Genomic DNA, 72,089 nt, shown 5'->3' with positions numbered 1-72,089 from the left:
CACGAAAGGTAATGTGGCCACCACATGACGCTGCTCCAGCTCACTGCTCTCCTGAGTGTGGAGCTAAAAGACGAGTGCAGACAGAACATAGCCATTTGCCTGGTGTCTTCCCATGTGCGCTCCCAATCACTGAAAACTACTCTGTCAAAGAACTTTTATCTCCACCTTCAAGAGCAATTTCTGACCATACGTCATAGGGTTATTTTTGCTCCTTATCCTCACGGGGATCGCTTTCTGGTATTGTACTCACGTAGGAAACTTGCCTTGTTTGAGAAAAAAAATTGAAGTTGGATTTGAGTGTTGCTTATGTGTACGAATATTGTGTTATTATGTTCGTATAAGAAGAAAAATGCCTACCAGGCTTGTTGAAATTCGACAGCGGCAGCACTGGTGCTTACCGACGATGCGCTTTGTCGTTTGCGTTGGTTCGGATCTACATCTACATCTACATCTACATTGATACTCCGCAAGCCACCCAACGGTGTGTGGCGGAGGGCACTTTACGTGCCACTGTCATTACCTCCCTTTCCTGTTCCAGTCGCGTATGGTTCGCGGGAAGAACGACTGTCTGAAAGCCTCCGTGCGCGCTCTAATCTCTCTAATTTTACATTCGTGATCTCCTCGGGAGGTATAAGTAGGGGGAAGCAATATATTCGATACCTCATCCAGAAACGCACCCTCTCGAAACCTGGACAGCAAGCTACACCGCGATGCAGAGCGCCTCTCTTGCAGAGTCTGCCACTTGAGTTTATTAAACATCTCCGTAACGCTATCACGGTTACCAAATAACCCGGTGACGAAACGCGCCGCTCTTCTTTGGATCTTTTCTATCTCCTCCGTCAACCCGACCTGGTACGGATCCCACACTGATGAGCATTACTCAAGTATAGGTCGAACGAGTGTTTTGTAAGCCACCTCCTTTGTTGATGGACTACATTTTCTAAGCACTCTCCCAATGAATCTCAACCTGGTACCCGCCTTACCAACAATTAATTTTATATGATCATTCCACTTCAAATCGTTCCGTACGCATACTCCCAGATATTTTACAGAAGTAACTGCTACCAGTGTTTGTTCCGCTATCATATAATCATACAATAAAGGATCCTTCTTTCTATGTACTCGCAATACATTACATTTGTCTATGTTAAGGGTCAGTTGCCACTCCCTGCACCAAGTGCCTATCCGCTGCAGATCTTCCTGTATTTCGCTACAATTTGCTAATGCAGCAACTTCTCTGTATACTACAGCATCATCCGCGAAAAGCCGCATGGAACTTCCGACACTATCTACTAAGTCATTTATATATATTGTGAAAAGCAATGGTCCCATAACACTCCCCTGTGGCACGCCAGAGGTTACTTTAACGTCTGTAGACGTCTCTCCATTGATAACAACATGCTGTGTTCTGTTTGCTAAAAACTCTTCAATCCAGCCACACAGCTGGTCTGATATTCCGTACGCTCTTACTTTGTTTATCAGGCGACAGTGCGGAACTGTATCGAACGCCTTCCGGAAGTCAAGAAAAATAGCATCTACCTGGGAGCCTGTATCTAATATTTTCTGGGTCTCATGAACAAATAAGGCGAGTTGGGTCTCACACGATCGCTGTTTCCGGAATCCATGTTGATTCCTACATAGTAGATTCTGGGTTTACAGAAATGACATGATACGCGAGCAAAAAACATGTTCTAAAATTCTACAAGAGATCGACGTAAGAGATATAGGTCTATAGTTTTGCGCATCTGCTTGACGACCCTTCTTGAAGACTGGGACTATCTGTGCTCTTTTCCAATCATTTGGAACCCTCCGTTCCTCTAGAGACTTGCGGTACACGGCTGTTAGAAGGGGGGCAAGTTCTTTCGCGTACTCTGTGTAGAATCGAATTGGTATCCCGTCAGGTCCAGTGGACTTTCCTCTATTGAGTGATTCCAGTTGCTTTTCTATTCCTTGGACACTTATTTCGATGTCAGCCATTTTTTCGTTTGTGCGAGGATTTAGAGAAGGAACTGCAGTGCGGTCTTCCTCTGTGAAACAGCTTTGGAAAAAGGTGTTTAGTATTTCAGCTTTACGCGTGTCATCCTCTGTTTCAATGCCATCATCATCCCGTAGTGTCTGGATATGCTGTTTCGAGCCACTTACTGATTTAACGTAAGACCAGAACTTCCTAGGATTTTCTGTCAAGTCGGTACATAGAATTTTACTTTCGAATTCAATGAACGCTTCACGCATAGCCCTCCTTACGCTAACTTTGACATCGTTTAGCTTCTGTTTGTCTGAGAGGTTTTGGCTGCGTTTAAACTTGGAGTGGAGCTCTCTTTGCTTTCGCAGTAGTTTCCTAACTTTGTTGTTGTACCACGGTGGGTTTTTCCCGTCCCTCACAGATTTACTCGGCACGTACCTGTCTAAAACGCATTTTACGATTGCCTTGAACTTTTTCCATAAACACTCAACATTGTCAGTGTCGGAACAGAAATTTTCGTTTTCATCTGTTAGGTAGTCTGAAATCTGCCTTCTATTACTCTTGCTAAACAGATAAACCTTCCTCCCTTTTTTTATATTCCTATTAACTTCCATATTCAGGGATGCTGCAACGGCCTTATGATCACTGATTCCCTGTTCTGTACATACAGAGTCGAAAAGTTCGGGTCTGTTTGTTATCAGTAGGTCCAAGATGTTATCTCCACGAGTCGGTTCTCTGTTTAATTGCTCGAGGTAATTTTCGGATAGTGCACTCAGTATAATGTCACTCGATGCTCTGTCCCTACCACCCGTCCTAAACATCTGAGTGTCCCAGTCTATATCTGGTAAATTGAAATCTCCACCTAAGACTATAACATGCTGAGAAAATTTATGTGAAATGTATTCCAAATTTTCTCTCAGTTGTTCTGCCACTAATGCTGCTGAGTCGGGAGGTCGGTAAAAGGAGCCAATTATTAACCTAGTTCGGTTGTTTAGTGTAACCTCCACCCATAATAATTCACAGGAACTATCCACTTCTACTTCACTACAGGATAAACTACTACTAACAGCGACGAACACTCCACCACCGGTTGCATGCAATCTATCCTTTCTAAACACCGTCTGTACCTTTGTAAAAATTTCGGCAGAATTTATCTCTGGCTTAAGCCTGCGATAGTCGCGCGAATATGAAATCGATGGGTTCAGTGGGTTCATACAGGATCTCGTCGGTCACACTCGAATAGCGCCCGAGAGGACATACAATTTTTTTTTTTTTTTCTTTCGGCCTTGCAGGATCCTATTGCCATGTGATGTCCCTTGAATAGGGAAAGGTATTTTGTGCACCAGCACAAATATTCGCAAGGATAATACCACGTCGTCTGAAGCACCATAGACCGTCAGCACGGTGACTCTTGTCACGGCTACCACTCACGCGGCAACACAGACATGCACCCACAATGGTGTGTCCAATGGGAATACTGGATTACGGGGGTAGGTGACTGTAATTTGTGCGTGTATATTGCAGTGCAAGGGCGCTCTTACGATACTTTGTGGCTATGAGGAAGGGCCAGACGAAGGGATATGGAGTATTTTTAATATTTTGGAGGACGAATGGTGACTTGTAAGTAACTATAAGAAATTTACAGTTCCCATCCTGTTAAAATACCGACTTTTAAATCATTTTCTTGAAAGAAAAAACACCTGATTATGCTATATTTCTTCCTTTCCTGCAGAGCTAGGGGGGGGGGGGGGGAGGAGGATTGGCTCTGGTGCCCTCCCTTGCAGCCGGGTCTGGGAGCCCTTGTTGTAGTGTTATGTTAGTGTTCTATGATGAGGGCGCTGCGAGAAGGGGAAGGGAGACACGTGGTGCTCCTCTCGAATAGTTCCATCCAACGTACGGATGACCATCAATTGTATCACACGTCCTCACTTCCAAAGACACTGAGGAGTGGTTTTAGAATTTAATCCAGAGCATTAACAGTGGTGATCAGGAACTTGACGCCACTATTTCTCCGTCTCTTATCAGCCAAATATGCGAGGATTTGAACGGGCTTACAACCCAGTTGAGCGTCACTGCAGAGGCATGCGTTAGCGATCTCGGATACAGAGATGGGTGGCTAAAATAAAACTGGCCTGGAAAATATTTCATGCGTCTTAAGATAGGCAACCCAACGTACATCATCCTCCTCAAGTTGGGAAGATGTAAGTTGTGTTGAATATGGACGACAAGCAACGTTTTGTTTCCAGAATGAGATTTTCACTCTGCAGCGGAGTGTGCGCTGATATGAAACTTCCTGGCAGATTAAAACTGTGTGCCGGACCGAGACGCGAACTCGGGACCTTTGCCTTTCGCGGGCAAGTGCTCTACCAACTGAGCTACCCAACCACGACTCACGCCCCGTCCTCACAGCTTTACTTCTGCCAGTACCTCGTCTCCTACCTTCCAAATTTTACAGAAGCTCTCCTGCAAACCTTGCAGAACTAGCACTCCTGTTGGTAGAGCACTTGCCCGCGAAGGTAGGAGACGAGGTACTGGCAGAAGTAAAGCTGTGAGGACGGGGCGTGAGTCGTGCTTGGGTAGCTCAATTGGTAGAGCACTTATCCGTGAAAGGCAAAGGTTCCGAGTTCGAATCTTGGTTCGGCACACAGTTTTAATCTGCCAGGAAGTTTCAACGTTTTGTTATTTGCTACGCATCCAGGTGTTGCACTCTCAATGGTTAGCAGTGTACTTGGATAGACGAGAAAAGCAGAAGAAATCCGAAAGGCGGCATCATTCAAATCAGATCCTATCACGGCTGGTGCGCGCGGAGACACCTCCAGGCCAGCGACAGAGAACGGGCGGGCAGCGCAGGAGCTTCAGCCATTGGCTTATCGCTTCTATTTACGAGATTACTGGATTAGACCCGGCGAAATGAAGACGGATGATGATGGAAAGGGGACCGAGGAGGGAGCGACCGTATGTATGTGTCGAACTCGGGTAGCTGTGGGCGGACAGGGGCGGCTAAAAGGAAAATCTCCTTCGACCGCTGCCGTCTGCAAGGTCGCACCCTCGAGGCACTGCGGCTGACGAGTGAAAGAGTGTGAGTGATGCAGGTGGAGGGGAAGGGGGGGGGGGGTTGGAGGTGAGAATGAGGGGGAGCAGTATGACGAAAGGGGGTGGGGGTGAGTGGGGGCCACCGCGCGAGCACACGTCCTCCCCAGCTAAACCAAATCCAATTCCGGAACTCCCAACGACCTGTTCCTTCGCAGCTAAGTTGGAGTAAAACTTTTTCACCCTCGATCGGAGGCAGGGTGGTGGGCCTCTTAGGCGCCCCGCGAGTGGGGCCGGCGGAGGCTGGCGTCTGCGGCCCCGCGTGTCATCCCATTTGTCAACACGGCGCGGGGGCGACGCGCCGCTGACAGTCGGAGAGGTGGCGGCGGCAGTCTGGAGAGAAAAGGGACGCGGGAGGGATTTTTTAATGCGGCGCCGGCGCGGCAGTGTGCCAGAGTAACGTGCGGATTAACGCGATTAGCAGCCGACCCTGGCGTCAGAGGTCTCTATCGCTCCCTAATGGAATTGTGGACAGCAGAAGCTGCCAGCAAGTGTCCGCCGGTGGGGGTGGGCGTCTGGCACGAGGCGCTTCACACCGACGTCGTTCACGCAGCCTGGCTAAAGGAGATGTAGCCAACGAATGCGGCAGCGCATCGCGAGGAACCTACCGTCTTGGAATTAGCACGAATCCTCGCACAAACACACACCGCCACACTTGCGGAGTATGGATGTAGATGTAGAAACTCAGACAATCTCATCGTCTTTCGTCTGCACGCTTGAGTCCTGTATAAGAGACCTGTGTCTATGCTTACGGTGTGTGGCAGAGGGTACCTTGAGCGGGTAGTTATTTCCGTCCCATTCGTTTCACTAGCGGTACACTGTGCTTTTACTGTCAATGACACACTGGTCGTGTTTATAATCTGTACAAGTTGGTTCAAATGGCTCTGAGTACTATGGCACTTAACTGCTGAGGTCATCAGTCCCCTAGAACTTAGAACTACTTAAACCTAACTAACCTAAGGACATCACACACATCCATGCCCGAGGCAGAATTCGAACCTGCGACCGTAGCGGTCGCGTGGTTCCAGATTGTAGCTCCTAGAACCGCTCGGCCACCCCTGCCGGCTCTGTACAAGTACCGAGAGTCTTTGGAGAAGGAATGGACGCAGCTACGATCCTTTATTTTCTTATTCATGTCCATTTTTTATCTTTTTCTAACCTGTTGCTGTGAGTTGTGTAATGTGTGAATGATTTCCTTGTGTGATTTTGTGACTAGAGCGGTGATGGTTCGAAGATTCATGCGTGTTCTTGAGTCCTGCTGCCAACTTCATATCTGGGGACTATTGTTTGGCAAAGAGGAAATTCAAGTCAGAGATGCATCTGTAGTGGAGGCTGTGGAGTCTGGGTTGGCCCACAGGTTTTGTAGGGTCTGCTTCCCACCCCCTCTCGATAACTCAATGAGACCGTTGGGCGGTTACCTGCAATTTTCGTCACTCGGGTTCCAGCTTGGTAAGGCAACAGACGGACTCTGTAATCATCTCAGTCACGCTGCGTGGTGAAGTATCAGAAGTACAGATGTTTGATACCAGGTTCGTAAGAAGTCAGAGAGCGCACAGAATGAGGTTATGATTGTGGATGGGGCCGTAAACACACAACTTTATTTTTCTAAGAACCACTCATTTACACATTGCTTTAAATGATCACAGTTAAACAATACGGCTGAAGGCGTAGTTAAAGAACTTGAGATTCTTTCTGGGCGGAAGGTCCAAAACCACACCAAAAACAAGAACGGCTGAAGGCCTGGCTTAGAAATCAAAAGCAATTAAAAATAGAAAGTAATTTTTTTTTCCTTTAAAAAAAAACATGCAATTCTGAAGGCCTAACGACACTTCTGAAGGACAAATATAATTAATACACGTTAATAAACAATTCTTAAAACCAAGAAATTTCTTTTTAAACTTACAAAGGATCGGCCGAAAGCCTAATTAAAGAAATGCTGAAGGCCACAAACAAATTTGAAACAACAGCTGAAGCCCTGAACAATAAGTCAGACTAACAATGTAAAATAAACCCCTTCCTTCCTACAAAAAAATTTTCCTTCAAAGAATACACAGTTGAAGGCCTTATTAAAAGGGGTTCGCATAAATCCTCGGCTGAAGGCCACACATAACACATCAAACAACTAACGGCTTAGGGCCTGGATTACAAACAATTTCAGATAGAACCAATTTTAAGGAAACAAAATTTTAATTTAACCCGACTGGAGGCCTTTATGTAAAATTTAAAAAGAACTGAATTAATACACGGCCAAAGGCCTTGTTCAACACTTCAAACTAAAAAGAAAATCACAGTCTAAGGCAAACAGAACAAGTGGTGCTCAGAAGTGTTCCAAGGGTCGCCCTGAGAAGGTAGCTCAAACATAAGGTGAGGTGAGGTGAGACAGGCAGCCAAGAGTTGAAGTTAAATAATCGGATGGCAACCCAAACTAGGGACTGTCCAAGGACCGACCAACAATTTAACCAATTCCCTTCCGTCCGACCAACGGCACAACGATGGAAAATACCTGCCGAGGACGAGGATTCAGAAATTGGCGTTTAGAAACAGGCAAGGGAACAATATCCACTCTAAGCAAATATGAACCAAACAACTTAAAAGGCTGTCGAACTACACGCCGTACTGGACAGCATCAACACGACGAGGAAAGGCACACTGCTGGAAAACTACGCTAACGACCAGGCCAGGTAATTGGGGCGTTAACGGCCATAGGGCAGTAAATACCGCTGGTGCACTTCACTGGTAAGTAACAGTCAACTTAATAATTAATCACAGTGGGCTGATGACCTCACATATTAAGTCCCTTAGTGCTTAGAGCCATTTGAACCAATTAATCACAATACAGGAAGATGGCCGGCCGGAGTGGCCGTGCGGTTCTAGGCGCTACAGTCTGGAGCCGAGCGACCGCTACGGTCGCAGGTTCGAATCCTGCCTCGGGCATGGATGTGTGTGGTCCTTAGATTAGTTAGGTTTAATTAGTTCTAAGTTCTAGGCGACTGATGACCTCAGAAGTTAAGTCGCATAGTGCTCAGAGCCATTAGAACCATTAGAACAGGAAGATGGCTGCAAGATTTTGCCGACCCCAACACATCATACGTTGCTGCTAGCCCGAATGGCCCAGGGAGCAACAACCCCCAAATGTCACAGTAGTTGAGGCTTGATAACAGATTAACTGATCACTCAACTTCAGCGTCCAGGCTCAGTGGGCAACGAACTTCGTCACTCTCGTAGCTAGCACCTCACAATCCAACAGCGCGTGCACGCCGCCAGCGGTTCCGGCCTCACCACACGCTGCGAAGAGTTCCTCGCTGCTCCGTCCCAACCGACTGACCACCACCACACACACATTTCCAACTAACCTGGTGCGTCTAATTTAACGGCGACTTTAACACATACGAGAACGCCGAATTCATATCACTGTGTGCGTTCGCCTGTTCATTTTCTTTAGTTTTTCGTAAAATCTTGTATGTCTGGTGAATGGGTAAAGCTCTCAGTTCTACATCTACATCGACACTACGCAAACCACGGTACAGTGTGTGGCGGAGGGTACGCCGTACCACTACTAATTACGAGGGCTATTCGGAAAGTGAGGAACGACAGGTCGCGAAATGGAAATCACAGTGAAACTCAAAACTGTTTTATTTCCAACGGTTAGCTACACCTTCCAGCTACTTCTCTACACAGTCGCCACTCAGACTTAGACAATTCTCGTAGCGTTGTACCAACTTTTCAATTCCCTCGGTATAGAAGACAGCCGCCAGTGCTTTCGACAATTTTCTACTCTGCACTGCAGCTCGTTGCCTGTGTCAAAACATTGTCTTCACAGCCAGCGGTTCATTTGAGCACAGATGAACCTCAGGGCTAGCTAATTACGAGCTGTATTGTGGGTGATCGGACACTTCCCATCGAAAACGCTGCAGGAGCATCTTCGTTGCCCCTGCAGAATGCGGCCTAGAGTTGTCGTGTAGAACGAACTGCATGACAACTACGTTATGTGGATTGCATAGCTTCAGGCGAAATCTTTCGCCAGGCCCTCATACTTGGCTGGAGACGCTAACTTCTAGCCATCTTCAAATTCTCACTGTGAGCTCAGAACTGAAAAGAGCGACATGATGCGATCTACAGGCCAATGCATCTGTGCAAAGCATCATGAGATTTTCACCATATTTTCCATTTCGCGACCGATCGTTCCTTACTTTCCGAATAAGCCTCGTATTTCCTTTCCTCTTCCACTTGCAAATAGAGCGAGGGAAGAACGGCTGTCTATATGACCCCATATGAGCCCTAATTTCTCGTATCTTATCTTCGTGATCCTTACATGCAATGTATGTTGGCGGCAGTAAAATCGTTTGGCAGTCAGCTTCAAATGCCGGTTCTCTAAGTTTTCTCAATAGCGTTTCTCGAAAGGACAGTCGTCTTCCCTCCAGGTATTTAAGTTCCCAAAGCATCTCCGTAACACTTACGTGTTGTTCAAATCTAGCGGTAACAAATCTAGCAGCCTGTCTGTGAATTGCTTCGATATCTTCCTTCCGACCGACCTGGTACGTATGCCAAACACTTGATCAGTACTAAAGAGTATGTCGCACCTGTGTCCTATATGCGGTCTCCTTTACAGGTGAACCACTCTTTCCTAAAATTCTCCCAATGAACCGAAGTGGATCATTCGCCTTCCCTACCATAGTTCTCACATGTTCGTTCCATTTCATATTCCTTTTCAACTTTACGCCCAGATATTTAAATGACTTCACTGTGTCAAGCAGGACACTATTAACACTGTATCCGAACGTTACAGGTTTCTTCTTCCTACTCATCCGCATTAACTTATATTTAGAGCTGCCTGCCATTCACCATACCAAGTGGAAACTTTGTCCAAGTCGTCTTGTATCTTCCTACAATCACTCAACTCCGACACTTTACTGTACAGCAGGGCATCATCAGTAAACAAACGCACACTACTGCCTAACCTGTCCGCCAAATCATTTATGTACGTAGAGAACAACAGGGGTCCTGTCACACTTTTCTGGTGCACTCCTGACGATACCCTTGTCTCTGATGAACACTCACCGCCGAGGACAACACACTGGGCTATATTAATTAAGAAGTCTTCTGCATACTCATATATCTGTGAACTTATTCCATACGCCCGTAGTTCGTTAATAGCACCGAGCGAGGTGGCGCAGTGGTTAGCACACCGGACTCGCATTCGGGAGGACGACGATTCAGACCCGTCCCCGGCCATCCTGATTTCCATGATTTCCCTAAATCGCTTCACGTAAATGCCGGGATGGTTCCTTTGAAAGGGCACGGCCGATTTCCTTCCCAATGCTTCCCTAATCCGAGCTTGTGCTCCGTCTCTAATGACCTCGTTGTCGACGGGACGTTAAACTCTAATCTCCCCCTCCTCCTCCTTCGTCAACAGCCTGCAATGGGGCACTGTGTCAAACGATTTCCGGAAATCTAGAAATATGGAGTCTGCGTGTTGCCCTTCACCCTTAGTGAGCAGTATATCTTGTGGGAAAAGGACAAGCTGAGTTTCGAACGAGCGATGCTTTCTAAAAGCATGGTGGTTCGTGGACGTGAGCTTCTCAGCCTCTAGAAAGATTACTATACACGAACTGAGAATATGTTCAAGGATTCTGCAGAAAACCGAAGTTAGGGATATCGGTCTGTAATTCTGCGGGTCCGTTCTTTTACCCTTCTTATACATTGGAGTCACCTGCACTTTTTTTCAGTCGCTTGGGACTTCGTGCTGGGGGTGAGATGCACGATAAATGCAGACTAGGTAAGGGGCCTTTGCCATAGAGTACTGATAAGTTCTAAATTCTGGATGCTAACAGCTTATCTTTTTTTTTTCATAACACATTTACGTTTTGCGTATATTCTTACACCTGGCCACGTGTTTAATAATTCATTTTGGAATCAATCCCAATCCCATCACACTAACTCTTATAGAACACATGTTCAAAAAATTTATGTATGCTGTTAGTCGGTTCTTTTTCTCTTTGCAAGCAGAGTCGCGTTATTTGAATACAATATTATGTGGCGCGCATCCGAGATATTAACTGTGCGCCCTGTAAGGCGAACCGTACCGTTCAGCCCTCTCGTTCCCGACTGACTTGAGAGTCCGAATCACTTCGCTTCGCAAAATGTCCAGACACTCTTTGACCAAAATGGTACTGAAACAGAGGATGACAGACTAAAGGCCGAAATACTAAATGTCTTTTTCCAAAACTGCTTCACAGAGGAAAACTGCACTGTAGTTCTTTCTCTAGATTGTCGCACAGATGACAAAATGGTAGATATCGAAATAGGTGACAGAGTGATAGAAAAACAATTAAAATCGCTCAAAAGAGGAAAGGCCGCTGGATCTGATGGGATACCAGTTAGATTTTACACAGAGTACGCGATGTAACTTGCCCCTTTCTTGCAGCAATGTACCGTAGGTCTCTAGAAGAGCGTAGTGTTCCAAAAGATCGGAAAAGGGCACAGCCATTTTCAAGAAGGGTCGCGAACAGATGTGTAGAACTATAGACCTACATCTCTAGCGTCGATCAGTGGTAGAATTTTGGAACACGTATTATGTCCGAGTATAATGACTTTTCTGGAGACTAGAAATCTACTCTGTAGGAATCAGCATGGGTTTCGAAAAAGACAATCTTGTGAAACCCACCTCGCGCTATTCGTCCACGAGACTCAGAGGGCCATAGACACGGGTTCTCAGGTAGATGCCGTGTTTCTTGACTTCCGCAAGACATTTGATACAGTTGCCCCCAGTCGTTTAATGAACAAAGTAAGAGCATATCGACTATCAGACCTATTGTGTCATTGGATTGAAGAGTTCCTAGATAACAGAACGCAGCATGTCATTCTCAATGGAGAGAAGTCTTCCGAAGTAAGAGTGATTTCAGGTGTGCCGCAGGGGAGTGTCGTACGACCGTTGCTATTCACAATATATATAAATGACCTTGTGGATAACATCAGAAGTTCACTGAGGCTTTCTGCGGATGATGCTCTAGTAACAATGGAAAATTGTACTGAAATGCAGGAGGATCTGTGCCGAATTGACGCATGGTGCAGGGAATGGCAATTGAATCTCAATGTAGACAAGTGTAATGTGCTGTGAATACATAGAAAGAAAGATCCTTTATCATTTAACTACAATATAGCAGGTCAGCAAATGGAAGAGGTTAATTCCATAAATTATCTGGGAGTAGGCATTAGGAGTGATTTAAAATGGAATGACCATACAAAATTAATCATCGGTAAAGCAGATGCCAGACTGAGATTCATTGGAAGAAGCCTAAGGAAATGCAGTCCGAAAACAAAGGAAGTAGGTTACAGTACACTTGTTCGCCCACTGCTTGAATACTGCTCACCGGTGTTGGATCTGTACCAGATAGGGTTGATAGAAGAGATAGAGAAGATCCAACGGAGAGCAGCGCGCTTCCTTACAGGATCATTTAATAATCGCGAAAGCGTTACGGAGATGATAGATAAACTCCAGTGGAAGACTCTGCAAGAGAGACGCACAGTAGCTCGGTATGGGCTTTTGTTGAAGTTTCGAGAACATACCTTCGCCGAGGAGTCAAGCAGTATATTGCTCCCTCCTACGTATATCTCGCGAAGAGACCATGAGGATAAAATCAGAGAGATTAGGGCCCACACGGAGGCATACCGACAATCTTTCTTTCCACGAACAATACATGACTGGAATAGAAGGGAGAAGCGATAGAAGTACTCAAGGTACCCTCCGCCACACACCGTCACGTGGCTTGTGGAGTATGGATGTAAATGTAGATGTAGATGTAGAGGATATCGAGATGCACACTGGAGCCTGCTTCCACTCGAAGCGTGCAGGCTGTTTAACAAACCGCAACCTCATTTGGTTAGTCCCTAGTGTATAATAATGTTTTTTTTCTGTTCTTGCAAAGAAATTTCTTCATAATATATGAAACTAGTACCACACTGTCCACTCGTTTCTCAGTACCTATCACTACACACAGCGCACACACATCACTTCACAACGCTTCGCCATATACGTCATCAGCAGACATCAGGACCATGCAGACGATTTTGGTTTCCTTTTTCTGTAGTGCAAATTCCCATTTCCTTGTCTAAAAATAGTGAGACGGTATCACTCTATAAAGGGTGTAATGTAGATCTCACGGAGAGGATAAGATACTGGGCTACGGTGTAGGATTTTCCACAGACGAGTATATATAATGCAGTGAAAGTAAGTTGCCAAATGTCAGAGATGTTTATTATTATATACTTGGGCTACACATTTACCCAGGCCCTGCTCGATGTTATCTATCTTACACCGTTTTTGAATAAATATGTTTTACTAACATCTGTAAACTCCTTAGGCAACTGATTGTACTATTTCATTCCTCGGTAGAAAATGTTGTTCTGAGATTTGCGTTTATTCTTTATTGGTAAATGTAATCATTAACGATCTTTTTACTTAGTAGGACCGAGCGAGGTGGCGCAGTGGTTAGACACTGGACTCGCATTCGGGAGGACGATGGTTCAATCCCGCGTCCGGTCATCCTGATTTAGGTTTTCCGTGATTTCCCTCAATCACTCCAGGCAAATGCCGGGATGGTTCCTCTGAAAGGGCACGGCCGACTTCCTTCCCTATCCTTCCTTAATCCGATAAGACCGATGACCTCGCTGTCTGGTCTCCTTCCCCAAAACAACCCCCCAACTTAGTAGGAGTTTCTTTGTGCAGAATTTTCAAGGTTATTTTTGATGTGATAACTGGTTCGTAAGAGACTCACGCTAAACTGTCCTTAAATTTTCCTCCGTTATCTGTGATTTCCAACAGGTATCATAAACACAGGTGTCCGCCAGGTCCCCAGTGACAGATTTTAGGTATACCTGCATCCCTCGAGTGAATGCCAACATGCAGCCTCATCGATGTGACATCACCAGGTTTTGTAAAGAGCGATACGTGGTCAGGGCGTGGAGCGGGCGGCGAGCTAACGAATTGTAATCAGGAAATGGAGATGAATGTGCGTCGATTGGCCATCTCCAGCCAGCGGCAGTTTTAGAGGGGCGTGGCGACTCCGATTTGGGTCTAATTGGAAATTTCCGCCCATTGCAAACTCTAGGGTGGACGGACGCAGATGTAGCCCAGGGGTAACGTCGGCTCCCACAAAATGTGGAGACCTCCCGTGTCGATGGCGCTGCTGGCGCTGTGATGTCCTTAGGTTAGTTAGGATCAAGTAGTTCTAAGTTCTAGGGGACTGATTATTATTGTCGTATGCATCAATTACAGTAATACACATTTAGCAAGACAAAGAAATATATATATAAATGAACATGTGAAATTATATGTAGTACACAAGTTTTAAAACGGCTCAGACTACACTCGGATGTTGATAGATTCGATCCAGCGAACTGCCTCGTGGGATGCTTGATGGAACTTCTCAATGGCACCAGGGAAGCGTCTCATTGGACAGCCATTCACAATGTGGCTCATTGTTTGGGTGCCACCACAGTCACACACACTGTCACTTGAAAAGCCCCACTTGTGCATGTTGTGTTTGCACCTACCCTCTGTTTAACTGCACCCACACCTCCCTGGAACTGGAACTGTTGGATTGTCTACAAGTTCGTGGTTTCTGGTTCTTGTAGCTTGCAACTCACGTTTCCACTCTGCGTCCTGATCGAATCCTGTGGATAGCATTTGGACTCCCATTTCATATGACCTCAGGCGCTAAGTCCCATTGTGCTTAGAGCCATTTGAACCATTTTTGAACATACTGTCGTAACAGTCCTGCCCTTTTTTTAATGCACTGCGACAACAGTGCACCAAGCGGGCCGTATGCTACGCCGTGGAGCACAACATCCGACGAACCCAAACAGTATAATTCAGATTGATTTATAGCGCGATTTTACGAAATGTAGCGTATTTAACTGAATAAGTAGGAGCAACAAGAATGCCATGGCATTTGTCATTCTAAAGGTTTCCTAAGGACCACAAAAGGTATGGAATAGCGCATCACAGGACTGTTTAGTTACGGTTTTCTTGTAGCCTATAGACATTTGCGGAAGAATAATGTTTCCTTATAAGAACAAGAAACAGAAGTGAAATGAAATGTCGTGTGACGAGGGCCTTCCGTCGGGTAGACCGTTCGCTTGGTGCAAGTCTTTCAATTTGACGCCACTTCGGCGACTTGCGTGTCGAAACAGAAGTGATTCAGGCGTTCCCCAAGGTAGTGTTACAGGCCCTTTGCTGTTCCTTATCTGTATAAACGATTTGGGAGACAATCTGACCAGCCGTCTTCGGTTTTTTGCAGATGACGCTGTCGTTTATCGACTAATAAAGTCATCAGAAGATCAAAACAAACTGCAAGACGATTTAGAAAAAATATCTGAATGGTGCGAAAAGTGACAGTTGACCTTACATAACGAAAAGTGTGAAGTCATCCACATGGGTACTAAAAGGAATTCGCTAAACTTCGCTTACACGATAAATCAGTCTAATCTTAAATACCTAGGCATTACAATTACGAACAATTTAAATTGGAAGAAACACATAGAAAATGTTGTGGTGAAGGCTAACCAAAGGCTGCGTTTTATTGGCAGGACACTTAGAAAATGTAACAGACTTACTAAGGAGACTGCCTACACTACGCTCTTTTAGAATACTGTGCGCGGTGTGGGATCCTTACCAGGTAGGACTGACGGAGTACATCGAAAAAGTTCAAAGAAAGGCAGCACGTTTTGTATTATCACGAAATATGGGAGAGAGTGTCACAGAAATGATACAGGATTTGGGCTGGAAATCATTAAAAGAAAGGCATTCTTCGTTGCGACGGAATCTTCTCACGAAATTCCAATCACCAACTTTCTCCTCCGAATGCGAAAAGATTTTGTTGACACCGACCTACATAGGGCAGAAGGATCACCACGATAAAATAAGGGAAATCAGAGTTCGTACAGAAAGATATGGGTGTTCATTCTTTCCGCGCTATACGAGATTGGAATAATAGAGAATTGTGAATGTGGTTCGATGAAGCCTCTGCCATACACTTAAATGTGATTTGCAGAGTATCCATGTAGATCTAGATGTAGATGTAGACCGTACACAGCAGAAGAAATGACGCATTCCAGAGAGATGTCCTATATCTCTGCAATAAAGTGAAGTTTTTTTCATTACACTTCCAAACAAACGAGTTTATCACTGCTTAAAGTAGGTATCCAGGATGGAATGCAATACCTCCATTATTTAACGTACCAGACGAGGCACCATTACTGTGGCTGAAGAAAAAATTACCACACAGGCTTGGTAATAAAACGACAAATTCAACAGCAACTAATTACGCAATTGTAGCTACACCAGAGCCATGAACGCCAGAATATGTCAGCACAATCGTCTTTTGAAGATAATATAGGTATGTTAAACAATACGCGTAAATTACACGATCGAATGAAATGCACGAATGAGTAACTCTTTAGTCTTCGTGCAAAATTGTTGATCGATAAAGAAAGTGTCAGTGACAAAAAATCAGCAACAACAATATATCCATTTTACGGAAGAAATACTATTTATAACTTCCTGTTTCCACTAGAGCAAGTTGCAATTTTTTCGATTTCCAGAGGATTTCTTCATGATTTTTGGTTCTGTTTGCATTTATTTTACGCTTATTCAGATGTCTTGATGTTTTGGTTGCACTTGGGACACAAAAATATGACAACGATTTTGTATACAGCTAGTGCTAGTGTTAGTTCTGCAAGGTTCGCAGGAGAGCTTCTGTGAAGTTTGGAACGTAGGAGACGAGGTACTGGCAGAAGTAAAGCTGTGAGGACGGGGCGTGAGTCGTGCTTGGGCAGCTCAGACGGTAGAGCACTTGCCCGCGGAAGGCAAAGAACCCGACTTCGAGTCTCGATCTGGCACACAGTTTTAATCTGCCACGAAGTTTCAACTATTTTGTAAATTAAGAGAAAAAGAGTTGAAAATTGAAACACGTATGTATTCAGTAGCAGCAATGGCGAGGCATGACAGAATCTGTGACCAGAGAGTTACACTCCTGGAAATGGAAAAAAGAACACATTGACACCGGTGTGTCAGACCCACCATACTTGCTCCGGACACTGCGAGAGGGCTGTACAAGCAATGATCACACTCACGGCACAGCGGACACACCAGGAACCGCGGTGTTGGCCGTCGAATGGCGCTAGCTGCGCAGCATTTGTGCACCGCCGCCGTCAGTGTCAGCCAGTTTGCCGTGGCATACAGAGCTTCATCGCAGTCTTTAACACTGGTAGCATGCCGCGACAGCGTGCACGTGAACCGTACGTGCAGTTGACGGACTTTGAGCGAGGGCGTATAGTGGGCATGCGGGAGGCCGGGTGGACGTACCGCCGAATTGCTCAACACGTGGGGCGTGAGGTCTCCACAGTACATCGATGTTGTCGCCAGTGGTCGGCGGAAGGTGCACGTGCCCGTCGACCTGGGACCGGACCGCAGCGACGCACGGATGCACGCCAAGACCGTAGGATCCTACGCAGTGCCGTAGGGGACCGCACCGCCACTTCCCAGCAAATTAGGGACACTGTTGCTCCTGGGCTATCGGCGAGGACCATTCGCAACCGTCTCCATGAAGCTGGGCTACGGTCCCGCACACCGTTAGGCCGTCTTCCGCTCACGCCCCAACATCGTGCAGCCCGCCTCCAGTTGTGTCGCGACAGGCGTGAATGGAGGGACGAATGGAGACGTGTCGTCTTCAGCGATGAGAGTCGCTTCTGCCTTGGTGCCAATGATGGTCGTATGCGTGTTTGGCGCCGTGCAGGTGAGCGCCACAATCAGGACTGCATACGACCGAGGCACACAGGGCCAACACCCGGCATCATGGTGTGGCGAGCGATCTCCTACACTGGCCGTACACCACTGGTGATCGTCGAGGGGACACTGAATAGTGCACAGTACATCCAAACCGTCATCGAACCCATCGTTCTACCATTCCTAGACCGGCAAGGGAACTTGCTGTTCCAACAGGACAATGCACGTCCGCATGTATCCCGTGCCACCCAACGTGCTCTAGAAGGTGTAAGTCAACTACCCTGGCCAGCAAGATCTCCAGATCTGTCCCCCATTGAGCATGTTTGGGACTGGATGAAGCGTCGTCTCACGCGGTCTGCACGCCCAGCACGAACGCTGGTCCAACTGAGGCGCCAGGTGGAAATGGCATGGCAAGCCGTTCCACAGGACTACATCCAGCATCTCTACGATCGTCTCCATGGGAGAATAGCAGCCTGCATTGCTGCGAAAGGTGGATATACACTGTACTAGTGCCGACATTGTGCATGCTCTGTTGCCTGTGTCTATGTGCCTGTGGTTCTGTCAGTGTGATCATGTGATGTATCTGACCCCAGGAATGTGTCAATAAAGTTTCCCCTTCCTGGGACAATGAATTCACGGTGTTCTTATTTCAATTTCCAGGAGTGTATTTATCGTGCCTAGTCTGCGCTTGACCGCGTGAGAGTTCAGTTGCGAATGGCAGTCGGTCGCGAGAGTGCAGTTGCGAGTAAAGTAGTTGTACGTAGCGAGTCGCGAGAGCATGTAGTAGCGCGCGAGAGACAGTCGCTGTTGTGTGTGAGGAGTCGGCGGGCGTCGACATGGGGCTCTGGTCAAGATTCAGGACGAGGTATATTTTTTAAATAAGGTAATGAAGCAGCATTGTGCTCATCTGCTAATGTAATGTATCTTAAGTGTAATTAATTTGTTCAAGAATCGCCCCAATAATAATTTTGTTTTCAAACAAAAAAAAAAAAAAGCATCGATGGCGAGGCGTGACAGAATCTGTGACCAGAGAGTTATTTATCGTTGCTAGTCTGCGCTTGACCGCGCGAGAGTTCAGTTGCATGTAGGGAATCGGCAGGTGCAGTTGCAGTCCAGTTGCGAGAGAGTGCAGTGGCATGTAGGGAGTCGGCAGTAGCAGTTGCGGTCGAGTTGCGAGAGAGTTCAGTTGTACGTAGCGAGTCGCGAGAGCATGTAGTAGCGCGCGAGAGACAGTCGGAGTTGTGTGTGAGGAGTCGGCGGGCGTCGACATGGGACTCTGGTCAAGATTCAGGACGAGGTATATATTTTAAATAAGGTAATGAAGCAGCATTGCGCTCATCTGATAATGTAATGCATCTTAAGTGTAATTAATTTTTTCAAGAATCGCCCCAATAATAATTTTGTTTTCAAACCAAGCATTTTAACAAAACAAACATTTTATTGAAAGAAAGTTTCCCATGGATTTCCTTAAAGAAAAAATTTACTTAAGTTCAAAGAATTTTTGCGATGCATTTCCTCCGAGCTATGGCGAAAAATAAGAGCAGATGCAATTTTACTGAGGTAAGAACAGGGCCTAAGATCGACATTTCGGTCTATTTGCGTTTTCATTGTCACTGAGATTTCATTTTCATTGAATTGTCTTACATTTTTGTGGGCAGCTTACATTTGGCTCAGATTGCTATTTCTCATTTAATTATCATTGTCAACAAATTATTTTATTTGCTGGTAGGTTACACTAGGTTCTATTCTCGTTAACATTTAATTATTGTCTTTCAAATTTCTGTGGAGAGGTTAACTTACTCTATGTCCATTAACATTAGAAAAAAATCTCTTTAACATTTATTGCGGGGAGGTTACACTGGCACATATGACAACAAATGAATAGTTTTCTTGCCGTTAAGGGTATTAACGCAACTGTCAAACGTTATCAATGTTCACCGTAGTTGATGTGAGTTTATACGCTACACAGTGGAAGCGCATTGATAGATGTGGACTGCGTGAACATTACTGCCAACCATTTGCATCCGGTCATTCTTCATGTCTTCCCCGACGGTGAGCGCATCTTCCCCGACGGTGAGCGTGCGTGGCCAGCGTCACAAGGCCGGAATCGAGTACAGTGGTTTGAGGAGCATCACGCTGTACTGACGTTGATTACCAGATTCGCCTGATCTGAACCGAAAGGAGCATCCCTGGGATGTTATTGTGCGCCGACTCCGTATCCACAAATCACCGGCCCCTAATTTACCGGATTTGTGGGACCTTAAGTTGTCATTACATACGTCCATGCCTTTTATTTCCTGGCGAATCTTCCGTGCTGTATGATCAGGGTATAGGATTTCTTTTTTGTCTCTGTCGTTTCGTCCAGATTTGCGTTGGACCTCTTGAGAGGTGGTCCTGGTTCTGCAGAGTGTTGCCGATGACGGGTGGGCCGTAGGAGAAAGGTACAAATACTGTTACAAAGAAGTGGAATGATCATATAAAATTAATTGTTGGTAAGGCGCGTACCAGGTTGACATTCATTGGGAGAGTCCTTAGAAAATGTAGTCCATCAACAAAGGAGGTGGCTTACAAAACACTCGTTCGACCTATACTTGAGTTTTGCTCATCAGTGTGGGATCCGTACCACGTCGGGTTGACGGAGGAGATAGAGAAGATCCAAAGAAGAGCGGCGCGTTTCGTCACAGGGTTATTTGGTAAGCGTGATAGCGTTACGGAGATGTTTAGCAAACTCAAGTGGCAGACTCTGCAAGAGAGGCGCTCTGCATCGCGGTGTAGCTTGCTCGCCAGGTTTCGAGAGGGTGCGTTTCTGGATGGGGTATCGAATATATTGCTTCCCCCTACTTATACCTGCCGAGGTGATCACGAATGTAAAATTAGAGAGATTCGAGCGCGCACGAAGGCTTTCAGACAGTCGTTCTTCCCGCGAACCATACGCGACTGGAACAGAAAAGGGAGGTAATGACAGTGGCACGTAAAGTGCCCTCCGCCACACATCGTTGGGTGGCTTGCGGAGTATAAATGTAGATGTAGATATCCTGACTGAAGAACTACAGCTGATTATTCTACATTCCCTAGCCACCCAAAACTTTTGTGTACCTAAAGACGTTTATTCAACCTGCCCGTTGTAGTTTAAATTATTCAGTGAGCTATAACAGAGCATGCTCTTCAGTCAGGAAAATGATTTCCGAAACCCATTGTTTCCACTAATAACACTCCTCTGCAAAATGTTGCTTCCTCCCAGTACACATTCCAAATTAAATTCCGCTAGCAATTGCTGTCATAGCAATAGCACCAATCTTAAAGCTGACGTAGTAGGCTTTGACCACAAATTCCTTAGGTGGATTCTATTGAGACCAACCACTCTTCATGGTGTACAAAGCCTAATCCACCAGATGCCAGGAAATGACCGTGCATCTCCAACAGCTATGAGAACAATCCTACAGTTAGGCCAGAAACGATATGTTACACGTTAACCCTTTGTTGCCCGACGGAACTTAAAAGTACCAGTAAGTTTTGACTCTCATTATTTTCTCGTGGTGCAGTTTCGTGATCTGAGAGCCTGTCGGTAAGTAACAGTAGCTCTGCTCTACTGTTTCAGAGATGTTATTGTGCAATACATAGACCTCTCTGGAGGTCAGAGCTTAAAATTGTTCTTCGCGCGCTGCTGTGAAAACAGAAGATTGTATGTGCTTGTTTCCATGGTATTGCCCTGAATTTGTGCGCAATTTATTGAAACTTCCGTTGAGTTTTCCATTGTAAGTACTTACCTTCTTTGTTTTTATAATAGTTCGAAGCATTACGTTACAAGTGAATGAGATAAAGTGGAAAATATGAAGCGGACTTATTAGTACCACCAGGTTGTGCGAACACTTTATTGTAGCAACAGTGCGTTACCTCCACTTTTTCTCACACAGATGGACGAAAATCGTAAAACTGGTGGCTGCTTTCGACCTTTCAGTGATGCAGAGATTGAAGCAATTTTGTATGAGGACATTCCCTCTGATATTGCAGAGGATACTGACATCGAAGATGATGACGAAAATGTTAATAATATTGACAAAGCTTTTTCGTGCAGTTTGCAAGAGGCAGATTGTGAAACAATTTCCACTTGTTCGGATAATGATGCCTCAGAGAGTTCTTTGCCGTTTACATCTTCACCTCAATGTGAATATTGGACAAACAGAATGTGTAGAGACAAACACATTGAAACAAGGAACTGTGAATATAGATATAGTGAAGGTATCTTCTTACATTTAGATTATCATAAGTTCTTTTTCAGCATTAGTCAATTTCTTCTTTTTCATTTCACGAATTACTCTAGAATCCTGTTCCGTCTGTGACAACTCCAGTACTATTTCCATTCATGTATTCGTTTTGCAGGGCCTATGGAAGAATTATTTCAGGATTGCCTCACAGCTACTGATGTTTTTATTTTGATTTTGAAGCCAATTGTAGAAGACAGAGCAATCTTTACGCAACACAGAAGGGAAAAATTTTAAATCTGAAGGAACATGAGCTGTTTGCTTTTTTGGGAATTAATTTATTTATGGATTACCACAAGCTGCCATCGTGGAAACACTACTGGTCTGCATGTGATGACCTTGGTATTTCTATTGCAAGGCGATGCATGAGTAGGGAAAGGTTTGATTTTATTTTGAGTAATTTACATCTTAATGATAACACAAAAATTCCAGAAAGAAACACTGATAAATTGTATAAAATACGCCCGCTTCTGACTGATTTGAATAAGCAATTTATGTCCACATACAGGGGCACTAGAGAACTCAGTATTGATGAATCAATGATTGTCTTCAAGGGAAGAAGTAGCATAAAGCAATGTAATCTATTAAAACCAATCAAAAGAGGCTATAAATTATGGGCAATTTGTGATCAAGAAGGATACACATTCAATTTTGAAGTGTATCAAGGTAGAAATGAGACACTGGAGAAGGACTTTGAAGGGTACGGTTTAGGGGAGAGAGTAGTACTGAAATTATCTAAACCGTATTGGAGTCAGTACAGAAAATTGTACTTTGACAATTTTTCTACTTCTATTCCACTTTTGGAGAAATTAAAATCCGTAAATACATTTGCCTATGGAACAATTAGAACAAACAGGAAAGGTCTGCCAGCGAATTTACCTAAAGAAAAATGTCTAAAGCGTGGGGAATCAAATCACAGAGTGTCATCTTTAGACCTAACAGTATTTCAATGGAGGGACAATAAAGTAGTGTATTTTGCGTCAAACTTCCATGGCACTGAACAGAGCGTAGTGTCAAGAAAACAGAAAGATGGAATTAGTATGACTATACGATGTCCAGTTATTGTATGTGATTACAATAAAAACATGGGTGGTGTGGATCATGCAGACAGATTACGTTCATCTTATGGCCTTGACAGGCGATCAAAGAAATGGTGGCACCATCTCTTCTGGGGAGCAATAGAAATTGCTTTTGTCAATGTTTACTTCATCTTCAGTGATCTACATTGGGCACTGCCACTGCTGGAATTCAAGCGTGCTGTGGCACTAGGGCTAATGAATGAACACCAAGTGCCAAATTTCAAAAAGAGAAACTCTGGTAAAGATGAAATAACTCCCCCAAAGAGAAGGAAAGATAACTTTTCTGTTCCTAAGGATGTACGTCTTGGCAACCGAGGAAACCATTTTGTAGTGTTCAGTTGTAAAAGAGGACGATGCGAAATGTGTGCGAAAAATAAAATTCAGTCGAGACCACATTCACAATGTAGTACACGTAAAGTGTATTTGTGCTGCAATAAGAAAAAGAACTGTTTCCTACAATTTCATGAGGTATCACTAAATATGTTATATGTATATACTGTCAAAAATGTATAGCTAAGTAACTACGTATTGTAAAGTTGCTCCAGAAGGTAAATTTATGCGAAATTAAAAAAAAATCAGAAATATAATATTTTGTTAATTAATTTTCTAATGTAAAAATATTTAATATTTATGTGGAATAAAGTACAAGTTATAAAAATTGGAGCATTTTTCTGCGCATATTGTGATTCTGTCCATGGAGTCTGACGGTACTTTTGAGTACCAGGAGTGAAAAAAGTTATAAAAAATACAATAAAATTTCACAAAAAATCCTGCCGTCATTTGAGGCTACAATAGCATAAATTCTGTAAAGAAAATGTTAAAAAGTAAATTTTTTCTTATGTCAGGAAACAAAGGGTTAAATTTGTTTACGCCGGAGAAATACAGGGTGTATCAAAAAGATTTTGCGTGTGTATATTTCTGAAACAAATAAACATATACAGTGAATTTTGTTTTTTGATGACCGGGAAACTCAAAACCTTTTTTTTTCATGCCTTTTCATAGGTGTTCCATATGGCTTCCTTGAGATGCACGACATATGTCAATGCAGTATTCGAATTGTTCCCACACTGCAGCGAGCTTGTCTCGAGTTACAGCTTCCACAGCTACTGTTATTCGATGTCTCAGTTCATTCATTGTTGTTGGCAAGGGAGGCACGTAAACAGAGTCTTTTATAAGCCCCCACAAGAAATAATCACGTGCATTCAGGTTCGATGCCCTTGGAAGCAACTAATATAAAGCTGAATCATTTGATCTAGTGCGACTGATCTATCGTTCATTAATACTTTGATTTAAAAATTCCCGCTCTTCCAGATCCCAGTGTGCAGCTTCCGGCCACGACCTTGGGCGCGGCCCGGACCGGACGTAATTATTCAGCGTCACGGGCCTAGTAAAACTAAGGCCCGTGCGCCCAGGGCGTCGCCATGTTGGCCAAAGAGAGTAAACGCCACAGATAAAATACTCCAAGTCAGAGATATTACGTGCAGTTCAAGGTCGCGTGCTGGCTAGCACCAAGTCCACACTAGTTATATGTGATTGTTAACAATTTTTTTTAAAAAGGAGATAAGGAAAGGAGATAAGGAACTTTATTGTCTATAATACAACATACAGTCACCGTTGATCTTTATTTTACAACTGTCATTTCCGACTTTGGCCCATATAAACAAATACTCATCAGCATTTAATTTCTTCTTCTTCCTCGTAGACAAAATGAATGGCATGCTGGGAACCAATGTACCATAAGGCTGTTTAGCCAACAGTCCTGTAGTCTCAGCAATACTCCAAGTCTTCCAAGCAATAATATTGGCATCTCGAGAGTTTGCTCTGTCCAACAGTATGTTGTTCATACACATATCTCAAATAACATAATTGATATGATTTTTTTTTAATCAGATGATTCTTTTTGGTACACCCTGTACATTAGTGTTAAGAAAATATCAGAAAACGTACCTGCATACACAGGGTACATCATAATCAATAGCAGTTAACTAGTAGAGTACTTCATACTGAGGTCAGCGTCCTCTGGTAACCCAAATGCGTAATTACCTCACAAATGGCTCCTTTTCGGATCCATGATCGCTGGAATTTTCTTGCTTCTGTTAGCGTATATTTTCGCCTGTGACTGTTTTCGCTTTTCATTATGACACAAACACACAAACTGTATGTGTAACTCCATTTACTGTTTGAGTGCCAAGAACTTGTTTCTGGTCCAGCTGAATGGTCGCCCCGCCGAGATGCCTGCGAGATCCTTTGTAGGAGCTTTATAGCGCTTTGAGACGGTCAGAGTCCGCTTCGTCGCAAATGAGGGTCTCATCCGCTAGGCGGCGGCTGGCGCTCGGCTTGTTGCTCGGTCTCCAGTTGGTGAATACACACGTGGCGCCCGTCGCGCGTTGACATTGGGTTGCTCCGGCGTCTGCGAGGCGAGATGAAAGAGGCGGCCCGCCTCCTTTGTTGCTTTCAGAGCATTCGGAGCCCTCTCTGGGATTGACGTCTGCGGCGGGGAAGTCGCAGATCCTGGCGGCGTACGGTGCGCGCTTTCCCCAGATGAGCGAGTTCGCCTCTGCCGCGTCCTCGCGGAAATAACTCCCGCCGTTCCAGGCAAGGTGGAAGGTTGCTCACGTGGACGTCTGCAGGCGCATCATTTGTCCAATTCCTTACGTAAACCTCACAGCGGGCGGCTTCACATTTTTGGCACGTACAAAAGAACCTGTGTTCCATTCAACTAGAGGATCGTACAAACATACCGCCGTTTTGGTCTCGTACAGATTCCCGTATGGAGGACATAGTGATAGACATCCATGGGATTGTGAAGCAGCTGAATGGGTTGAAAATAAATAAATCGCCAGGTCCTGACGGGATTCCAATTCGTTTTTACAGAGAGTACTCTACTGAATTGGCTCCTTACTTAGCTTGCATTTATCGCGAATCTCTTGCCCAGCGTAAAGTCCCGAGCGACTGGAAAAAAGCGCAGGTGATGCCTGTATATAAGAAGGGTAGAAGGACGGATCCTCAAAATTACAGACCAATATCCTTAACATCGGTTTGTTGCAGGATTCTCGAACATAGTCTCAGTTCGAATATATTGAATTTCCTTGAGACAGAGAAGTTGCTGTCCACGCATCAGCACGGCTTTAGAAAGCATCGCTCCTGCGAAACACAACTCGCCCTCTTTCCACATGATATCTTGCGAACCATGGATGAAGGGTATCAGACGGATGCCATATTCCTTGACTTCCGGAAAGCGTTTGACTCGGTGCCCCACTGCAGACTCCTAACTAAGGTACGAGCTTATAGGATTCATCCCCAAGTATGTGAGTGGCTCGAAGACTTCTTAAGCAATAGAACCTAGTACGTTGTCCTCGATGGTGAGTGTTCATCGGAGGTGAGGGTATCATCTGGAGTGCCCCAGGGAAGTGTCGTAGGTCCGCTGTTGTTTTCTATCTACATCAATGATCTTTTGGATAGGGTGGATAGCAATGTGCGGCTGTTTGCTGATGATGCTGTGGTGTACGGGAAGATGTCGTCGTTGAGTGACTGTAGGAGGATACAAGATGACTTGGACAGGATTTGTGATTAGTGTAAAGAATGTCAGCTAACTCTAAATATAGATAAATGTAAATTAATGCAGATGAATAGGAAAAAGAATCCTGTAATGTTTGAATACCCATTCGTAGTGTAGTGCTTGACACAGTCACGTCGATTAAATATTTGGACGAAACATTGCAGAGTTGAAGATTAGGTAGGTAGATCACGTAACTAATGAGGAGGTATTGAATAGGATTGGGGAGAAGAGAAGTTTGTGGCACAACTTGACTAGAAGAAGGGATCGGTTGGTAGGACATGTCCTGAGCCATGAAGAGATCACAAATTTAGCATTGGAGGGCACCGTAGAGGGAGACCAAGAGATGAATACACTAAGCAGATTCAGAAGGATGTAGGTTGCAGTAGGTACTGGAAGATGAAGGAGCTTGCACAGGATAGACTAGCATGGAGAGCTGCATCAAACTGGTCTCAGGACTGAAGACCACAACCACAACAACAACACATTGCAGAGCGATATGAAGTGGGACAAGCATGTAATGGCAGTTGTGGGGAAGGCGGATAGTCGTCTTCGGTTCATAGGTAGAATTTTGGGAAGATGTGGTTCATCTGTAAAGGAGACCGCTTATAAAACACTAATACGACCTATTCTTGAGTATTGCTCGAGCGTTTGGGATCCCTATCAGGTCTGATTGAGGGAGGACATAGAAGCAATTCAGAGGCGAGCTGCTAGATTTGTTACTGGTAGGTTTGATCATCACGCGAGTGTTACGGAAATGCTTCAGGAACTCGGGTGGGAGTCTCTAGAAGAAAGGAGGCGTTCTTTTCGTGAATCGCTACTGAGGAAATTTAGAGAACCAGCATTTGAGGCTGACTGCAGTACAATTTTACTGCCGCCAACTTATATTTCGCGGAAAGACCACAAAGATAAGATAAGAGAGATTATGGCTCGTACAGAGGCATATTGGCAGTCATTTTTCCCTCGTTCTGTTTAGGAGTGGAACAGGGAGAGAAGATGCTAGTTGTGGTACGAGGTACCCTCCGCCACGCACCGTATGATGGATTGCGGAGTATGTATGTAGATGTAGATATCGTATTTTACGGACAATAAGACAATAAGAGGGGATGATAAGAGTGGACGACCAAGAACGAAGTGCTCGGACTAAAAACGATGTAAGACATGGATGTAGTCTTCCGCTCCTACTGCCCAATCTGTACGTCGAAAAATCAATGATGGAAATAGGAGAATGGTTCAGGAGTGGAATTAAAATGTAAGGTGAAAGGATATCAATGATACGATTCGCGGATGACTTTGTTACCGTGAGTGAAAGTGGAGAAGAAGTACACGATCTGCTCAATGGAATGAACAATCTAATGAGTACAGAATATAGTTTGAGAGCAATATGGAAGAAAGACGAAAGTAATGAAAGGTAGCAGAAATGAGAACAGCGAGAAACTTAACATCAGAATTAATGGTCACGAAGTACATGAAGTTAAGGAATTCTGCTTCCAAGGCAGTAAAATAACCAATGACGGACGGAGCAAGGAAGACATCAAAAGCAGACTAGCACTGGCAAAAAAGGGCATTTCTGGCGAGAAGGTGTATCAAACATAGTCCTTAATTTGAGGATGAAATTTCTGAGAATGTACGTCTGGAGTACTGCAGTATGGTAGTGAAACATGGACTGTGGGAAAACTGGAACAGAAGAGAATCAGCCGGCCGTTGTAGCCGAGTGGTTCTAGGCGCTTCAGTCTGGAACCGCGCGACCGATACGGTCACAGGTTCGAATCCTGCCTCGGGCATGGATGTGTGTGATGTCCTTAGGTTAGTTAGGTTTAAGTAGTTCTAAGTCTAGGGGACTGATGACCTCAGATGTTAAGTCCAATAGCGCTCAGAGCCATTTGAGCCAGAAGGGCTCTGAGCACTATGAGACTTAACTGCTGAGGTCATCAGTCCCCTAGACTTAACTACTTAAACCTAACTAACCTAAGGACATCACACACATCCATGCCCGAGGCAGGATTCGAACCTGTGACCGTAGCGGTCTCGCAGTTCCAGACTGTAGCGGCTAGAACCGCTCGGCCACTCTGGCCGGCTTTGAGCCAGAAGAGAATCGAAGCATTTGAGATGTGGTGCTACAGACGAGTGTTGAAAATTATGTGGACTAATAAAGTAAGGAATGAGGGGGTTCTGCGAAGAATCGGAGAGGAAAGGAATATGTGGAACACACTGATAAGGAGAAGGGACAGGATGAGAGGACATCTGTTAAGACATGAGGGAATGACTTCCGTGGTACGAGAGGGTGCTGTAGAGGGCAAAAACTGTAGAGGAGGGCAGAGATTGGAATATATCCGGCAAATAATTGAGGACGTATGTTGCAAGTGCTCCTCTGAGATGAGCTTGACGTAGGAGAGAAATCGTGGGGGACTTCATCAAGTCAGTCGGAAGACTGATGACCCAAAAAGAAAAAAGAACTTTTTTCTTCGAAAAATTGCCTCCAAAGTTCAGGTGCGTCTTATAGCCGAAATTAACACAAAGAAGTCGAATGTTTGATTTAAAATTCCCACCAGTCGCAAAAAAACGGCCATACATTCGATGCCGCAGGAAACCTACCACTGTCTGGCAACACTGGATTCAACTAGCAGCAGCAGTGCACCGATGCGGCGAACATGAGTTGCGGAGGTTCACAAGCTTGCTATCACTGTCTCCCTCACGCCCCGCCGTCACAAACCCAGAAGACTGTGTAGCCTATGATGGGTCATCGCAGTCTATGGTGCCAATTAACTTGAACTGAAATCCAAAATATCTCAGAAAATGCCACTGGAGTATGAAGGGAAAACATTATCTTTGCATCGCTTTATTGTTTATTCGAGAGAAAGTCAGTGTGGAACTAAGTCGAACAGCGAATATGGCCGGAACTCTTCTAACATTTGATGTGTCGAGTAACAGAACTGTTCCCGTGAAAGGTGCTAAAACTGTAACTATAAAAACAAGTGGACATGAAAAAAATCACTAAACTGGTGTCCTTTCATGTTATGGTGACGGTACTAAACTCAATTCAGTAACCATTTTCAACCGGTAAACTTTGTGAAATACCACACACGACGAGGGTCGGATGGACGAGGCTGGTATGAAATTATGCATTAACAGTGTGTGGGAGAGAAGGAAAGGTGCTTTATTAAAGAAGAGTTCTCTCCTTGTGTTAGATCAGTTTAGTAGTCATTTGAAAACTTTTGTGAATGAGGAATTGAGACAGGGAAGTACAGAGTTTGCTGTTATTCCAGGAAGACTTACATCACCATTGCAACCTGTTGATGTTTCGACAGAAGCAAAGAGGGGAAAGCAGAAAGGTGAAAGGAGTATATAGAGGGTCTATACAAGGGTAATGTACTTTAGGACAATATTATGGAAATGGAAGAGGATGTAGATGAAGATGAAATGGGAGATACGATACTGCGTGAAGACTTTGACAGAGCACTGAAAGACCTGAGTCGAAACAAGGCCCCGGGAGTAGACAACATTCCATGAGAACTACTGACAGCCTTGGGAGAGCCAGTCCTGACAAAACTCTACCATCTGGTGAGCAAGATATATGAGACAAGTGAAATACCCTCTGACTTCACGAAGAATATAATAATTCCAATCCCAAAGAAAGCAGGTGTTGACAGATGTGAAAATTACAGAACTATCAGTTTAATAAGTCACAGCTGCAAAATACTAACGCGAATTCTTTACAAACGAATGGAAAAACTGGTAGAAGCCGACATCGGGGAACATCAGTTTGGCTTCCGTAGAAGTATTGGAACACGTGAGGCAATACTGACCCTACGACTTATCTTAGAAGAAAGATTAAGGAAAGGCAAACCTACGTTTGTAGCATTTGTAGACTTAGAGGAAGCTTTTGACAATGTTGACTGGAATACTCTCTTTCAAATTCTGAAGGTGGCAGGGGTAAAATACAGGGAGCGCTAGGCTATTTACAATTTGTGCAGAAACCCGATGGCAGTTATAAGAGTCGAGGGGCACGAAAGGGAAGCAGTGGATGGGAAGGGAGTGAGACAGGATTGTAGCCTATCCCCGATGTTATTCAGTCTGTGTATTGAACAAGCAATAAAGCAAAGAAAAGAAAAATTCGGAGTAGGTATTAAAATCCATGGAAACGAAATAAAAACTTTGACGTTTGCCGATGAGATTGTAATTCTGTCAGAGACAGCAAAGGAGATGGAAGAGCAGTTGAACGGAATGGACAGTGTCTTGAAAGAAGGATAAAAGATGAACATCAACAAAAGCAAAGCGAGTATAATGGAATATAGTCTTATTAAATCGGGTGATGCAGAGGGTATTAGGTTAGGAAATGAGACACATAAAGTAGTAGATGAGTTTGGCTAATTGGAGAGCAACATAACTGATGATGGTCGAAGTAGAGAGGATATAAACTGTAGACTGCCAATGGCAAGAAAAGCGTTTCTGAAGAAGAGACATTTGCTAACATCGAGTATAGATTTAAGTGTCAGGAAGTCGTTTCTGAAAGTATTTGTATGGAGTGTAGCCATGTATGGAAGTGAAACATGGGCGATAAATAGTTTGGACAAGAAGAGAATAGAAGCTTTCGAAATGTGGTGCTACAGAAGAATGCTGAAGATTAGATGGGTAGATCACATAACTAATGAGGAGGCATTGAATAGAATGGGGAGAAGAGGAGTTTGTGGCACAACTTGACAAGAAGAAGGGACCGGTTGGTAGGACATGTTCTGAGGCATCAAGGGATCAGCCATTTAGTATTGGAGGGCAGCGTGGAGGGTAAAAATCGTAGAGGGAGACCAAGAGATGAATGCACTAAGCAGATTCAGAAGGGTGTAGGCTGCAGTACGTACTGGGAGATGAAGCAGCTTGCACAGGATAGAGTCGCTTGGAGAGCTGCATCAAACCAGTCTCAGGACTGAAGACCACAACAACAACAACAACAAACCATTTAAAGTGTGTATGAGAGACCCATCGAACAAATGGACGATGGATGAAACCGAACATGAATTCATACCTAAGGGAGCCAAAATCAAACACGTGTGTCAGTGGATAAAACACTTGTGGTCTAGAGTGACAGAAAACATTAGTGTTAAATCTTGCAAGACGCGCGATATAAGTAACGCTGTCGATGGCACTGAAGACCATCTTATGTATGAAGAGGACAATGATGACGATAAATAGGAAGAAGAAGAAGAAGAAGAAGGAGAATCTGCAGATGACGACTTTCAGAGATAAAGATCAGTTCGGTTTTATAAACTAAGAATTTTTTTGTTTTAGTATGGCTTTGCAATCTAATGATAAAAATGGTAAAACTGTTATTTTTTTAAAAAAAAATGGTTAAAACTTGAGTTATAGTCCGTAAAATACGGTATACGGTAACGAAGCAGAGGTAATCGCATTTTGCGGGAAGCAAAAAAACCGTCCAAAATTGTAGGCAGCGCAAGACGCGCAGTTGTCTCTGTTTTACTACTGCGTCAGGTTTCGGTTCCACCCCTACTTCTACATCTGTACTCCGCAATCCGCCTCACGGGGTGTGGCAGACAATACCGGTGTCACTTCCCTTTTTCCTGTTCCAGTTGCGAATAGTTCGCAGGAGTTGGTAAGCCTCCGACTGAATTCGCAACTCTCTGATTTTATCTTCATGCTTTTCTCGCTAGATATACGCAGGAGGAAGCAATATACTGGGTGGCTCTTCTAGGAACGTACGCTCTCGAAACTTCAACAAGAAACAGCATCGCGATGCAGAACGCCTCTCATGCAGGTTCTGCCACTGGATTTGGTTGATCGTCTTCGTGACGCTTTCATGGTTGCTAAATGAACCTATAAATCGTTCCAGGGGTTTAGGATGAGCTTTTTATCCGTGTCATTGTCCGCATGCGCACGTATCATATATATTTCACATGTATTTTGAAACATCCCCTTTGAAAACTTAATGAATTACTGTGCTGATAAACCTCTTACGTTATTTGATTTTCAAACAGCTGAGCAAGCCGGCCGAAGTGGCCGTGCGGTTAAAGGCGCTGCAGTCTGGAACCGCAAGACCGCTACGGTCGCAGGTTCGAATCCTGCCTAGGGCATGGATGTCTGTGATGTCCTTAGGTTAGTTAGGTTTAACTAGTTCTAAGTTCTAGGGGACTAATGACCTCAGCAGTTGAGTCCCATAGTGCTCAGAGCCATTTGAACCAGCTGAGCAAAACTGAACGTACTCAGACATTTCTCTCTTTACTTATTCTGATCATCACTAAACTGACACACAATATTTTTAGCGCAACACAATCTGACTTTCAATAATCCCTACAAAAGAATGGTCCTGACTAACAATAACCTATACCTTTCATAAATCACTTGCCTCACAAAAATCTTCGTTACTCAAACTACTGCAATACAGCGTGAATCAATACTGCCAGCTGAATAAAAGATTCTAACTACTGAAGGTACTAACTACTGATAGGCATAGTTAGCAAATGAAAGATTTTGATAGAGAACAAACAATGTATTTACCTTAATAATGTTCAAAAGTCATCATATATATATATATATATATATATATATATAATCAGTTCATGATATCCAATATTACAAATTTACTCTTTCAGTTGGACACACATCCAGATCGTCCGCTCTCAAAATTCTGCCATCTGTCTCCACACATCCACCACTGCTGGCGGCTCACCTCCAACTGCGCAACGCTACGCGCTGTTCACGTTCAACTGACCAACACTACAATAGCGAATATTGCAACAATGAGTCCAACCAGCCACAGACTGCACACAGCAGAGTCCGTGATTTTCATACAGAGCGCTACGAGGCGTTACCAACATAAAAACCTACAATTTAACATATTACAGACATATCTATCCACATATTTCACTTGCATGTCCATAAAACAGTGGTAATTTTGATGAGCAAGAATATTATGACGAACTGTTTAATAGCGTCCAGAATGAAATTTTCACTCGGCAGCGGAGTGTGTGCTGACATCAAACTTTGTGGCAGCTTAAAACTGTATGACGGATTGGGACTCGAACGCAGGACTTTTGCCTTTCGCGGGAAAGTGCTCTACCGACCTAGTTACCTAAGCACAACTCACGAACCCCCACCCCAAAAAAAAAAGTTTTACTTCCGCCAGTGTCTTATCTGCCACCTTCCATACCTCACAGAAGCTCTCCCGCGAAACTTGCAGGACTAGCACTCCTAAAAGAAAGGATATTGTGGAGACATGGATTAATAGTCCACCTCCGTAACTTAATGCAGCAGCGAGTCTGCAGGGATAGCGGTTATCGGAAAGACAACCGGTTTTCGGTTATACCGATTTTCTTCATCTCCAGTTTAACCCAACTGTTAAAACCGATTTACGGTTCTTAATTGCTGTTTAATAATAGCAGTTTGCAACTGTACCTCAGGAACGGTGGATGCACCGGTTTGTGATGTTTTATGTTTTATGGTTTGAGTTGACAATGCACGAGTGCAGCTTGTTTTTAAATTGTGACTGGACCTAATGATATAAAGAAAAAAAATGAAGCACTTGAAAATGGGGTATTGTTCTCCCAAAACATGTTGTGACAAAAGTCACACGACTGAAAACTGGTCTGAATATCCTCGACATTGCTTTATTGCTATTATTTCCATTAATAAACGTTGTCATCGAACAAAGACTGAAAAAATTCTAAAACCCCCTTAGACTTTTGCACTGTATGTTTCAAGATACATAGAATCAAAATAGCAAATAAAATAGGTACATAAAAGAAATTTTCGTCTGTCTAACTTCCGCTGCTTTTCTCGAAAAGTAATGAGGGCTTGAATACTACGAAAAGTCTCTTACTGATTGTAATTTTTTGAAACACTTCTCAAAAATCTTGTTGTAACCGAACATCATACCACTATTTTGGCATTACGAATAGTGCTAAGGATGAAAACTGACGTTGGAGAACTCAGTTTTTCGTGTTAAGTTGTCCAATTCTAAAGATTACAAGCAGATAAAGGCATATTATGTACACACAAGTAGCAGATCAACTACTTTCTATTTATATTATAAACTATAAATCAATTATTAAGTTTTTATTTTAGTACTGTTGACTGAATTTTCTTTCTCTTTATTCTTTGAACGAAATGGCAAACAGGTGGTAACCTGTCGCTAAAATTTGTAGAGTTTTCTTTAATTATCTCGAACGAAAAACTTGTTTTGCAGTAAAATATATTAATTGCTTTTAACAGGATTTTGAATACAACTGATTTCTTGCAGACAAAACTAAAAACGCTCATTCAAAAAATTCAATTGAATGGTTTAGGTAGTAGGCAAAACAATTACATTAAAATTGCAGTAATGACTTAATCAAAAGGGCCAATATTTGTTGTCGAATCTGTTCATAAATACTCCTTCTATAACGTGTTGATCTATTTCTCGAGTCCTTTTATCAGAAACAATATCACTCAAAGACTATACATATCCTTCAGAAGCCACAGAACTTCATAAGGATCGCTGGTTCTGGATAGTAAAGGACAACAGATGGATTACCGCTCAACAGTACCCTACCAATTCTCATCCAACGTGTGTGTTGCTCGTTATAACTGTAAGTAGGCTGTTTAGGTTTTTATCTTGGTAACGCTACGTAGCGCTCTGTATGAAAATCACTGACTGTGTTGTGTGCAGTCTGTGGCTGGGTGGCATTGTTGGAATGTGCTATTGTAGTGTTGGGCAGTTGGCTGTTAACAGCACTTAGCGTTGCGCAGTTGGAGGTGAGCCGCCAGCAGTGGTGGATGTGGGGAGAGAAATGGCGGAGTTTTGAGAGCGGATGATCTGGACGTGTGTCCATCAGAGATAGTAAATTTGTAAGACTGGATGTCATGAACTGCTATATATTATGACTTTTGAACACTATTAAGGTAATTACAATGTTTGTTCTCTATCAAAATCTTTCATTTGCTAACTATGCCTATCAGTAGTTAGTGACTTCAGTAGTTAGAATCTTTTATTTAGCTGGCAGTATTGGCGCTCGCTGTATTGCAGTAGTTCGAGTAACGAAGATTTTTGTAAGGTAAGTGATTCAAGAAAGTTGTATGTTAATGTTAGTCAGAGCCATTTTTTGGTAGGGATTATTGAAAGTCAGATTGCGTTGCGCTAAAAATACTGTGTGTCAGTTTAGTGTTGATCAGAATAGGCAAAGAGCGAAATGTCTGGGTACATTCAGTTTTGCTCAGCTGTTTGAAAATCAAATAATGTAAGAGGTTTATCAGCACAGTAATTCATTAATTTTTCCAAAGGGGACGTTTCATAACAGTCGGGGTTGTTACTAAAACAGCACTGATCGCTAATGCAATTTTGTATAATAACCCGATATTGTAAACCAATGGAAATTTTACGAATTTGAATTACTGCTTTGAAAAATGCTTTCTTAAAAAACCTATAATTTTAGCACCGCAGCTATGGTAAATTAATATACCGGTTTTTAAGCGGTTATTGGTAAAAAAATAACCAAACAAATAAATACCGTAAAACTACCGGCTATTTAGAACTACCGGTTGTTTACAGCTAAAATATCCTAATCGGTTTTAACTGGTCTGTTAATGGCGTCTTATGGCATGCATTCGACACGTCCTTGGTAGGTTTCCAGCAGTTCAAAAATGGTTCAAATGGCTCTGAGCACTATGGGACTCAACTGCTGAGGTCATTAGTCCCCTAGAACTTAGAACTAGTTAAACCTAACTAACCTAAGGACATCACACACATCCATGCCCGAGGCAGGATTCGAACCTGCGACCGTAGCGGTCTCGCGGTTCCAGACTGCAGCACCAGAACCGCGCAGCCACTTCGGCCGGCGGTTTCCAGCAGTATGTGGCATTAAGTGTCTTCGCACAGGTCACACAGTACACGTGAATTATGGGTCGGTGGATTGTGGGAGAGCAGCTGACGCCCTATAGCACCCTAGGTGTGTTCCATGGTATACAATGCAGGTGAATTTGGTGGCCAACACATGATGGAGGGTTCCCCACAACGCCCCTCAAACTACTGTAGTACGAGTCTGATCTTGTAATATGGACAGTTATCCTACTGGAAGATGCCACCGCAGTCAGGGAAGATGCCAAGCATGAAAGGATGCCGGTGATCTGCAATAATCTGCATATATCACAACTTCCACGGTGTCTATCACAGGTCAGGTGAATGTCCCATAGAATAATGTTCGTCATACCACGGCATTATGAATGTTTCGAGCCGCTTTTCACCTAGATTGGGCGTCTTGGACATGACCATTGACTTTGTGTAACAACAGAATTTCATCCTTAGATCTTATAATTAAATTCTTCCTCGAGATATTTGTGTCTCACCTTTATCTACGATAATGACGGACGCTGCAGACACAATTAAAATTTGTGCTTCAGCCGGATTACTTGAAACCGGGTCTTCTTGCTTACTAAGCAGAAAGAGTAGCCATTATTTTTTTCCACGAAAACAGTAATAAAAATGGCTACAATGAAATGACATAAATAAGGTGACAGATAATTTAAGTCATAAATTACAGCATTCAAAGGATGAGTCTTTAGCAGTAGCATAATTTAGCACCTTCACTGTCACCTTCAAGTGGTGGCAGTTCAGCACGGCACATTTTCTTCTTCTGCAGCCTGAGGTTCCTCACCGTCATTTCCCAGACCCATATTAATATTCAGTAAATCCTTGATGTGTGTTGCTTCCAGGGTAAATTACGTCTACAGAAGAGTAGACCCGAACAGCGGCATCGCAAAATGCTTCACTGCCTTGTTATATTTGTCAGTTCCAGCCTTCTAAACGCATCCTTGGGGAGTTCAAGATCTTCCTTTATATCAGACACCAAATGTTTGTCACCATATTCTTGTATCTGCTGTACTACTGATTTATTTTTCATGTGTGACTTGCAGGTGAGGCTAGGGTCAGGAACGAGACCCAACCCATTCCCTCTCTATTAGGAATCCAGTTCCTAACCTATACCCATTGTGTTGAAGACAATTCGGAGCATGTTACCATATTTCTTATTGTGATTCTGATATTTAAGTATTTTCTCGAATTCATTTTCCATATACATCTTGTATTCAATATGTTCATCGCTCCCAATATTGTTAAAAACATAACTTGTATATTTGCCCATTAACCAAATCACTGCGTTATTTTTTGCCTGAGGGTAGTAACTTCCCTCTGGTCAGAAAAAAATGTTAGCAGCACCAAACCGCTATGGGTAGCATTGCTCTCCAAGACAAACCTCAATTCACATCTTGCTACTTAGTAAGCAAGGAGTCCCGGGCTCAGGTCCTGGCCGTGGCACAAATTTTAATTCATTTCTTCAGCTTCCATCATTATCACAGAATTTCATCCGATCTAGCGACTCGTTTCCATTGATCCACGGTCCAGTCTCAATGATCCCTAGCACTTCAGAATTGTGACTGACGATATCTTTGAATCAACATGGCAATTTGTAGGAGTCGTCTGCTGCAGAACCCCATCTCCAACAATGTGAGCTGAACGATTTACCTACGCCACTATTGTGCTCTGTCATCAGATCTGCCACAGATCGCTGCCTATCCTGCCTAATAGATTTGGCAAGCCTCCGACTTCCACGTACAGTGATGAGTCGCGGGCGTCCACAACACTCGTCATTTTACCGTCCTTCAACCACTTTCGCTGGAGGCTCAGATACCTGGTCATAAAAAATTAATGCATTTGCTTTAAATAGTTGCGTGAAATACTTAATATTATAAATGTAAAATAATTCTTTTATTAACAAAAAGTCTACAATGTGACGAAAATACAGGGTATTCGCATCCAACGTCTATGGCTGACAGAAGCGTCGTGTCGCAGCGGTGAGCGCTCGGGTTCGTAATCCGAAGATCGCCGGATCGAATCTCGCGCCATGCAAATTTTTTATTATTAGTTTTTTGTAATTCAAATATATATATATATATATATATATATATATATATATATATATATTATTAATGAATTGCTTATGCATGTTGGTGAAGGCGGATCGCTCTCCAATTGTACCGCCTCCATTTTTCCGTTTGTTTAACAGGGTGTACCAAAGGTCTCCCGTCCGCACTGATTTTGGACGATGTTATAAGTTGCGCTAGGGACCGCATCTACCTTCTTTCGAAGTTAGCAGGCAACTATGCTGTTATGCGGTGGCTCGTTTCGGCCCATTCAACATCTGCCCTTCAAGTGTAACGAGCGAGTAACGGAGTTTATATTTCATACCTGCCACAGCAAATTTGTGTTCGTGGGGTCTCTGTTCTAATTCGAACGTTTGACTTACGCTATACGTATTCGTTTCGGAATATCGTTTCTACGTCTTGCGTTAACTATACGTGGTTAACATTATGAAGACAATTAATAACACTTGTGAAATACAACTTTGTTTGCGGAAAACATAATGATGTTCGAAGTCGCCAGTTTTTCCACGACAAACGACTTTCAACAACTTATTATATGCATAACTGTTGCAACTGATTGCCGGGAAATATATATATATATATATATATATATATATATATATATATATATGTGTGTGTGTGTGTGTGTGTGTGTGTGTGTGTGTGTGTGTGTGTGTGTGTATATATATATATATATATATACTTGAATTACAAGAAACAAATACTAAAAAAAACAAAAGGTCGCATGGCGCGAGATTCGACCCGGCGACCTTCGGATTACGAATCCGAGAGCTTACCGCTGCGCCACGACGCTGTAGAAAATTATTAATCGTAGAGAGTATTTCATCGCAACGGTTTCTTTCAACTGTCGATTTTCTCGACAACGGCTGAGAAGTGCATCTTGGTGCTTTGCCACATTACACCTCTGGCCATGAGCTTTCATTATGCGCAGTATGAATCGAATCTGAATTTCACAATTGGCGGCCTCCCCTTGTCAGATACAAAATATTCGCTGATGCTTTCCGCGGACGCTAGGCGTCCTTTATTATTCACCGGCACTGGGGCGATGAGGTTTCACCAAACGAGTGAGGTCTCCTAACCAGGTCTTCTGCGTACGTTCTAGCCCAGTAAATGCACACTCATTTTCAACAAGAAAATATTACGAATGTCGGTAACCGCAGAAAGATATTTTAGAAGCGAAGCAGAAACCTTAAGTTTGCTGACCCTATCCCTTCTCATAATGAGCAGATGACTGCATTATAGGCAACACACAAGGCGCACACAAGTTGTAAAGTGCGTACGCCCTGCCGCCTCTCAAGGGCGTAATCAATACTAAAACCACTACCACTACCAGACAAGCGCTCGTAGTAAAATTGCGTGCTTATGGAATATCGTCTCAGTTACGTGACTGGATTTGTGATTTCCTGTCAGAGAGGTCACAATTGGTAGTAATTGACGGAAAGTCATTGAGTAAAACAGAAGTGATTTCAGGCGTTCCCCAAGGTAGTGTTTGCTGTTCCTTATCTACATAAACGATTTGGGAGACAATCTGACCAGCCGTCTTCGGTTGTTTGCAGATGACGCTGTCGTTTATCCACTAATAAAGTGATCAGAAGATCAAAACAAACTGCAAAACGATTTAGAAAAAATATCTGAGTGGTGCGAAAAGTGGCAGTTGACCCTGAATAACGAAAAATGTGAAGTCATCCACATGAGTACTAAAAGGAACTCGTTAAACTTCGGTTACACGATAAATCAGTCTAATCTTAAATACCTAGGTATTACAATTACGAACAATTTAAATTGGAAGGAACACACAGAAAATGTTGTGGTGAAGGCTAAGCAAAGGCTGCGTTTTATTGGCAGGACACTTAGAAAATGTAACAGACCTACTAAGAAGACTGCCTACACTACGCTTGATCGTCCTCTTTAAGAGTACTGCTGCGCGGTGTGCGATCCTTACCAGGTAGGACTGAAGGAGTACATCGAAAAAGTTCAAAGAAAGGCAGCACTTCTTGCATTATCGCGAAATATGGGAGAAAGTGTCACAGAAATGATACAGGATTTGGGCTGGAAATCATTAAAAGAAAGGCGTTTTTCGTTGCGACGGAATCACCAACTTTCTTCTCCGTATGCGAAAATATTTTGTTGACACCGACCTGCATAGGGCGGAACGATCATCAAGATAAAATAAGGGAAATCAGAGCTCGTACGGAAAGATATAGGTTTTTGATTCTTTCTGCGCTCTACAGGGTGAAAAATATTTAAACCGACAAACTCTGGGAGGTTGTAGGGGACATCAAAACAAATATTTTTCCCTAATGTCATTTTTTCCTATGAGGATTATTTAAACCGGTGGAGGCCGTATTACGCTCTTCAGTTGTAAGCAACTGCTGTCCACCAGTGTGGTAGTGCATTGTCTCTGTTTACTAATGGATCGATACACCTGGAGTGAGTACACTGATATGGTTGGTGCGTACTACGTAGCGCACCACAACGGACGAGCTGCACAGTGGGTTTATCGACAACAATATCTTAATCGCCGTATCGCGCATCATACGACCTTTGTCGTGAGACCGGGTCATTTAGCAGATTACCTGGACAGGGACGCCGTCGCACGGTAAGAACGTTGCAAGTTGAGGAAGCTGTCTTGCAGCGTGTGGAGCGGGATCCTTCAATCAGCACTCGTGCAATTGCACGTAACATGGGGACGAATCAGACGAATGTAAGAACAGTCCTTCGAGAGCAATTGTTACGTTCATTTCACTTACAGCGTGTCCACAACCTGGAACCAGTTGATTATCCACCCAAAGCACAGTTTTAGCAGTGGTATTTGGAACAGTGTGAAATGCATCCTACACTTCCATCCTCTGTGTTGTTTACCGATGAAGCAACGTTCGGGGGTGATGGTGTCTTCAACATGCACAATTCGCATGTTTGGAGTGAGGATAACCCACATGCCGCAGTTACTAGCGGCTCATCAAGTGCGGTTCTTCGTTAATGTGTGGGTCGGTGTTGTTGGGGACTGTTTAATTGGGCCGTATCTGCTACCTAGTTGGTCATAAAAAAATGGAAAAGTGATTGTTGGTTTAATTAGTTTGCCACCAGCGAAATCTTCCTCTACCAGTTTAAATACTCCTCATAGGAAGTGGCAACAAAACGACTATTCACGTTGGTGTGTAGAAAATATGAGTCTGGTGATATACCATCTGACTTTCGGAAAAGTATCATCCACACAATTCCGAAGACGGCAAGAGCTGACAAGTGCGAGAATTATCGCACAATCAGCTTAACAGCTCATGCATCGAAGCTGCTTACAAGAATAATATACAGAAGAATGGAAAAGAACATTGAGAATGCGCTAGGTGACGATCAGTTTGGCTTTAGGAAAAGTAAAGGGACGAGAGAGGCAATTCTGACGTTACGGCTAATAATGGAAGCAAGGCTAAAGAAAAATCAAGACACTTTCATAGGATTTGTCGACCTGGAAAAAGCGTTCGATAATATAAAATGGTGCAAGCTGTTCGAGATTCTGAAAAAAGTAGGGGTAAGCTATAGGGAGAGACGGGTTATATACAATACGTACACCAACCAAGAGGGAATAATAAGAGTGGACGATCAAGAACGAAGTGCTCGCATTAAGAAGGGTGTAAGACAAGGCTGTAGCCTTTCGCCCCTACTCTTCAATCTGTACATCGAGGAAGCAATGATGGAAATAAAAGAAAGGTTCAGGAGTGGAATTAAAATACAAGGTGAAAGGATATCAATGATACGATTCGCTGATGACATTGCTATCCTGAGTGAAAGTGAAGAAGAATTAAATGATCTGCTGAACGGAATGAAGTCTAATGAGTACACAGTATGGTTTGAGAGTAAATCGGAAAAAGACGAAGGTAATGAGAAGTAGTAGAAATGAGAACAGCGAGAAACTTAACATCAGGATTGATGGTCACCAAGTCAATGAAGTTAAAGAATTCTGCTACCTAGGCAGTAAAATAACCAATGATGGCCGGAGCAAGGAGGACATCAAAAGCAGACTCGCTATGGCAAAAGAGGCATTTCTGGCCAAGAGAAGTCTACTAATATCAAATACCGGCCTTAATTTGAGGAAGAAATTTCTGAGGATGTACGCCTGGAATACAGCATTGTATGGCAGTGAAACATGGACTGTGGGAAAACCGGAACAGAAGAGAATCGAAGCATTTGAGATGTGGTGTTATAGACGAATGTTGAAAATTAGGTGGACTGATAAGGTAAGGAATGAGGAGGTTCTATGCAGAATCGGAGAGGAAAGGGATATGTGGAAAACACTGATAAGGAGAAGGGACAGGATGATAGGACATCTGCTAAGGCATGAGGGAAGGACTTCCATGGTTCTAGAGGGAGCTGTAGAGGGCAAAAACTGTAGAGGAAGACAGAGATTGGAATACGTCAAGCAAATAATTGAGGACGTAGGTTGCAAGTGCTACTCTGAGATGAAGAGGTTAGCACAGGAAAGGAATTCGTGGCGGGCCGCATCAAACCAGTCAGTAGACTGATGACCAAAAAAAAAAAAAAGGAAAAAATGACTTTAGGGGAAAATATTTGTTTTGATGTCTCCTACAACCTCCCAGACGCTACCTTAGAGACGGACCAAATTCTGCTTCCGCCGATCCGCGTATTAATATGTAACGCAGCCAATGAGATTGCTGCTAATGTAGAACCTTTTCTCCTCGCGGATCACACTCGTGCAGTGATACCCGAACGCGCGAGGTATTATTACGAGTGTACAGTCAGTCTGCATTTGACTGCACCATTCCATACCAGTCTGCATTAGTCTGTACCAGTCTATAGTCAAGTTTCAGTCTGCACCTAATAAGATTACCATATTCCTGTACATAGCCATGAAGATAAATGTATAGACACTTTGTCAAGTATCAGAGATATGTGAGAATAAGATTAACGTACCAAGACCAAAGGAACTTCAGATTGTCAATTGTAAATAGCATCCAGAATCAAGTTACGTAATGTCTATGCTTTTTATTATTTTAATAAATGTGTGTGAAAATTAATCAAGTTCTGTTTAAAGTTGGTCACCGTCAATCTGCTACTCTAAGCGTGCAAGTGGCATTTCTATCGTCTGACCTAATGGCAGAAGATAAACACGCCACGATAAGACCACGAGACATATTGCTGACACTCGCCTACTTCGTTAGAGCGACAAGTCAAATAATCTGATGGCGTCCGTACCGAAGGTCTTACAGTACGCACACCACAAATACTTTTCACCCTGTATACAAGATTGGAATAATAGAGGATTTTGAATGTGGTTCAATGAACCCTCTGCCAAGCACTTAAATGTGATTTGTAGAGTATCCATGTAGATGTAGATGAAAAGACGCCTACCGTCGTCAGTAAGCGTCTGTAAGAACAGTTGTTGCCCATCACTCGATCTAGACGTTTGATGCGAAGACTTGGAAACAGCCTGTATACAGAGTGTCCTTAATCTGACTCGGATGTGACAGAAGCACACACATTTGTAAGTCTTATAAAAGTTTTGTGTCTGTAAAACAAAAATGAACAAGCTGATACGACACATCGCGGAAATGACGAAATGAACTGATCGATACCCTTAAACAGTGTTCGCAGAGTCGCCCGGTCTACCTTAGCAGTTGTACCTGATGTCCGAAAGTTTTGTTCTCAGGGGAGGGCGAAGGCTGGGAATGCGGCCGCGCTGCGGCCGGCTCCCAAATGTGCGTGCAGTGCGTGCGGCTGCGTGCCCGTATTGACGGGCCGCAATGGACGCCGCGGGCCCGACCGGACCGACTGCGTTACGCACCGCCAGACCGCACGCGCGGCGGTTTCCCCGCGCGGCGCTGATATCCGATTACTTCGATCGCATTCGGTCGCCACTCGCGCAGCAATTTCGCGATTCCGCGCTATTTATTTTACGTCGCACGGCATTGTCCCGGCGGAAATTGTTTCGCTCGGATTTCCCAGCAGCGTCCCCCGAAATGACAGTATTCCGGTTAATGCAGATGCATTGGGCGTGCTTTTAGCTCCAGACACGGGCCAGTCCGGCGGCGACTGGTACAGACGCGCAGAGTCTCATTGGTTTGAAAAAAAAAAAAAAAAAAAAGCTTGAAACTCTTTAGTAGAGGAAAAGTGCCTAATATGAGACACACTATTGTAAACCTATTTGAAAGACCTAAAAGTAAATGCAGTCGTATTTCTTATGATGGTAATAAGATCTTGCATTATTTAATTTTATCATACAATTATCGTATTTGCAATAATAAACAACCTTTCAGAGTAGTTATTAAATCTTCACAAACAAGGCATTTCGTAGAAATGAGATCAAGTTTTCCCAATATGAGACAGTAATAATATTTTTCTGTAATTATTTTAATACATAATAATGACATATGAAAAGAAAATTTTTACATGTTCATTCATTTCTGTTATCCTTCACTCATTTAACACTACTTAGGTTTATATTTACGGCGTCCGGGGCAAACAAAATTGTCTTCTGTGACACCGCAATCTTCGTGAGCAAAGCGATAAGATTTCGTGCACTGTGCCCATTTCTCCCCGTGTTTGCCTTCAGAAAAGCACCCAGTACAAAACAGACACTCTGCATCATCGTCATTGTTGTGGACTGGCAAGACAGCCAATCCACAGTGACGGGTAACCGAAAGGCACGCGCTTAAACTCACGCAGGCTGGCGTGAGGTCTGAAACAGGATACGTAATGAATGCTATAAAGAAAAGTATGTAGCTGCTGGAATACTTAACTTTAATCCACAATTGGTGAACATTGGTCTTGTTACTGTACATGCTTCATTAGATACATAGCAAAGGATAAATGGCGCCTTGCTAGGTCGTAACAATTGACTTAGCTGAAGGCTATGCTAACTATCGTCTCGGCAAATGAGAGCGTAATCCTCAGTGAACCTTTCCTAGCAAAGTCAGCTGTACAACTGCGGCGAGTGCTAGGACGTCTCTCTAGACCTGCCGTGTGGTGGCGCTCGGTCTGCAATCACTGACAGTGGCGACACGCGGGTCCGACGTATACTAATGGACCGCGGCCGATTTAAAAGGCTACCAACTAGCAAGTGTGGTGTCTGGTGGTGACACCACAGTCATCACTGCTGTCTGAACCCCACTGTCATCAAGATGGACATCGGATGCCGAGTCACTAGACGATTCTTCTGCTTTAGGTCTACGACTGGGAGATTTTCCACTCTTCTCCCCAAACAATTTTCTGGCTGCTTTCTTAGCTTCAGCCTCTGATTTCTTCTGTTTAGATTCTTGAAACTGCTTCACATAAGGAGTTGAAGTTATATTAGACTATCTTCAGGTGGGTTTGCGATGTGTGGGAGAGGTCTGATGTCTGCTGGGCTGACAGCTTCACCATCACCATCAGTAGTTTCATTTTCGGTTTTGGCATCTCTTTCTTGAAGAGCGGCAGCATGGCGATGAATTGAAAATTCATGTTCCGTAAAGACGTTACTGTTGCATGAGATGAGACCTGTTTTTCTGAAGGCATTCACAGATGCTTCCACTGCTGCTGCTCGGTTGTAAGCTGCCCCAAATAACCTGGCTATTAATAATGGGGTGATAACACGACCTGGGTTACTTGCCAACCACGTTTCTATCTCTTGGGCATAGTAGGTTTTCAAAGGCCCCCTAAATCCGACGTCAAGTGGCTGCGTTTTATGCTTTGAGTGAGGTGGCAAACATACAATATGAACATTGTTTTCACGTGCTGTATCTAACACATCGAGATTATGTGTGTGGGAATAATGCCCATCAAGAATCAAAATGACAGGGTCATTTGAAGATGGCTTTATATGACTCACAAAATGATCAAACCACTAAGTAAAAATGTGAGTTTGTATCCAGCCACTTGGATGACAAACTGATATTGATCCTGCAGGTGCACTGTCCATCAAGTTCCAGAAAACATTCCAATTTCTGATCATAAGACTAGTCAAAGTAATCCCTGTTTATCATAATTTAATCGAATTAAAATAAACGCAGTTGCCAAAATTTTACTACAATAAATGATGAAATATTGTTATTTCATGATAGTATTGCGTAAATTACATATAAAAAATCGTGAGAGATCGAGTTTCCCCAATATGAGATAGGTATCGTAATATGCGACACTGTCGCGTATTTGGATCCCCATATTATCGCATATTAGGAATTTCGCCATCTTACACAAAGAATCACGTACTTGCTAACAACGTTCGTTGGAAAATGAACCTAATTGTCAATAATTATAGGTAATACCGTTACAAATAGCAACAATAAAAGATTGCAGTAATATCCACTCACCTCTAAACTGAAATATTGTCTCAACACCGATGTCGCAAAAACTCCAAACACAAGAAATTTTGTATCAACCTCTACGTACTGTGTGCGGCTCAACTGTGGCTTCCTACTCCCTGTGTCGTCGTCTGGCACACAATAGACGTGTTTAAGCAACTCTCCACCAAAGTGCAATCCCTAACATGAGCACAGTTGGAGTGTCTCATATCAGGGAACTATCGCATAATAGGCGCCTTTCCTCTATATCGATTTATCTCAGATACATAAAAAATAGAAGGGAAAGAGAGATGCGAAAGGTAGCTGTGTAGCTTAATGAAGCTCGGAAACATCTGTCGAATAATGAAACTCATTGTAAAAAAGATAGCTACATCAATAGTGTTTGTTGTACATACAAGTTGTTCCAGATAAGTCTTTTTCTCCATTACGTCCTAAATAGTAAGTGAAAGATGTGCATACGAAGACTGAAGTGGCGAATGAAAATTTGTACCTAGGCAGGATTCGAACCCGGTTCTAACTATTAAGCCAGAACTGCACGAGCTAGCCTAGCACTCCCCCCTCCTCAATCCGAATTCCCATTCACGCCTTAGCCTACTTGGTACCGCCTCTAAACTTGAACAGTACTGGGGAGGTTTTCGAATTGTACTGAAATGGTGAAAGTGGGCTGAGATGTGAATGAAAATTCTGATTGTGGAGTGAGGCGAGTTAGATTAATCCGTGCAGAGCCACTGTGGCAGGGTGACGTAGTCGCACATCTGCCTAATGAGCAGGAGTCCCGGGTTCGAATCCTGACTGTGATCCAAATTTCCATTCTTGCTTCAGTCTTCATATATACACTGCTCGCCATTAAAATTGTTACACCAAGAAGAAATGCAGATGATGAACGGGTTTTCATCGGACAAATATATTATACTAGAACTGACATGTGTTTACATTTTCACGCAATGTGGGTGCATAGATCCTGAGAAATCAGTACTCAGAACAACCACCTCTGGCCGTAATAACGGCCTTGATACGCCTGGGCATTGAGTCAAACAGAGCTTGGATGGCGTGTACAGGTACAGCTGCCCATGCAGCTTCAACACGATACCCCAGTTCATCAAGAGTAGTGACTGGCGTATTGTGACGAGCCAGTTGCTCGGCCACCATTGACCAGACGTTTTTAATTGGTGAGAGATCGGGCGAATGTGCTGGCCAGGGCAGCATTCGAACATTTTCTGTATCCAGAAAGGCCCGTACAGGACCTGCAACATGTGGCCGTGCATTATCCTGCTGAAATGTACTGTTTCGCAGGGATCGAATGAAGGGTAGAGCCACGGGTCGTAATACATCTGAAATGTAGCGTCCACTGTTCAAAGTGCCGTCAATGCGAACAAGAGGTGACGAGATGTATAACCAATGGCACCCTATAACATCACGCTGGGTGATACGCCAGTATGGTGATGACGAATACACGCTTCCAATGTGCGTTCACCGCAATGTCGCCAAACACGGCTGGTCTCCGACCTGATAGTCCATGCTGCTGCAAACGTCGTCGAACTGTTCGTGCAGATGGTTGTTGTCTTGCAAACGTCCCCATCTGTTGACTCAGGGATCGAGACGTGGCTGCACGATCCGTTACAGCCGTGCGGATAAGATGCCTGTCATCTCGACTGCTAGTGATACGAGGCCGTTGGGATCCAGCACGGCTTTCCGTATTACCCTCCTGAACCCACCGAATCCACATTCTGCTAACAGTCATTGGATCTCGACCAACGCGAGCAGCAATGTCGCTATACGATAAACCGCAATCGCGATAGGCTATAATCCGACCTTTATCAAAGTCAGAAACGTGATGGTACGCATTTCTTCTCCTTACACAAGGCATCAGAACAACGTTTCACCAGGCAACGCCGGTTAAGTTTCATGGTACTACAGAGAGCCGTAGAGGGCAAAAACTGTACAGGACGACAGAGATTGGAATACGCTCAGCAAATAATTGAGGACGTGGGTTGCAAGTGCTGCTCTGAGATGAAGAGGTTAGCACAGAAGAGTAATTCGTGGCGGGCCGCGTCAAACCAGTCAAAAGGCAAATGGTTCAAAAACTAAACGAAATATCGTATAGTTCAGATCATTTTCATGTTCCGCTAGTACACTCTGGTCACATTCAGTAATATGCCTGAGATGTTCTGTAGCGAAAAAGGGAGGAGCGTGTGTCTTTCTGCGCCTTCTCTGTAGACGTTGCCAGGGAGGTGGTACGGCCTTTCTGTTTGCCGCGGACTATTTGCGAATTCGCGCGGGCGCGCTAAGCCCTCCGGCCAGTTACTCACGGGACGGCTGAACGGCGGGTGCTGTAGCCGGCGACGCGCAGGATAATTGATAATCCTCTGATTAATCTGGCCGCTTATTGGGCGCGACACAGCAGCCCTCCGGGGAAGGCCGCGCTCGGCAAGAGTCCGCGTAAAACCCGCTGAATTACCGCCGCGTCCCGCGAGGAATGTCCGGCGCTCTGTCTGCGGGCAGGTGGCCGCGCCGCTGACGCGCCTAATTTGTGGCGGGGCTTTAACGAAACAGATGAATGCCGCTGCGGGGACACACCTGCGTGGCAGCAAGCCGGCCCCTCTGTACCTGCTGCACAAGCGGTGCTGACCGAAATTCTTCCAGAAGTCGTTGGCTACGTGTTTTTACGTTCGGGTATCGTGATGTACAAGAAAGATCGGGAGAATGAGGACAGGCAAAAGTTAGTATAGATTCGTGCTGCTGTAAAAAGAGCGATGCGCGAAGCATACAACCACTAACAACGCCATACCTTAGCAAAAGATCTTGCTGAAAACCCAAGGAAATTCTGGTCTTACATAAAATCCGTAAGCGGGTCGAAGGCTTCCATCCAGTCACTCACTGATTAGTCTGGCATGGCAACGGAAGACAGCAAAACGAAAGCTGAAATTTTAAATTTAGCATTTGAGAAATCTTTCACGTAGGAGGATCGTACAAACATTCCGCTGTTTGAGTCTCGTACAGATTTCCATATGGAGGACATAGTGATAGACATCCCTGGGGTTGTGAAGCAGCTGAATGGGTTGAAAATAAATAAATCGCCAGGTCCTGATGGGATTCCAATTCGGTTTTACAGAGAGTACTCTGCTGCATTGGCTCCTTACTTAGCTTGCATTTGTCGCAAATCTCTTGCCCAGCGTAAAGTCCCGAGCGACTGGAAAAAAGCGCAGGTGACGCCTGCATATAAGAAGTGTAGAAGGACGGATCCTCAAAATTACAGACCAATATCCTTAACATCGGTTTGTTGCAGGATTCTCGAACATATTCTCAGTTCGAATATATTCAATTTCCTTGAGACAGAGAAGTTGCTATCCAAGCATCAGCACGGCTTTAGAAAGCATCGCTCCTCCGAAACACAACTCGCCCTTTTTTCTCATGATATCTTGCGAACCATGGATGAAGGGGTACTCGCTTCGGCGGTACATATACTAAAATTGGAACGATACAGAGAAGATTAGCATGGCCCTGCGAAAGGATGGATGAAGCGTATCAGACGGCTGCCATATTCCTTGACTTCCGGAAACCGTTTGACTCGGTGCCCCACTGCAGACTCCTAACTAAGGTACGAGCATATGGGATTGGTTCCCAAATAACTGATTGGCTCGAAGACTTCTTAAGTAATAGAACCCAGTATGTTGTCGTCGATGGTGAGTGCCCCAGGGTAGTGTGGTAGGTCCGCTGTTGTTTTCTATCTACATCAATGATCTTTTGGATAGGGTGGATAGCAATGTGCGGCTGTTTGCTGATGATGCTGTGGTGTACGGGAAGGTGTCGTCGTTGAGTGACTGTAGGAGGATTCAAGATGACTTGGACAAGATTTGTGATTGGTGTAAAGAATGGCAGCTAACTCTAAATATAGATAAATGTAAATTAATGTAGATGAATAGGAAAAAGAATCCCGTAATGTCTGAATACTCCATTAGTAGTGTAGCGCTTGACACAGTCACGTCGATTAAATATTTGGGCGTAACATTGCAGAGCGATATGAAGTGGGACAAGCATGTAATGGCAGATGTGGGGAAGGCGGATAGTCGTCTTCTGTTCAGTGGCAGAATTTTGGGAATATGTGGTTCATCTGTAAAGGAGACCGCTTATAAAACACTAATACGACCTATTCCTGAGTACTGCTCGAGCGTTTGGGATGCCTACCAGGTCGGATTGAGGGAGGACATAGAACAATTCAGAGGCGGGCTGCTAGATTTGTTACTGGTAGATTTGATCATCACGCGAGTGTTACGGAAATGCTTCAGGAACTCGGGTGGGAGTCTCTAGAGGAAAGGAGGCGTTCTTTTCGTGAATTGCTACTGAAGGAAATTTAGAGAACCAGCATATGAGGCTGACTGCAGTACAGTTTTACTGCCGACAACTTATATTTCGCGGAAAGACCACAAGAGAGAGATTAGGGCTCGTACAGAGGCATATAGGCAGTCATCTTTCCCTCGTTCTGTTTGGGATGGAACAGGGAGAGAAGATGCTAGTTATGGTACGGGGTACCCTCCGCCACGCACCGTATGGTGGATTGCGGAGTATGTATGTAGATGCAGATATACCGAAGTCTTCGACGGTATGAGGAAAGGTGAATGGTCGACTGCGGTTTACTCGGAGAATCTTAGGAAAGTGTAGTTCATTTGTACGGGAGACTGCGTTTAAAACACTAATGCAACCCCATCCCCGAGTGTTTGGGATCCGAACGGGTCGGATTAAAGGAAGATATCGGAGCAGTTCAGAGGCGGGTTGCTAAATTTTTTACCGGTAGTTTCGATCAACACGCGTGCATTACAAAGATGTTTAGCGAAATCAAGTAGGAATCCCTGGAGGGAAGACGACGTTCTTTTCGTGGAACACTATCGAGGAAATTTAGACAACAGGCATTTGAAGATGGGTGCAGAACGATCCTACTGTTGCCAACCTACATTTCGTGTAAGAACCGCGCAGACGGGGGCACATCGACAGTCCCTTTTCCCTCGCTCGTTTGTGTGAAGAACAGGAAAGGAAATAAAATGAGACTAAATGGTTTCAGAGGCCTCTTAAAGTCTCAAACACCTATGATGTACCGGGTGATCAAAAAGTCAGTATAAATTTGAAAACTTAATAAACCACGGAATAATGTAGATAGAGAGGAAAAAATTGACACACATGCTTGGAATGACAAGGGGCTTTATTAGATAAAAAAAAAATTCTTAAATGTGCGACAGATGTCGCTGGACAGCAAAACGTCAGTCACTGCGCATGACAATCGTGTATAAAAGGAACTGTAGTGAGAGAGAGAATCAGATGCGCCAGCAGTCGCAGCATGTTGACGTTACCTGAGAAGGCGCTTTTAGTGAAGCTGTATTATCAGAATGGGGAATGTTCTAGTTCAGCGTTACGATCCTATCGCCATAGGAAGGGGATTCGAACGGGTAAAGGTCCGTTGACAAATACAACTGTGGCGAGGATGATTTCGAAGTTCGAAGCCACGGGTTGTTTAGACGATAGACCCCGTAGTGGCCGACCGAGCACAAGGTGTAATACTGCTGAGACAGTTCAGGAAGAAATGGAGAATGTAGTGGGTTCGTCTATGCACGGGGAAGTCAGCGCTCGTGCAGTCGCACGCCGCACCGGCATTCCATACACTACTCTTTGGTTGGCACTTAGGCGTACCCTTCGATGCTATCCGTACAAAATCCATCGGCATCATGAACTGTTACCTGGCAAATTAGTGAAGTGGAGGGCATTTGCGGTGTGGGCGTTTCAAAAGATGGCGGAAGATGACGATTGTTTGAGTAACGTGTTGTGGACCGACGAAGCTCGTTTCACGCTCTGAGGGTTTGTCAACGCCCACAACTGCAGAATTTGGGCTACATAGAACAATTCAGAGGCGGGCTGCTAGATTTGTTACTGGTAGATTTGATCATCACGCGAGTGTTACGGAAATGCTTCAGGAACTCGGGTGGGAGTCTCTAGAGGAAAGGAGGCGTTCTTTTCGTGAATTGCTACTGAAGGAAATTTAGAGAACCAGCATATGAGGCTGACTGCAGTACAGTTTTACTGCCGACAACTTATATTTCGCGGAAAGACCACAAGAGAGAGATTAGGGCTCGTACAGAGGCATATAGGCAGTCATCTTTCCCTCGTTCTGTTTGGGATGGAACAGGGAGAGAAGATGCTAGTTATGGTACGGGGTACCCTCCGCCACGCACCGTATGGTGGATTGCGGAGTATGTATGTAGATGCAGATATACCGAAGTCTTCGACGGTATGAGGAAAGGCGAATGGTCGACTGCGGTTTACTCGGAGAATCTTAGGAAAGTGTAGTTCATTTGTACGGGAGACTGCGTTTAAAACACTAATGCAACCCCATCCCCGAGTGTTTGGGATCCGAACGGGTCGGATTAAAGGAAGATATCGGAGCAGTTCAGAGGCGGGTTGCTAAATTTTTTACCGGTAGTTTCGATCAACACGCGTGCATTACAAAGATGTTTAGCGAAATCAAGTAGGAATCCCTGGAGGGAAGACGACGTTCTTTTCGTGGAACACTATCGAGGAAATTTAGACAACAGGCATTTGAAGATGGGTGCAGAACGATCCTACTGTTGCCAACCTACATTTCGTGTAAGAACCGTGCAGACGGGAGCACATCGACAGTCCCTTTTCCCTCGCTCGTTTGTGTGAAGAACAGGAAAGGAAATAAAATGAGACTAAATGGTTTCAGAGGCCTCTTAAAGTATCAAACACCTATGATGTACTGGGTGATCAAAAAGTCAGTATAAATTTGAAAACTTAATAAACCAGTGTAGATAGAGAGGTAAAATTTGACACACATGCTTGGAATGACATGAGGTTTTATTAGAACAAAAAAAAATTCTTAAATGTGCAACAGATGGCGCTGGACAGCAAAACGTCAGTCACTGCGCATGACAATCGTGTATAAAAGGAACTGTAGTGAGAGAGAGAATCAGATGCGCCAGCAGTCGCAGCATGTTGACGTTACCTGAAAAGGCGCTTTTAGTGAAGCTGTATTATCAGAATGGGGAATGTGCTAGTTCAGCGTTACGATCCTATCGCCATAGGAAGGGGATTCGAACGGGTCGGATTAAAGGATTTGTCCGTTGACAAATACAGCTGTGGCGAGGATGATTTCGAAGTTCGAAGCCACGGGTTGTTTAGACGATAGACCCCGTAGTGGCCGACCGAGCACAAGGTGTAATACTGCTGAGACAGTTCAGGAAGAAATGGAGAATGTAGTGGGTTCGTCTATGCACGGGGAAGTCAGCGCTCGTGCAGTCGCACGCCGCACCGGCATTCCATACACTACTCTTTGGTTGGCACTTAGGCGTACCCTTCGATGCTATCCGTACAAAATCCATCGGCATCATGAACTGTTACCTGGCAAATTAGTGAAGTGGAGGGCATTTGCGGTGTGGGCGTTTCAAAAGATGGCGGAAGATGACGATTGTTTGAGTAACGTGTTGTGGACCGACGAAGCTCGTTTCACGCTCCGAGGGTCTGTCAACGCCCACAACTGCAGAATTTGGGCTACCGAAAATCCTAGAACTGTCGTGGAAACTCCATTGCACGACGAGAAAGTCACGCTATGGGTTGGATTTACCACATCTACCTTTATCGGGCCTTTTTTCTTCGAGGAAATGCGTGATTCTGGTTTTGTAACTGCTACCGCGACGGGTGAGAGGTACGCCGATATGTTACAGAATCGTATCATCCCCAGCCTGGCTGATAAACGCCTGCTGGAACGTACGATGTTTATGCAGGATGGCGCTCCATCCCATATTGTTAGACGCGTGAAAGACCTCTTGCGCGCGTCGTTTGGTGATGATCGTGTGCTCAGCCGCCACTTTCGTCATGCTTGGCCTCCCAGGTCCCCAAACCTCAGTCCGTGCGATTATTGGCTTTGGGGTTGCCTGAAGTCGCAAGTGTATCGTGATCGACCGACATCTCTAGGGATGTTGAAAGACAACATCCGACGCCAATGCCTCCGGACATGCTTTACAGTGCTGTTCACAACATTATTCATCGACTACAGCTATTGTTGAGGAATGATGGTGGACATATTGAGCATTTCCTGTAAAGAACCTCATCTTTGCTTTGCCTTACTTTGTTATGCTAATTACTGCTATTCTGATCAGATGAAGCGCCATCTGTTTGACATTTTTTGAACGTTTGTATTTTTTTTGTTCTAATCAAACCCCATGTCATTACAAGCATGTGTGTCAATTTGTTGTACCTCTCTATCTACGTTATTCCATGATATATTCAGTTTTCAAATTTATACTGACTTTTTGATCACCCAGTATATGTGGTGACTGCAATGCTGTTAGAGTTTAGAGGGAATACCAAGTTCGCTAAGGCGTGAATGCTAATCTGGACTGAGGAGGGAGCTATGCTGTGGCAAAGCTGCCGTGTCAGGGTGGCGTAGTGGTTGGCGTTTCTGCCTAGAGAGCAGGAGACCTGGGTTCGAAGTCGGGCGTTGGTACAAATATTCATTCGTCGCTTGAGTCTGCATGCATACATCAGGAAAGGAAATGAGTAGTAGGGGTATAAGGTACCCTCCGCAAAGCACCATACGGTGGTTTGCTGAGTATGTATGTAGATGTAGAGTAGCTAATGGATATTTCGAAAAGAATGAGAACATTTTAACAGATAATTAATATAGTGTTAGATTCTAGAAATATGTCCACTGGACTTGGAAATCAGAAAAATAAAAGCCCTGAATTGATTAAGAAAAGGCGGCCAAACGGACGTTTGAAAGGTACTTGGAACTGAGCCCAACGCGATAAAGATACAAGATATCATATAAGAGCTGTGGCAAAAGTGAATGGGACGTTACAGGCACAGACAGGAAAACACATGAATATCATAATAACTCCTAGGAGACAAGGTTCTGGAGAGCGCAGGAGAAGAGAAGCTTCTGGAGTTTCATTATTAAAAGAAGAGTGCAATTTACAGGCCATCTATTAGGACATAAAGGACTTCTGAACACAATCATAGAGGGATATGTCGAGGGAAAAAGGCCAAGAGGAACACCACAGCTGAGGTACATGTATCAAATCGTGAAGGATGTGGGCTGCAACACCTATAAAGAAATGAAGAGAAAAGCTGAAAGACACACAGAATGGAGACAAGCTGCCATTGTAGCTGTTGCAAACCAATCCTTGGATTGACCACTACAGAAGAAGACCAAGGAGAGACTAAAAATATTTCTGTATCTTTCGAGACTACTATCCGATCACCGCCCTTTCTTTCGGATAGTAAGTCAAATATGTTTTAATTCCTCCACGTACACCAGAGTTACACTTATTTATGTCATCACTTCCCCTTCCCCATTCCCATCCCCACTGCTCAGTCCTTTATGTGACAAGTTTGGATAAAATTATTCAAAGCATTCCAAATTCCTGCTGTAGCATTCACACCCCCCTATCCCATTTTACATTCATAGATTTGTTTAGAAGAGATCTCATTCCGTGTCTGGAGCTTGCGAAACCGTCTGGGAGACGCGTTCATTAATTTCTATAGTTCAATTCTTTTATCTTGGCGGTTCGCGCATGCTGGCCCAGACGCGGGAGATTGCTGCGTTGCCAGTTGTACGCGCCAAGAGAAGCAGCGCCATAGTATAGTTCGCAAACTTACGTTTAAGGGGGAGCGCGTAGTTTATCAAGTAAAGCCACCACGGCCGCATTAACCCTTTCGCTGCTACAGAGACGTGCTCCACGCATTCCGTGCTGTGCGCGATTTTGTCTTCACTGCACTGCTCGCCTGTGCAGACACATGGTGTTTCGACTGCTTTGACACACTTTATCATTCGATTTCACAAAAACTTTTTGGACCAAAAATTTGATTTTTACACATCTTCTTGACTGATACCTTCCCCCCATAAATGACTTAATTTTGTTTCGATGTTCAACGCAGTTATTGTGCAGCATTAGAAGTAGTAAACCATTGCACGAAATTTTGAAGAGTTTGCAGGGAAAAGTCCATAGCGTATATTTTCCGTATGGTCGATTTTAGTTGCCACTAGAAATTTCAAAAAATTACATTCAAACGAATAAAATTCATGAAGTATGACACTTAGATATTGTTTTTAAATAAAGGAAATATTAAGCACCAAACAAGGTTTGAACTCAAAACCTTTCATTTAGTAGCCCAACACTTTCACCATTACGCTAATGCAGCTCGTCATTCAATCAACCTCCCGAAGAACTTTAAACTGTCACACAAAATACCGACAAACATTGTTGGTATGACTATGAATTACGTTTCGTCGAAGTACAATAGGAAATAAACAATTACCACTGTTCTTTATTGCGAAAAAGCGGTTAGTTAGAATGATACAAACACCTCTCCTTGCTATCGCCTAAATTAGGAGGCTTATTGCTTGTTTGGTTTAATTAATTAATAGAATATGAAGCAGTTGGTATAAAGAATGCTTTCTCCAAACTTTCTATACCAAGGCATTGCTATCAAGACATCTGCTATCAAGACATTGCTTTGGTTCAATTACTTTATTTATGACTGAACGTTTCTAAAACTGAAGACACTCGTCCGTGCTCTGCACTGCAGTCGAGCTCTGGCAACGCCATTCTCTGTTCATTGGCTGACTGAGTCTTGTGACGCCAGATGCGCAGAACGAACCTAAACTCGGCCGCCGTCGTAAATGACGCGCACTTTAGTAAACTCACGACTACTCTCACGTAAGCCGTGAGGAAATATTTGCATATCCGAGCTGTTCGAAGTTTAAACTACCCCCCTTACTAGAACAAAGCTCACGAACAGCCATGACCCTTAACAAAATTTACAACTTTTCCTGACAAATTTAGCTACTGTAGTGTGAGAAATGTAGGCTTATAACACATACTTCATAATCGGGGGCAGTTGGCGTGCTGTCGGAATGCATCGTGATGCCTGTAGCCTCAAAAATGTGAAATAAAATTGGTATTAATCTTACAAAGCAAGTCACCCGTTTACGAGTGAAGTGAACGATGCTACAGGTTAATCAAACACTTGCGAGGTTACAGCTGGCAGCACTGTTGCTGCCGCCTCGTGTGCGCATGCGCACCTGCTGCAGAACGCCCTAGCTAGCCTTGGTGGCAGGACTGCGTGCAGCGAGCTGACACGATATGCCAGTCCCGCTACCTTCCCCAACTCCTCCCCACTCTCCTACCACCCCCCCCCCCCCCGCCCCCCAGCAATCCCCCTTCACCGGGCTCAGGTGCCGTGCAGCCGTGCCAACCCCACGGGCGATAACGCGTCTTGCTTTATGGGCGGAATGAAACACCGCTTTCAGCAGATCCCGCGTTTAGATTGCCGCTCGACAAATACGCCCTTTTAATTAGATAGTTCTAGTTGTAGAAACAAACGGAGCGTTGATTCGGCCTGTAATTGTGTTGCCCGGCTGGCTAATGAGAAGGGGTTTTATGACTGAGCGGTCGCGTCAGCACCGGGTTAAAGAGTCGGTGGCATACTTCCACAGTTTGTTAGCCTCCTTGTGTTGACATTGTATTTCGCTGTGTAACGGAAGGAAAACTTTCCTTTTTTTCGCAAGGAAAGGAAAAGCGAGATTCCTTTTCTTATTAGCCACTCCCAGACTTACAATAAGCTGTACTCGATTAACCACTGTACTTTTTGAAAAATACTAACAATTTTCGATTTATTTTTCGAGATCAGATACAAATAATTACGTGTTCATCTTCGGATAAAGTAATCCTTTATTTCTGATTCTTGCTTAAATAAAATTTTTCTACATCTACATCTTTTACATCTACAATAATAAGAAATCTGTAAAACTGTCTTGTTTGTCTGTTCGCCTTTTGAACACTAATGGGCGAATTTTCATGGGATTTTCACAGGCAACTTTAGCATGGCTTGGGGCAACGTTTAAGCTTTATTTTATCAAAATCTGTTCACGGGAAAAAAGGTATCGTAATTTAAATTTTTATTTAAAACCGCTTTTGTCTACTTGAAAAGAACTAGTTTCCAAAACCTACTTGACGAATTTTGATGGGGATTTCAGTGGTAATTTGAGCGTAGCTTGGGGCAACAAATAAGCTTTATTGCTTCAAAACTGGACCATGGGGAAAAAAATTGTAATTTTAAGTTTTATATCAAATCATCTACTCACAGTGTAATACATCAAGGAACCAATAGATAGCGCTGTTAGTTTCGCCGTTTACTGAAGAGCCAATATATGTCACTGTTAGTTTCTTTAAATCAGAATTTTCAGAAGTGTACATCAGTGACACAATTAAGCGTCGCCCTCTTATCTATACGAATACAAATTAACAGCGAATTTCCTTGAGTAGGATATACGAATATACTGATTTTGCTTTGTGGCCGGCCGAAGTGGCCGTGCGGTTAAAGGCGCTGCAGTCTGGAACCGCAAGACCGCTACGGTCGCAGGTTCGAATCCTGCCTCGGGCATGGATGTGTGTGATGTCCTTAGGTTAGTTAGGTTTAACTAGTTCTAAGTTCTAGGGGACTAATGACCTCAGCAGTTGAGTCCCATAGTGCTCAGAGCCATTTTGCTTTGTGTAACAAAAACTTAACGACTTGGTTTTCCTTCTTTCGATAGGTTTTGTTTATGTTCTTCGCTAGAAAAACAAATTTATTAAGTTTGCTATTGTGATTTGTGTGCCTGTTCATTACATTTCGATTTCGTTTAGTTTAACAATGAAAATGACTAGAAAATGGTCAAGTCTTTCTGAATACACCACAGGACCTAGAAGACTGAGGAATATGTCGTCTCAAGAATCCAATGGAGATTGTGAGTTGAGACTTGCTGCAGCTTTTTGGAAACTCCTTCCAAAAGCGAGGTGCGCAATAATAGTGATCGAGAGCGTCATACGCCATCTCGCTCCTCAGAACTCTTCACTCACAAAGGCTTAAAGTAACTTATCTTCGCCGACCGGAGTGACCGAGCGGTTCTAGGCGCTACAGTCTGGAACCGCGCGACCGCTACGGTCGCAGGTTCGAATCCTGCCTCGGGCATGGATGTGTGTGATTTCCTTAGGTTAGTTAGGTTTAAGTAGTTCTAAGTTCTGGGGGACTGATGACCTCAGAAGTTAAGTCCCATTGTGCTCAGAGCCATTTGAACCATAACTTGTCTTCAACGAAACTTCATAGATGTGGAAATTTAGACTGAAGGTGGCACAGGCCAGTAAGTTTTTGTACCGTGAATCATGCTTATTCCTAACAATTTACAGTTTCACTATAAACATATTTCATTCCCGGCGAGCTTTGTTATGCCATGACGATAAACAAAGCATAAGGTCGTACATTGCGTGTTGTGGGCATGGACCATGGTGTCAGTTGCTTCTTGCAAGGTCAGCTCTGTGTCTACCCTCGTGTTAGTGAACCAAACAAGCTCCTAGTTCATGTCCCCAACCATACTATTTCAGGCGTTGTATATACTGAAGCTTTATAATTTAAAAATAAATTTCGCACCTCCGAAGTCTCGGACTGAGCTATAAACGACAGAAAACTAGCGACACCTATTGACTTGATGTGAACTTGTTTGTAGTATATGCAGTCAGTACCGCTTCACCTGTTGAAAGTATCACGGTGTAATATGATTACCACATTATTTGTTGTAAGATTATGTTAGTGCCGGAGTATGTCAGTGAGATTTTGCTTCGATAAGCACTTCATATGGGTAGATCACATTGGTAGGACACGTTCTGAGGCATAAAGGGATCACCAATTTAGTACTGGAGGGCAGCGTGGAGGGTAAAAATCGTAGAGGGAGACCAAGAGATGAATACACTAAACAGATTCAGAAGGATGTAGGTTGCAGTAGGTACTGGGAGATGAAGAAGCTTGCACAGGATAGAGTAGCATGGAGAGCTGCATCAGACCAGTCTCAGGACTGAAAACCACAACAACAACAACCACTTCAGACAGGTCTGTGAAAATAAACATCTACGTTCGATACCAGTCACTAGTATAAAATACATGCAACTGTGGCAGAACTTTCAAATCAAAAATTAGCAAATCCACGTTGCTGGTCATTTACCAGAATAATGTTGGAACTACTTTACATGGATTTAAAAAAATGAGAGGACGATAACTTTCTTAATTGAAACAACTACTTCTGCTGTTTTGGAACTTGGTGATAAAGGTAATTCTCACTCTGGGATTTGCTCTCAGGCTCGAAATGATGTAGTCAAGTTTCATCAGTAGAGATTATCTTTGAAAGAATGTCTGGATCTTGCTCTAACTTCGACTTCAACTGCATGCAGTCCTGCGCGCTAATGTCCTTTTGATTGGGAATTAGCTGACTTGGAAGCCAGCGGGAACAAACGTCTCATGTGTAAATTTTTTGCTATCAACTTGCAGGTGGCACCCAATGAAAGTTTCAGTATTTCAAAAAGCTTTCATAAGGAAGTTCGTCGACCCTCTTCACAATTACAGCAGCAATATTCCTGTTTTCTTCTGTAGGAGCTGTAACTGGAGTGCCGAATCCACCGTTCTTTGAAACTGATTGTCTCTCGTCTTTAAACAGTTTAAACCATCTTCGAGCTGTGCTATAGGGAAGAATAGATTCTCCTTAGACGCTCTGCAACATGGTACGGGCGTCCGCTAAAGATTTGTTGCAACAAAAGTAGAATTTCAAAGCCAAATATTGTTCGCCACGCATCGCCTCCATTATTGTGGTAGGCGATGCAGAACAAGTCTCAGTTTGCCCGCCACTCACAAGAGGGAATCAGAGCTAACAGTGAAACTACTACCACGGAATTTTTACACATTAAATTTTTTACACGTTAAACTAACAGAACATCATAATACACTACTGGCCTTTAAAATTGCTACACCACGAAGATGACGTGTTATAGACGCGAAATTTAACCGACAGGAAGAAGATGCTGTGATGTGCAAATGATTAGCTTTGCAGAGAATTCACACAAGGTCGGTGCCGGTGGCGACACCAACTACGCACTGACATGAGGAAACTTCCCAACTGATTTCTCATACACAAACAGCAGTTGACCGGCGTTGCCTGGTGAAACGTTGTTGTGATGCCTCGTGTAAGAAGGAGAAATGCGTACCATCACGTTTCTGAATTTGATAAAGGTCGGATTGTAACCTATCGCGATTGCGGTTTATCGTATCGCGACATTGCTGCTCCCGTTGATCGAGATCCAATGATTGTTAGCAGAATATGGAATCGGTGGGTTCGGGAGGGTAATACAGAACGCCATGGTGGATCCCAACGGCCTCGTATTACTAACAGCTGAGATGAAAGGCATCTTATCCGCATGGCTGTAAAGGATCGTGCAGCCACGTCTCGATCCCTGAGTCGACAGATGGGGACGTTTGCAAGACAACAACCATCTGCACGAACAGTTCGGCGACGTTTGCAGCAGCACGGACTATCAGCTCGGAGACCATTGCTGTGGTTACACTTGACGCAGGATTACAGAGAGGAGCGCCTGCGATGGTGTACTCAACGACGAATCTGGGTGCACGAGTGGCAAAACGTCATTTTTTCGGATGATTACAGGTTCTGTTTGCAGCATCATGACAGTCGCATTCGTGTTTGGCGACATCGCGGTGAACGCACATTGGAAGCGTGTATTCGTCATCGCCATACTGGCGTATGACCCGGTGTGATGGCATGGGGTGCCATTGGTTACACGTCTCGGTCACCTCTTGTTCGCACTGACGGCACTTGGAACAGTGGACGTTACATTTCATACAGATTTCATACAGATGTGTTACGACCCGTGGCTCTACCCTTCATTCGATCCCTGCGAAACCCTACATTTCAGCAGGATAATGCACGACCGCATGTTGCAGGTCTTGTACGGGCCTTTCTGGATACAGAAAATGTTCAGCTGCTGCCCTGGCCAGCACATTCTCCAGATCTCTCACCAACTGAAAACGTCTGGTCAATGGTGGCCGAGCAACTGGCTCGTCACAATGCGCCAGTCATTACTCTTGATGAACTGTGGTATCATGTTGAAGCTGCATGGGCAGCTGTACCTGTACACGCCATCCAAGCTCTGTTTGATTCAATGCCCAGGCGTGTCAAGGCTGTTATTACGGCCAGAGGTGGTTATTCTGGGTACTGATTTCTCAGGATGTATGCACCCAAATTGCGTGAAAATGTAATCACATGTCAGTTCCAGTATAATATTTTTGTCCAATGAATACCCGTTTACCATCTGCATTTCTTGCTGGTGTAGCAGTTTTAACGGCCAGTAGAGTATTAAATTCTAGCGTGAGAAATCGTACCATAAAAAAATATGATCATTCTGTACAGAACAGCCCTCATATAAGCTACAGTGAGCTAAGTGAGAGCATTTGCAGAACCACGGAAAATATGCTCACGAAAACTCTGTAATGAATAAAAATCCTGATTCCAGAGGGGACGGCAACCCACGCCCCCACCTTGCTCACCTCTCTCTCCCCTCTTATAGAGCTCAGCTATGCCTGTCTACATCTCGCGAGTGACCGTAACACGGCTTGCATAGTAGAGGTGTTACACGAGCAAGGTAACAGAAACTAGCGAGATGGCGGAGAGTCGGCTGCACAGGTGCGCCTCAAGGACGCCGCAGGAGGACAGGGCTGTTAACAAGCAGGGCGGGTAACGAGCGCTGCCCCGTCGTGGGCGCCGACCAGGGCGCAGGGCGGCGCGGGTGGTCGTTAGCGGCGGCGGCGCGCTGCCGGGATTAGCTGCACGTCACCTGACCGTCCCGCCGCCAGGTGCGCTGCCGTCGTCCGGGGGATCCCCGAGGCCGCCGGCTACCGCGGGCTGCCCGTCACCTGCCTTCAGCGCCGCGGGGGGATTCCCCCGCAAGCTGTTGTCACTGTGTATGCCAGCTTCCATCGCCTGCAATCTTTTGTCAGTCGTTGCTGTCGTACACAGTGCTCAACTTTTATTGACACCAGCAAGACGTCTAGCGACCACTTGCTGCATCGTTGAATACTGTATCGGATGAATGCGAACGATTACACTAATTTTTTAAGGGGCTAGGAGCGTATGTAGTGGAATAAACTGCATGTATAACAAAAAGAAGAGATAACATTTACCGTTCACTCAGTTTCCTAAGGTCCAAGCGGTTTGAAACATCACGTTACAGAAGTGTTTCGCTAAGACTTTGTTGTTGACTGTAGATGATCAGCGAAAATCATCGTTTCTTTTTAATAGCATAAAATGGCTAGTAAACAGTAAAAGACAAGACCGTTTATCGGAAGACTTCACATATCTACAAGATGACGTGCAGTTTTGTTCACTACAGCTGAGTCAGGCGCAGACCCAGGGTTCGTTTCTGGTGTGTGGCGATGCTACTGACACTATCTCTCTTGTCTTCACCCCCACCCCCAACCCCCTTCTTTTTATAACTTGCCGTCACCCTCACATTTAACACCCCACAGATGTGTATGATTTTAATAACAACAAAACAAAATATGTAAAATGTTTTAATATGATAATAATAAACTATTTAATTATAATACGATATACACTGACGGAAAAATATCGCAATTCCAAGAAGGACTTGTGCGAAATAAACGAAAGTTGGTTGACGTGCTTCTACTCCTGAAACACGCCCACATACCGTACCAGTGTTGTAACCTAACATCCTCTACTGAGTATCGACATGTTGCCTTCGTCCGCTCGACCACCATATCTGAGTCCAATCGTGCACATATGGGACATCATCGGACAACAACTCCACGAACAGAATTAACCGCGCCTGTACTGACCGACCAAGTGCAGCAGGCATAGAACTCCATCACTCAAACTGACATCCGGCATCTGTACAACACAACGCATGCACGTTTGCATGCTTGCATTCGTCATTCTAGCGGTTGCGCTGGTTATTTTACTGCATCAGCATTTCACATTCGCAATGGCTTGCCTTGCGTTTACATTAACCTGTGACCTCGCAATGTTGATCTCTTAAATATGTTACCTAGACAAATGCATTGCCGAAATTTCATTAATTCGCATTATTTTTTTGGAGCTACGATTTTCTTCCGTCGGTGCATAAAACATTTTCTGTAATATCTATAATCTGTTAACTTATCTTAATACTACACTTGACGTCCAAGAAACAATTCAGGTAGGCCTCTGAAAGGCGTACGTCTGCGAATTTTAAAACTAAAACTAAAGTTAACTCCTCCCGAACAGGCCATGAAGGCCCGAAGGTACCGACCGGCGGCCGTGTCATCCTCAGCCCATTGGCGTCACTGGATTTGATATGGAGGGCCATGTGGTCAGCACACCGCTCTCCCGCCCTTATGTCAGTTTCCGAGACCGGAGCCGCTACTTCACAATCAGGTAGTTCCTCAGTTTGCCTCACAAGGGCTGAGTGCACCCCGCTTGCCAACAGCGCTCGGTGGACCGGATGGTCACCCATCCAAGTGCTAGCCCAGACCGACGGCGCTTAACTTCGGTGATCTGACGGGAACCGGTGTTACTGCTGCGGCAAGGCCGTTGGCTCTACAAATTTTAGAAGTACATAATTAATTTAAGAATTATAATATCAACTAACTCTAGAAACTTGATATCGTCATAATTTTACACAATATAAAATCGAAGTGTGTACTCATAGTTGAATATCAGTATTTCACGAAGCACTGCGACCGTGAATACAATTCTGCAAACTATGGGCGTACGGGAGTGCAAATAAGGGGAACGCTTTTTCGTTCAGTCGTTTCCGCCTCCATTCAGGAAGTCAGTTTTTCTGGACTTTTTTTCATTTAGTGGACGGACGGTCTTTACCCGTCTGTCTTGCCTTCTTAACTTCCTGTGGTTTACTGGTTCCGCCTGTGGGATTTGCTGTTGACAGCAGCTTGTGCGCCTTTACTGGTCAGCCCTCGAGTCTGTCCGCTTGGCTGTCACTCATACAAGCATCTGGAAAGTATCTTCTGGTGTGGAAAGCAGCTTCTAAGTTCTAGAATTCTTTTCCATTTTCGAAACTCTTGGCCCCTGCCTTTGAGCCCAACCAGTTTATAAACGCGCAAGATTGGTACGAAATGGAGTACCTACATTAATTAAAGTACCGAACAAGCCACCACAATTGTTACCGATGGGAAACTGGCACACAGCAGTGATAACGAAAATTCAAATCCCATTAAACTGTTTTCCTACAAAGAAGAAGCCGTTTCCACAATTGTTGCTACATTAAAAACAGAAATTTACCTGTGTGTTGGAAAATCGAGCGAAGTGTAATAATGTACACATCATTAGACTCGGTAGAAATAAAAACAATAAGAAGAAGAAGAAGAAGAAGAATAGACAGCCAAACAAGTCATAGAAACCAAATAAAGAAATACAAATTCTTTTTTTTTATCGTTAGCATGCAGCCATATATTTGTCCATATAGGCCTAGGCAGAAAATGATTTCGCCAAACCTTTATATACCAATGATTTTCATTTGCCCACCTATCCCACCCACACAACAAGCAAGGAACTTCTGTGAACCCAGAACATAAAGTTAACAAAAGTCTAATAACATCTCTGAAGAGTCGAGATCCGAAGTAAATAACATTGATGACTATTTTCAGCTAGTTATCCTACCATTTCAGATCGACTATAAGAAACACGTTTGGTGTCTGCTCGGAAAATGAGTGTAGAACACATTTACTTCACAGGGGACCCTCATGTAAGAGCCGGCCGAAGTGGCCGTGCGCTTAAAGGCGCTGCAGTCTGGAACCGCAAGACCGCTACGGTCGCAGGTTCGAATCCTGCCTCGGGCATGGATGTTTGTGATGTCCTTAGGTTAGTTAGGTTTAACTAGTTCTAAGTTCTAGGGGACTAATGACCTCAGCAGTTGAGTCCCATAGTGCTCAGAGCCAACCAACCAACCTCATGTAAGACACGGATCTCAACAAAGTAATGGCATACACTATTGGTGTAAAATAATACTTATTCGAGACACGTCTTACAAGTCTGCATTAGTATACAGTATTTTGCAAACAGTATCGTTACACCAGTAACTTGTCAACCAAGCCATGATACGTACAGAAACGCTGGTAGTATATGGCCTTCTCAAGTCTTGTGACAATTCTTAGTGGGCCACATACTACCACCATTTCTGTACTTATCATGACTTTGTTGACAAGTCACTGGTGTAACAATACTGTATGTAAAATACCGTATATCAATGCGGACTTGTAAGACGGTTCGTGAATACGTAATATTTTATCTCAGTAGTATATTCCACAATTGTATTGACATACATCTCCTACATGGGTGCCCATTGTAATGCAGACGTTGTGTGGTAGCCTCATTTTAGGAGATCTCAGTACACAGGTTTTTATAATATATCTGAAGGTGACTATGTAATCAGCTGAAACTAGTCATAACTTAATATCACTTGCTTGCGATTTTCACTATTAAAATTTTTCTTAACTTTATATTAACATGTCAGTTGTTTTGTGAATACATGTAATGTTTTTTTCTGTTTTCCTGATATATTTCTAAATCCTCGAGGATTTCCCGCTGTGGGAAGACGAAACCAGCGAAGTATCTAATCCACTCTTACAAAACCGTCGTCCTACAAATACACTCCTGGAAATGGAAAAAAGAACACGTTGACACCGGTGTGTCAGACCCACCATACTTGCTCCGGACACTGCGAGAGGGCTGTACAAGCAATGATCACACGCACGGCACAGCGGACACACCAGGAACCGCGGTGTTGGCCGTCGAATGGCGCTAGCTGCGCAGCATTTGTGCACCGCCGCCGTCAGTGTCAGCCAGTTTGCCGTGGCATACGGAGCTCCATCGCAGTCTTTAACACTGGTAGCATGCCGCGACAGCGTGGACGTGAACCGTATGTGCAGTTGACGGACTTTGAGCGAGGGCGTATAGTGGGCATGCGGGAGGCCGGGTGGACGTACCGCCGAATTGCTCAACACGTGGGGCGTGAGGTCTCCACAGTACATCGATGCTGTCGCCAGTGGTCGGCGGAAGGTGCACGTGCCCGTCGACCTGGGACCGGACCGCAGCGACGCACGGATGCACGCCAAGACCGTAGGATCCTACGCAGTGCGTGAATGGAGGGACGAATGTAAACGTGTCGTCTTCAGCGATGAGAGTCGCTTCTGCCTTGGTGCCAATGATGGTCGTATGCGTGTTTGGCGCCGTGCAGGTGAGCACCACAATCAGGACTGCACACGACCGAGGCACACAGGGCCAACACCCGGCATCATGGTGTGGGGAGCGATCTCCTACACTGGCCGTACACCACTGGTGATCGTCGAGGGGACACTGAATAGTGCACGGTACATCCAAACCGTCATCGAACCCATCGTTCTACCATTCCTAGACCGGCAAGGGAACTTGCTGTTCCAACAGGACAATGCACGTCCGCATGTATCCCGTGCCACCCAACGTGCTCTAGAAGGTGTAAGTCAACTACCCTGGCCAGCAAGATATCGGGATCTGTCCCCCATTGAGCATGTTTGGGACTGGATGAAGCGTCGTCTCACGCGGTCTGCACGTCCAGCACGAACGCTGGTCCAACTGAGGCGCCAGGTGGAAATGGCATGGCAAGCCGTTCCACAGGACTACATCCAGCATCTCTACGATCGTCTCCATGGGAGAATAGCAGCCTGCATTGCTGCGAAAGGTGGATATACACTGTACTAGTGCCGACATTGTGCATGCTCTGTTGCCTGTGTCTATGTGCCTGTGGTTCTGTCAGTGTGATCATGTGATGTATCTGACCCCAGGAATGTGTCAATAAAGTTTCCCCTTCCTGGGACAATGAATTCACGGTGTTCTTATTTCAATTTCCAGGAGTGTACATCAGTATTGTTCGTCAGTGTGTGCCCCTTTACAGGTGGGACTGGTACACGAAATTGAGATCCAAAGAAAAGCAGCGCGTTTCGCCACAGGTTCGTTGAGTATGCGCAAGAGCACCATGCTCATCCAGTTCCAGCGACGGATGCTACAAGAGACGGGTTGTACATCACTGTGTAGGTCACCGTTAAAACACCTTGAGCGTACGTTCCCAGAGGAGTCAACGAACATATTGCCTCCTCCCACGAATACCTCACGGACAAAGGACGAAGGCAAAAGAAGAGACACTGGCACTCAGGTGGAGACGTGCAAACAGTTGCTCCCTCCGTACACCATTCGTGACTGGAACAGGAAAAGGGGCAATCGACAGTGGTACACGAAGTACCCTCTGCCACATGCCGAAACTACAAAATACGCTGGACTGCTCTGAAACATATGGATCACACTAGTAAGGAACCACTCAAATCCACTTGCGCGATAGCACTGCGTACAGTTCTCAAGTTCTCACGCTTTCTTGCTACGAACGGCTCAATGCCAGTCGGGGAGCTAATATGACGTCACCAACAAAATTGGCAAGGCGGCGCTGCGCGCACATAACGCTAAAAACGTCCCGGAAATAACGGCCCGCCGCTGCAATCAGCAAAGTTCCGCGGGCGGGGCCTAGCGAATTCGTCCCGAATAAGCGTTATGCCTTTGTCTAAAATTCCATTTATCATCGAATCCGGTGGTTGGTTTTTATAGCGTCGCCCGTTCAATAACCGTTCGTGATTAATGAGAGTTGAGAACAAATTTAATTGGACTGCGTTTTCCTATATTGATCGCTGCCCTGCCTCCGCATTCGAACAGATAACAGTTCTTCCTCGTCTGCTGCTTCTCCCTCTATTTGTCCTCACCCCTCTCTTTCCCCTACATTCCCTCCTTCCCCTTCTTCCGCCCGCTCAAATAACAGACGAAAGTTACGAAATTCGAGAATCATCTCCATTTTGGAAGAACTGCAGTGAAGCAGATTATCTTGGTACCGACAGAGCAGCAAATAGACATACCTACCATCTATCTTGGAGAGGAATTCCACCTTATGCAAGATACAGTTTGTTTTCTTTTTGCCTTACGCAGATATGTTTCAGCACTTTCTGTGCTATCTTTATTGGGTTCATGTGTATTATATCGAAAAATTATAATAACTGATAACATCTCGTGTAGGTTACTTGAATTTTGGCTTAAAGCTGTTTACATATACAAAGTACAGTATTGACGATTAGGCCTTAAACTTGATGTTGGTTTACAGATGTAACTAAAGAGACATGTTACACAGTTGAGCCATGAAACATTGTACGTTTATGCTATGCTACAAATAAGGCCTAGAATACCAATTTGGAAAACAAGTTGCTCAGAAATCTCGTAGACGATACTTGTTAATTTGGATAGGCAGGTTTCTTTGTCTACTATAACTTCACAGCTTGTCACCAGCAAACAAAAAAATGTTTTCCGTTTTTCTGTTCCCCATCCATTTCAGACTAAAAATCATTATATCATGCCGCCTTATTTAATGTAAGGGTGGTCAACATTATCTTGGAACCATATTCAAAGACGGAAAAACTACTATGCTTTCGAATTTATACAAATTTTAGTAGGCAAGCAAACGTGAGAGCTCCTTTCTTATTCTTAAATCACTGGCACCAACACGCAAACCTTCTAAGAAAATTATGTGTCTGTCAATATAGATCTTTTACGAACTGCATATTTTCAAGATTTAAAAAATAAAAATAAGCTGAAAGTACACTAAATAACGTATGGGGAAAAAACGAAACATGTTACAAACAGACAAAAAAAAATCACTCACGGAAAGCTCATGGGACAATCACTCTGATGACCGTTGTTAATTTTTTTATGAGTAATCAATCTTCTGACTGGCGTGATGCGGCCCGCCACGAATTCATATCCTGTGCCAACCTCTTCATCTCAGAGTAGCACTTCCAACCTACGTCCTCAATTATTTGCTGGATGTATTCCAATTCTGTCTTCCTCTACAGTTTTTACCCTCTACAGCTCGCTCTAGTACCACGGAAGTCATCATCCTGTCCATTCTCCTTGTCAGTGTTTTCCACATATTTCTTTCCTTTCAGATTCTTATCTGTCCACCGAATTTTCAACATTCGTCTGAAGCCCCACATCACAAATGTGTCGATTTTCTTCTTTTCTGGTTTTCCCACTGTCTATGTTTCACTACTATAGAATGCTGTGCTCCTAACGTACATTCTCAGAAATTTCTTCCTCAAATTAAGGCCTACGTTTGATACTAATAGACTTCTCTTGGCCAGGAATGCCGCTTTTGCCATTACTAGTCTGCTTTTGATGTACTCCTTGCTCCGCCCGCCATTGGTTATTTTGCTGCCTACGTAGGAGAATTCCTTAATTTCATCTACTTCTTGATCATCAATCATTATGTTAAGTTTCTCGCTGTTCCCATTTTTGCTACTTCTCACTACTTTCGTCTTTCTTTGATTTACTCTCAATCCACATTCTGTATTCCTTAGCATGTTCAGACTTCTTAACTCTCACTCAAGACAGCAATGTCATCAGCGAATCGTATCATTGATATCCTTTCACTTTGAATTTTAATCCCACTCGCAAGCCTTTCTTTTATTTCCATCATTGCTTCTTCGTTGTACAGATTGAAGAGTAGGGAAGAATGACTACATCCTTGTTTTACACCCTTTTTAATCCGAGCTCTTCGTTCTTGGTCGTCCACTCTTATCATTCCCTCTTGGCTCTTGTACATATTGTATATTACCCGTCTCTCTCCTATTTTTCTCGTAATTTCGAACATCTTGCACCATTTGATATTATCGGACGCTTTTTCCAGGTCGACAAAGCCTGTGAAGATGTCTTGATTTTCCTTTAGTCTTGCCTCCATTATTAACCGCACGTCAGAATTGCCTCTCTGGTACCTTTACCTTTCCTAAAGCCAAACTGATCGTCATCTAACACATCCTCAGTTTCCTTTTCCATTCTTCTGTATATTATTCTTGTCAGCAACTAGAGTGCATGAGGTGTTAAGCTGATTGTGCGATAATTCTCGCATTTATCAGTTTCTGCAGTCTTCGGAATTATGTGCATGTTTTTTTCCGAAAGTCAGACGGCATATTGCCAGACTCATACATTCTAGACACCAACGTGAATAGACCTTTCCCCTAGTGATTTTAGAAATTCCGATGGAATCTTATCCATTCCTTCTGCTTTATTTGATCCTAAGTCCTCCAAAGCGCTCTTAAATTGTGATTATACTATTGGATCCCCCCCTCTTGTTAACACTACCTTCAAACTCTAACGAAAATGGACTGCATGTTTATTTTGCTGA

At 44.1% G+C, this 72,089-nt stretch overlaps 1 protein-coding gene, 1 non-coding gene and 1 pseudogene across 2 annotated transcripts; 1 reads left to right on the top strand and 2 right to left on the bottom strand.

The window, feature by feature from the left end:
- Positions 1-25,492: 25,492 nt before the first annotated feature.
- Positions 25,493-63,805, bottom strand: LOC126456614 (uncharacterized). The gene is made up of 2 exons (XM_050092361.1): positions 63,663-63,805; positions 25,493-25,802 (listed from the first exon to the last, which is right to left on the bottom strand). The coding sequence occupies exons 1-2, from the start codon at positions 63,803-63,805 to the stop codon at positions 25,493-25,495; spliced, it is 453 nt and encodes a 150-aa protein (XP_049948318.1).
- On the top strand, positions 50,388-50,493 carry LOC126424538 (U6 spliceosomal RNA). The gene has a single exon (XR_007576185.1). It is a non-coding gene; the product is annotated as a U6 spliceosomal RNA (small nuclear RNA).
- A 1,498-nt stretch (positions 63,806-65,303) lies between the features above and the next one.
- Positions 65,304-65,421, bottom strand: LOC126427343 (5S ribosomal RNA; annotated as a pseudogene).
- Positions 65,422-72,089: the final 6,668 nt, after the last annotated feature.

This window comes from Schistocerca serialis, chromosome 1 (assembly GCF_023864345.2).
Source record: "Schistocerca serialis cubense isolate TAMUIC-IGC-003099 chromosome 1, iqSchSeri2.2, whole genome shotgun sequence".
Taxonomy (NCBI): domain Eukaryota; kingdom Metazoa; phylum Arthropoda; class Insecta; order Orthoptera; family Acrididae; genus Schistocerca; species Schistocerca serialis.
Note: the sequence above shows the minus strand (reverse complement) of the source record. Positions and strands in the feature narration are given on the sequence as shown.

What these genes read in the sequence shown, in the direction of transcription:
- LOC126456614 (XM_050092361.1), bottom strand. Translation starts at nt 63,805, where the DNA reads ATGGAAGCTGGCATACACAGTGACAACAGCTTGCGGGGGAATCCCCCC. An exon ending in CCTGGCGGCGGGACGGTCAG is followed by an intron (nt 25,803 to 63,662) that starts GTGACGTGCAGC and finishes ATGCGCCTGCAG; the next exon opens with ACGTCCACGTGAGCAACCTT.